Consider the following 72,089-nt stretch of genomic DNA (forward strand, 5'->3'; position numbering starts at 1 on the left):
TAGTGCAAAACAGACTATAAGTCTTGTACGAACTGTACAGAGCACTGGAGATCATTGATATACAGAATTAAAAGGGGGGGCTAACACTGTTCCTTGTGGCACACCTGAAAGTACATGAGTTGCAAGATTTTTCATGTTAACTACAATGACACGCTGGGATCTTGTTAGAAAAGCTTGGAGCCAAGTTAATATTGGCCCACGAATTCCATAAAGGGAGAGTTTCTGATACAGCCGGGCATGTGGGACTTTATCAAAAGCTTTGCTAAAGTCAAGAGTTAAAACATCACACTGGCCTCCTTCATTTACATTAGCAGAAATTCGGTCAAACTTGAACGCTCTATTAGAGAGTTTTATTATAGTAATTTTGTGGATTTCAGTTAATTGAAGGTAAACGATCATGTTACAGTAGCTTACTATACCACGATCCATTAGAAGACTATAAAATGCACCATAAGTGGTAATAAATTCATTGGTGGTATGAATCACGTTAAGAAAATCTTCGGCGATAGGTATTTACCACACATGACCACGAATGTCGCCGAAAGCCATATGAATTAACACGTTTAGCATTTCTAAGGATTTAATTAAGCAGACATACCATAATGAACCACGGTCCGTGTATTTTCTCGCCAACCGTAACCCTTATAATCAAAACTTATAGGTAATAGGCGCTTCGCGCGCTGCGCGCGCGAAGCACCTATTATCTATAAGTTTTGATTTTTAGGATTAAGGCAATTGGAATTCACGAATTCCAATTGTAGTATTTTTATTATCTAGAATTTAAATGTTAAACTGTGTTGGTACAAAGTTTAAATTATGATTACAACGCCAACTATCACTGCAGTGAGTTGATTTGTTTGGCAGGTTATATTTTTGCGTGGAGAATACGGAGATGGCGGCCCGCCAATAGCAAACAAACAAGCCGCTGTGATCGTGTTACTTGAGGTTTCTGTTGGCCTTTCTCAAGCCTAGGTAAGTTAATAGTCACAGTAGTAACCTAAGTTAGTTTAATATAAGATGTGTAGCCATTCATATTCCCAAATAACGCCTCCTGGGTCTGTGTAGGAAATCAGTGGACATTTTTACTACATCCTCGCTACCTACAACTTCTGTTGTACTACCTAAGCAGTGCACAGGTGGGAGCTAGGCAGGCATGACCTACACGGCAACTGGCTTATTTGCCTACTCTGTGTGTGTGTGTATTTGCATACGTGCTTACAATGAATATTGTGCAGTTGCTGTTAAGGCCACTCCAATAAATTGTTTTCCTGCCCTCCTCTCAGGCATATTTGCATGCATTGTCAGCTTTTCAAACCATAATACTTACCTGGGCACAACCAGAGTTGGGGGGTAATGTGTTACAAATGTAATGCGTTATGTAATATTATTACTTTTGCAGCAACAAGTAATATAACGCATTACATTACAAAAAGTAACTAGTAATATATGACAGATATTACACCTGGGAATTGTAACGGGTTGCTTCTTTTTAATGACAGCGGCGGATATAGGGGGGTTGCAGTGGTTTCAGCAGAAACACTCTCTGAAAATTTGCGCGCACCCCTACGATTCCTGTGAGTTATAAAATCACCAACAGTTATACATGGTATATCACATTGGGACCTTTGTACTGGCCAAAGTTCATACTTTCTTTTGCCTTTGAAATCACTAAAAATGGCATTACGGCATTGAAGCGTGTTAAGCACCTCTAAAACTGATTATCGTTTTAGTGCTGTTTTGCTTCAAAGCTTTCTGCAAAGGCCTGGATCAACTGTGAAACAATGTTTTGGAGTGATTATTTTATGATTCACTATAGATCTATGTAGCTATTGGCCACTGAGCTATAAGACTGAGTTAACAACCCCAGCTAGACTATAGCTAAGTGCATAGCCATAGATTGTGGCTAAGTGGGATCACAGTTATTGAAAACTTCCTGAACCTGAAACCCCCTCAGATCCGCCACAAGAGCAAAGAGCGATAGAGTATGGAGAGACCAAGATGTTACAACAAGATATGTTTTTGAGGTTGAACTACACCAAGAAATGCGTGTCTCACTCATGTCACCTGTAGTTGTAGGCTGGGAGGTCCGTGTACTTTCGGGCCATTCCAATGTATAATAATCAAAACGGAGCGCTTGGTGCGTGCATTGTGCCAAGTGCTTATTCTTTTCCGTTTTGGTTTTTGTACATTGGAATTGGTGAATTCCAATTGTTGAAATTCCGGCTGTTTGATTGATTTTGCCAGAGGAGTGAATCGACCCTAACTGGATAGAATGAACAATGGGTGCACAATGAAACGTTTAACTGCTGACCTGGTTTGTTGCCACGTCGAGCGAGTTCTTCCCATCAGCAGTAAATATTTAAAATTTTCGTGGATTACTATCGCACGTGACTGTGTAGGCCCTGGCCACCTGGCTCGATTCACTAGGAGCTGAAGTGATCAGCACACACAGGTGAACGGATTGAAAGTAAGTAGCAAAAGTAAACAAGTTGAGATTATTGTTTTAATCTATATATATAAAGCTGAAAAGCCGTCTGTCCATCTACAATTCCGATGGTGTCCAACGATTTTCTCGCCAGCCGATGTACGTATCGAAGCGTTTTTTGTGCCAAACTAAGCGTTCATCATCTAACAATTACCTCGCTTTTAAATGAAGCTTCTAACCGCCATCGTTCATCATTTACAGCATGATTAGTGCAAGGGTGCAGACAAAAATTCTCTCGAATTCTTTCTGTAAACCGCATGCAAACCGCAAGTAAACACATATTCCATTCAACTTAAGCATGCCTTTATAAACAACTTATAGGCTCAAGAAAGCCACAGATCACATTTGGTCAAATCGGTAGAGCGTTTGATTTGCGAGTGTTCAGTCTAGGGCTGGGGGATAGTATGTGCATATTGGAATATCGGGATAGTATCACTAGCGGTATCGCCTATATTGCTTGAAAATTTACTATCGGACAGTAATTAACAAGTAAAATACGGAGAAATATCTGCAAAATACTTTTAAATAGTAACTTTTTGGAACAAGAATCAGTGTAAAAGGCTGTTTAATATCTTATGCAAAATACATGCATGGGTACATCCCTCCTTACAACTCTCTTTGAAGGCAACTAGTAGGAAATAGGTGAATTATCACTATCATTTTACTATCGTCTATCGTGAACAGTGTCTTGATATCGTTCGGATGGTCAAAATTTCACTATCGCTCAGCCCTAGTTCAGTCCCTAGATTGAATCCCGGTGGTAACACGGTCTCTTCTTTTTTCTTTTTACCTGACCTTTTTGGTTACAACTTTTTTTTGCTTCAACAACCTTTTTTGTTACAACTTTGAATTCTGTTTCGGCAACCTTTTTGGTTACACCTTTTTTTTGATACATGTACTGCACATATATGCCATGCCATACCATTATTCTCTCACTGGACACCTGCTTACCATCTCTTTTTTAAAAAGTGTTTTTGTCCTTGCAATCAATGCAGCTTTTTTACTTTACTGAGGAAGGTGTTGAGGTGATGACAAGATATTTAGTACATTATATAGGCTAGCATTAATTGTTTCAGTGCTTTGGCCCATTTTTTGTTTTACTTTATTGTTAGCTAAGTTAAGTAATTGCAGTCTCAATATCCAGTTTGTTAGGTTAGGTAATGCAAAGGATGCAGCACATGTTGCTGTCATACCTTCAATGCTGGCCATTAAAAGTAAGGAATGCACAGGTATCAGTCACAACCTATCACCTTACTTGAATGCATAACATGTGAAACTGCTGCACCATACCAGTGTTGTAGGACAGTGTACACTGATGCTACATGCATTATGTACAAATTCATTTCTTTTTTAGTCAGTAAGTCAAATGTCATGTAGAATCTGAATTGGTATCATTACCTGTATGGCCTGTATGACGCTTACCACTAACATTGTATTAAATTTATTGTTTATACCTTTGTGGTAAACATGATGGGATAATATAAGGCTTAGTTTATAGAGGTAGCTACACCGAGCTCACATTCTTTAAAAGTGACAACACCATACATGCTACATAGTTACATGAAGGCACTAATGTTTAATGCTTGGTTTCCATTGCTTAGTTAATGTGGAGATGGCTCTGCACATTTAGCACATAACACACACGGTATAGCAAGTGCTGCACTGTAAAGCAGGTACTACAACGGTATGTACAAATTCATGTCTTCTGTAGTCAGTATAAGCGTGCATAATAGGACAGGTACTACTAGTGCCATTTGTGCCTGTATTGGTAAACACTATAGGTATACACAATAGATTATATACTACAGTTTGATTCTGAGAATTATTGGTGCAACGTTATTTCTGAATGTGTGCCTTGAAGCATAATTACGTTAAACTAAGTTAAAGTATAGACAAGTGATGTTTTGTACTTTGGTTTCCAATGCTATGTAGGAATTTTTGTCACTAGGTATAGCTACATGATTAAACTTCATGTAAAGTGCATGACATTGTAAGCAGTCCTGCACCGTAGGGCAGGTACCAGTGCTAGTATATATATATATATATAATATATATACTAGACTACTTTTTCTAAATAAAATGCATCATTTGTGTAGTGTATGGTGTAGATCTTGTGTGGCTGGATCACTATACTACCTGTAATGAGATATCCAGTGATATTAGCTTACCAGCTTTTTCTTACAACGTGGGCTAGATTTGTAGTAAGAGGAGCATTTAAATTGATGTAAACTCTCCCATCACTGAGTGTGGCACTCTACAAGGGATCAGACTATCATTTACTTGTCACAGAGGTGTTACTCCAATATGTGCTGTAATCTTTTGTCCAAGAAAAGAGACAGACAAACAAGGGATTTCCAGTTTGGCAAAGGCCAAGCGTCATTTCTAAATTGTTACATGATGCAATTTACAGCTGGATTATACAGTACCTTATTCCCCCAATCATAAATTTATGAGTTTTGATAGGCTCTGTTCACCATGCTACAGTACTACACAATACCCTTGACCCCCGGCCAAATTGTATCATTGTTAGTATTCAATCATTTATACCAGAGATTGGCAATGTGGTGTGACATATTTTCATACGTGTCAGTGATGTCCAGTTGTTGGTGTTGATGTGTTTGTCTGAGCAACAAAGTTCACTCACACTGCTCCAGTACAGTCTACCTGAGGATCATGTGCTGTGGATGTACTGTACGGTTACTCAGGGGCACCAAACACCCCCTCAAACATATGTAGTTTGTTCAGCAGACATGGGGCCAAGTACACGAGTACTTATACTCAAGTACAGATTTTAAAGTACTTGTACTTTACTTAAATACTTTCTTAGTTTCCCCAATGTACTTGTACTTATACTCGAGTACTTTACTAAGTTCTTGTATGTACTTGAGACTTGAGTACTTAAAATACTTCTAAGTACTTGTACAGGGGTGTAAATACTGCTAACATTGTACATAGTTTGTACCCTATCTTGTAGTCATGATTAATGATGTCATAGCATTCTGGCAAACAAAAGCAATGCTGCTGATTAAGTCAGTGCATTTTACAAGTTTAAGAGAGAGAATGTTTGACAAAAATCTGAAAGTACCAACCCCCTAGGCACACTTACATACTACAATACACTGAATACAGTATATATATTGCTATAGCAAAACTTTAATGTATTTGTACTTTGCTTAAGTACTTCCAGCATGTACTTGTACTTAAGTACTCTCTTGATTGCCGCTGGAGTACTTGTACTTGGAAAATTCAAAAGTACTTTACTTAAGTACTCTTAAATGTACTTGACCCCGTGTCTGGTTTGTTGTCACTTCATGGTGTCTGTAACTTTACTACAGGTTTTATAGAGTGCTCTCTCTGGCTGTTTGTACAATAAAATAGTTTGCTTACATGGGTGGAAGTATACCGTGACATATTCTCATGTGTCAGTGATGTCCAGTTGATGCTGTTGTGGTTGCTCAAGCAAAAATGTCTATGTTTAATTTTGGACATTGGAAAAGCAGCCCACCCATGTAAATGCAGGGCCCGAAGTTGTGTTTTGGAAATGATCTGACAAGTCCTACTATTTGGTTGGACATACTCAATAGTACTGTACAAAAATTTCCTAAAAGTGTTCAGGCGTTAGCCAGACTTTGTCAGAAAATGGCAGATGTCTGATCATAATTTCAGGCTCTGTAACTGAGAACCAAATGTTCATGTCTCACAAGCCTTTTAGTACCTGCACCCTCACCTGTTAGACTTCTGCCCTATGAGACACTATCGCTGTCCTAGGAGTATTTGCCAGCATTGGCTATCTCAGGGGATTAAATATAATTTATGCTTTCAAGGTATCAACTAGTGTCAAGGAATGATCTTGTGTGTAGCAACTCTAGGCTTTGCTTTTTATGTGTGGGCTTCCTAGTGTTCGTATCAAGAACAATTTACTCAATCAAACAAAGTGAGATAATTTAGCACTTATCTTTAGCAATACAAGTAAAGCCATGTAATGTGTTGGATAGTGGTAAATACTATGTAATGCATACAATGAAACACTCATTGTGGTACCTTACATGTGTAGTAGGGTCACCGTTCTAAATCAGCATCCCTAAATGTGTCATTTGTGTACGAAGTGACCTGCCTAATAGGAATTTCTTGTCACACCCCCTAGACCCCTACTAAAGCAGTGCTAACATGTTAACACGTATTTCTTATACAGGCTCAGATGTTAGCTGAAGATAACATGCAGAGTTGGATCACATGGGATTGTGAGGACCTGTAGTGGGCTCTACAGATCACAGAGGAACATCACTTTGGTAAGGAATCACTTATTTGGGTACACATGTCTGAAATGGTAACTGTAAATGTACATAAATGTGGTATCTTTTAAACCTTAGCACCCCGTGATCTGATTGTAGCTTCTTTGGGTTGCAGTACATTTAGCCTCCTCGTAGGCTCCTTGTGTAATAGCAATTCCAATTATATCATTTGTAAAATGATTCTTTCTGACACTGTAGTATGTTTTCATTCTTCTACATACCATACCCACACACGCACACGCACTTGAACCACTTGCCCACCAGCTATATTTATAGGGATATTGCTGATCCCAATTGCCCATGTCTCATGCTACGAGTGATATTCAGGTGAGATTTTGGGTGCCACATCTTCACTCAGCAGTCATATTTAGTACAGCCTCTTGTAGGGTGCCAGTCCTGACCTCCAATAGAATTTGCAGATGCTAAATCATAGCACCTGAGTAGTGTGCAGGTGACCCAGTCAACTAGGTAGGAGGCATACATAACTGTGTGCTGTATTTATTTGTATAGACGCCTTTACTTTTAGCAAGAGTAAATAATGGGGTCCGTGTATTTTCTCGCCAATCAATATCATGAACCACAATAGTGGGTTCATAATAGGGATCGCCCATGTTTTTTGCAGAAACTCTAATAGAACGCACACCTAAAAACCACCTTGGAAAGCATCCTCCAACTCAAAACCACCCTCTGGTGGTTAATTGCAATTAGTATTGGTCCACTAGTAAGTATCAAGTAAAAAGGAAACAGTATGTGTATTTGGGACTAAACTGAAATTTGCCGTTTTGTTCATATTATTATTATTATTCTTACTAGGACCGCATCACATACAACCAAGTACATACACCAACGTTGCAACCTACCCATTGGGCAAGTATAAACAGTGCCATAGGAAGCACTCAGAGCAGTGTGTGTGTACCAGTGGAAATGATACATATGTATACGTACACAGGCAAGGGAGTTTAGCTGGCATCAGAAAACCACAATACTAAAAGCTATGCAATGGCATCTATTGTCTGTGGGTGGCTATATTTGCAATGTGTAGTTTATTCAGTCCCTTCTGGTGCCATTTACTGGCATAGACCATTTAAATTTCTGTCCTTTTGTATATAGGTCACAATTTTAAATTATTGCCATAACTTATTTCCCTTTAAGGGCATTACTTTTCTGTGTTAAATTAGACAGCATCTTTCAGAGTTTTATTTTACATGCCTATGTACAGTAGCATGTGGTATTGGTTGTAGATTAATTATACATCTGTTATGTGAACAAGCACTCACTACTACTTATGTCTCATTAATGCAGGGCTACCGTCTCACCATAACCATGACAATTGACTGGATTATGCTGGACCCATTTCCCCATTTCCAGGACATTTGACACATGTACAATGCATACACTTAGAAATTTTAAGGTGATTCCAAAATTACTCCATTAAGTGTTTCTACATGTATTTATGATCTATTTACTTACAATATATGTTCATATTAGTAACTAAATGTATCTGTACGTCACAACTATAACAAAACATATTAAAAATTTATTAGTGAGCCTTAAATAGATTAAGAGACTGTACAAAATGAAACAAGAGTCCATAAAGGTATGTATACATTATCACAACTAAAGAGAAAGAATTAGTGCAAGAATGGATCCCAGGGAGTGGCTCAAAGAGCTCTATGGAACCCCCTTTGGCAGATGCCTGTCTGAGAACTGCTGACAAATTTTTCTTCAATAAAACTGTAATCAGCTTATCAGTCAAAGAAACACTTATTACAGGGCTTTGTATCACAGAAACATCTTTACCTTCGTTTACAGCAATAATACTTCAAATATCACTTAAAATGGCTCCTTCTGTTATAAGCTCCTCTTAAAATAATTACCGTATTTATTATTAGGCTTCAGTGTATTTCTAAGGGCCTAATGGTAAGATTTACAGTGAAAGATTGATGGAGATCTAGTCTATCATTAGAACTTCCCTTTTAGAAGTCTGGATCCAGTGTTGTGAGTCACAGCGTAGGCGGTGGAGATGGGGGCCATCGTCCCCCACTTTTATGGCACACTGTTTACAAGAAGATCGAGATACTCTAATAGAACAGTCAGAATCTGGATACTCTAATGTAGTCACAGTATTCAGAGAAGTAGTGTAGCAAACTACTTAGCTACGTATGTGTAGTTATAAATAAGGAGATATAATTAATGGAGAGCAGCTATTGTCAGCAGACTGTGATCTTTTTGTTTGTTTTTTTTTGGTTTTCGACTTACAGCTGGCCTGGCCCCTTCACTCTTTGGTCTGCTCCACTGCCCCTGAGTCACAACAAATGTTCAGAAACATAAAATAATAGGTTAACTTTGCTAAAACCAAACACTTGTCTCTGATGATATTGGGCAGCTCACTCAGCACTGCAACATATACAACACGTGTAAATGTTATGCAGTACTATATTACATGATGTTGTGTAACATGTATACAACATTATGCAATATAAGCCCGCTGAGGATGAAAGCGCTACATCAATGAAGAACCTTCACTGGTACAGTAAGATAAAAGGCAACACAATAGTGCACGCATTGTATGTTTACAATATACCAAAGGTTTCTTAAGTGAAATTGAAACATTTTTGTGAAAGTATGGCTGTAGCTGTACCCAATTTTCTGTTGTACTTGATTGAACGCATCAGACATGCAGTAGAAAACTATATTTAAACATTCTGTAGCAACTTGACCAAAACGTTTTTGGTTGATCTCAAGGCATTTTGGGCTTGATTTTACCCAACCAATGCTGTCATGCTATTGTCAGGAAAAATTGAGGCAGGTTTTTGGGTGATATTATATTGTGGGCCATGCCCACACATTCATTGTCCAATACTATCACACTGTATGATATGGTTATTCTATTAGGTATGTTTTTAATTTAACAATTGTTTTTGGGTTTGTAAATAGTAAATTAATTGGCATAATATTATGGTGAATGCTTAGTATTTAGGCAGATAATTTTATGCTTTGTTAGAATCTTTTGTGATAAACCGGAAGTATAGCACATAGGAGGCAGAAGGGTGCTACAGTTGGGGGTGCCCAAAATTTATGGTGGTAGTAGTAATTCTAGGGGGGTCTAGGGGCCTGCCCCCCCCCAGGAAATTTTTGAAATTAGGTGTCAAGAGATTGAATCTGGAGGTATTTTCGGTGGTTTTAGCTGTCAATCAAATACTAGTACTTTTTAATAAATGCTTGATTGTTGTACAGTGGAACCTGTGTTACGGTCACCTGAATTAAGCGGTCAACGTTTCAATTAATGCACAATTATCACACTTCTTGCCTTTCAATGAATGCTATACAAACTACCAGGCTTCATTGCTTAAACGTATTCAATAGCTATAACCAACATTCATAACAAACTCACCTTGCCCTTTCTGTATAAAGACTGTATAGCGGTTGGCGCGAGCCTCTTACTAATAATTACTCATTTATAACGTCATAGTCACTAAAATGCTGCTGACCACCTTATGCAGGTTTTCTCTATAACAGCCACCTGTTTATAAAGGCCAGATGTATCTGGTCCCAAGGTGACCGTTATAGACAGGTTCCACTGTATTAGGGTGACTGCTCTATTAGAGTATTTCGATCGTGATTGACAAGTTTCTGGAAGTTCATGTGACTATTGCACAATACAGCTTTGAGTTGGGGGTGCTGGAGCACCCCCTTCCGCTGCCTATGTAGCAGAACAAACACTGTGACATTAGCTTACAATTGAACAATACAAGAATTACCATGTGTACTAGATCAACCCTCCTTTTCCGCCCTTCACTTTCAATTTAGAATGTGTTATAATATATAGCTGTATGTGGTGCAAGGTGCAAACAGACAATGTTCAGAGAACCTATGCATAATATTTATATGTTTAGGACAATCAACATGGTTACTATGAAATAAATTTGTAACAATCAAGACAAATACTCTAATAGAGCAGTCAATAACTGCATGTAATAAATAGTGTTAGACGACAAAATTAAATCAACACCGGCCTGATCTATATACCCCATGCCAATATTATAAAAATCTGAGTGTACAATAATTGAATTTTCTCCCTTGCTGCTTACATATTCATTTGGGATGTATTAGTGATGCACCGATTAATCAGTAAATAATCAGAAATCGGTTTATCGGCCACATTTCAGCAATATCGGTATCGGTAATTATTAGTAGATTTAGCCGATTAATTTTACTGACTCTGATGGTATTGTTTTCATAAAAATAAGACAAAAATGAAGTTTAAAAGTGGCAAAATATGTGTGAAATTTTGGTAAACATAAACATCGGATCGGTTATCAGTATCAACCATTATATGATTTTCAATATCGGCTAATCAGATAATCAGCAAAATCTCTTATCAGTGCATCACTAGGATGTATAATATAGCCATTTCCTTGTCAGTTCCTGGATTGACCAGAGCATAAGTTGGTCAATCGGTGTTTTAGGTGTGGAAAATGTAAAGGGTAGTTGTAAAATGTGACCTGCTGAGTAAAAACCTGTTGTTTTGCAAAAATAATTTCAATTTACTATAAAACTGTATCAAAAAATGCGTGCCACATTAATGTATGCACACTTTTTTTATTTCTTCAATAAATCAACAAAATCTGTACACCATTGATATAGCCTGTTCATAAAGAGTAAGAAAATCTTTATTTTGTGTTTGTACAGTGAATGCTGCATGAGTTATAGGCACTTATTCATGGTGTGGTAGAAATTTTAAGTGTGACGTACTTTTTGTTGAAATGGCTATCATATTTTGTTCACGCAGTTGGATTTAGGGACATATACTTAATGGATTTGACAGTTCATGATGAATGAATTAAGTCAAGTCTCATCTTCCTAGCCTGTTTCAGTCACGAGGTACGACTGATTTATTAAACGCTTGCAATTTATTAACCATATTGTTACTGTACAAATCGAGATTCTTGCTGTTCCAACTGTCAAATTCCATAATCTCCAAAGGTTATCTATCATAAGAGATTGAAAATTTGGTACAGTGGAGCCTCAGTTAACTGAAGCCCTTGGGACCAGGGGTGGTCCATAACTCTGAAAAGTCCATATCTCTGAAACTGTGTATAAATAACCATAAAGAAAAATTTTGAAACATATCGGTATTTTCAAATGCCCTAATAGAACAGTCACTACTCTAATAGAGCAGTCATTTCTGTAGTTTGGTTAACTGAGAATCCAAATAAGTGGGGTCCAGATAACTAAGGTTCCACCATAGTCCACTCCTTTCTTACTATAGAAGATGAGTAAAAAATTGGAAATAGGAATAGGGATCACTGAAAAAAGCCATAAAACAAGAAGGGATCGCTGGGGTGGTAATGTAAACCACAAATCCCTATTTTGACTCTCTGTCATAAACCTTTACTTACATGCTCTGTCATTTTGAAACGAGGGATTTGTGGTTTACATTACCACCCCAGCGATCCCTTCTTGTTTGGTGGCTTTTTTCAGCGATCCCTATTCCTATTTTAAAATTTTCAATTTTTTATTCATCTAGTTTGTGTACTTTTTATTAATCCATTACTGGATTATGGTTGGTAATAAAAACGAAAAACTGAAAAGACTGACCGAAAAGACTGTTGTGAATATTGTAATTTTGCATTCTGCATAGTAACACCGTCAACATGTAACTGATCAAATTGTAATCTGCATACAGAATGAGTGTCTCCTGATATGAGGTAGAATTCACATTACCGGTGCCTTTAATAGCTGTCAAATTCAATGCAAGGATTGTTGTTATACACTTGACTGCATTATTAGAGTATTTACATGACTGCTCTATTAGAGTATTTAATCCGGATAACCCGCCCACATACAATAATTAGGGAGCGAAAAAGCCACCTTGCAACAAAGTCTTCAGGACAGATTAAGCTTCCTGGATTAAGCTTCCAAGCTTATATCATACTGTGAATATAAGCTTGTCAATATATTGAATAACATCATTTTCAGTATCGCCCAAGACTATTCTACACTGAGGGTTACATTAGATGCATATAGTAGGTTAATTGTAAACAGTTGTACAAATACAGTAAAAGCTTGACTATCCAAACGGTATACATGACTGCTCTATTAGAATATTTTGTCATTAGGTGAATGTTCTATTAGAGTAAGTGTATATTCTATTAGAATAGTTGAATAGAACTCTGTATAAAAATGAATGGGCTTCATTTATCTGAACAAATTCTTTTATCGAAACACTTTTATGATCGAACTGTTACACAGGTGTTCGGATAATGGAGGTCCTACTGTATAATGCTTTGTAAAACCGTAAGCATTGGTATCATACAGTATGGTAAAAGTGTTTATTAGGGATCATGCAGTTTTGGAATTCTTGTCCAAAAATATCACCTTAAAATCACCCTCAAATTTTCTTCATAACAGCTTGGCAGTATTGGTATACCCAAGCCCAAAAATGCCTTCAGAGTGTCCCCCAAAGCCTTCCAACAAGTTTCTATGTGATTTACCTATTTTATTCTGACTAACTAACTGATGCCTTCAATAAGGCTATGGGCTTGTTTTTATTTGCTGTTCGACGTTGCTTTGTCCCGAGAAGTGCCTTTTCACCAAATGCAGTACGTACAAGCATGTATCATGGACTCACCTTTGTCCTCCTTTGTGTTCCAGTTCTTTTTGCTGACAACGCAAGGTGTTGATTCATGATAGCGTGATACGGCTTCCTTCTGATCGTGTCATGCTTTTCGCCTGCATTTTCCATAGCAACTGGATTCATTGCAGAGAAGCTTCTTGTACTGTACATGTTCTTCGTTTGTAATGCTGTGTAATGAACGGAGCATAGCTACAAATGAAGTGTAATGGCCACCTCACTTTTCAGTGTGTAATTGATTATTGGGGCACGCGTTCAGATGTAAAATTATTATTTTTATGAAATGCCTGGTGCCATTCTTTCTTTTAATGCGGTACATGTGGATTCAGTGTTGGGAGTAACGCATTACATAAGTAACGCGTTACATAATATTATTACTTTTGTGGTAACTAAGTAATATAACGAAATACACTATAAAAACAGGTAATATAACTCAAGTTACTTTACTTACAAATGTAACGCGTTACCTAAGTAATATAGTTACTGTAACGAGTCTAATATTACTTATTATTATTACTACAAGTAACGAAGTTACTAATCTCGTTAGTTATCCTCTGAGTAATGCCTAGCCACAACAAAGTAATGAAGCCTACTGAATGAAGCTTATTCACCAGCTTCTTACTTATAACCAAGATTTGCACATTGTCCAACAGCACAATCGTGTTATGTGATAAAGTGGTAGTTTCACACGTGACAGCTTAAGGCTGTGGACACAAAGTAATATAATATGTAATATTAATATAGTTACTTTATTTTATGGGTAATATGTAACTGAAACTAAATAGTTCAGTTGCAAATAATATGTAATATGTAACTAGTTACTTTTACAAAGTAACTTGTCCAACACTATGGATTCAATAGTCATAATTGTGTTATCAAAAAGTAAACAAACAAGTAAAAGGAAAATTTTGGAATTTAAAGCTGGGTTAGGGATCAAAGAACAAAAAAGCAGGGAAACAAGGGAACAGCTAAAAAGTTGTGAAACAAGCTAGGGAGGTTGCCTATACCTGTAGATATATCTTATAGACTGAAGAGTAGGGATTAGATGTCCACTAGTATATCTGCAGTTATAGGCAACCTCCCTTGTTTCACGACTTTTTAGCTGCTCCCTTGTTTCACGACTTTTTAGCTGCTCCCTTGTTTCCCTGCTTTTTTGTTCCTTGATGCCAGATTAAAATTCCAAACTTTTTTTTTCCACTTGTGCAAAATGAATGGAGTAAAGGCCAGGCCTAGGGCTGTGATAGCACTGCTGCACAGCAGGCATAATAAAACAATTTGAGATCAGATAGATCATGTGTTGTTGGCTAAATTTATTCACTATCCAAGAAAGCTAAACTATAGGGTCAAAAACATAGCACTAAAAACTGTTGAATAAACAATAAGTTCCAGACCAGGCAATTAACAGCGTTAGTTCTCGTCAAAACTTTACACAAATTCCCCCTTTGGGATCTGTGTGCCTCTTAAATGGGATTTATACTCATGAAAGCATTTGTTTGAGTCAGCTGGATTAAAAGTGCCTCAAAATTAAATATTGTGATGGCTATTTTTCAACAATTGTTTTCAACAGTCCACTATTTGGCTAAATTACTTCCACATCCAATCTCATGACAAGTGATTTTTTTTATCTCACAGTTGCAATTTTTCAAATATTTCTTTTTACACCCAGATTTTTTTGGCAATTATTGACATCCTTGGGGGGTATGCATGCCCCTATGTTAGAGCATATGTGACCCGCTGAGCGAAAACATGACTAGTTTGCATTTTTGTCAAGATAACCAATGGGCTGTCAAAGTTTCAGCCTTATCTGGTGAAAAGTTGTACAAGGGTGCATAACTCACATATTCCATGCTGTGAGAACACAAAACAGATATTTTTCTTACTCTCAGTGAATCCAGTGGTATATATTTTATTGATTTGACTGAGCTTAGTTTCAGTACATACTGTAGCAATAAACATGCATATTGCATAAAATTTTATGTATGACTTGGCTAATAGGTCATTTAGCAGTGGCAGTGGCTGGCGGGAGTGATAATTATAACATTCGGTTTGTCATGGTGTATTTATTTTATCCACACAAAAAAAACCCACAGCACTTTGCTAGGCACATGTTTACATACTTATTATATATAGCTATATAAACAGTGGCCAAGTGGTATACATTATTGGCTTTCTTTAAAGAGGCAGAATATATATAGCTATATGACAGATGTATACACTGATCTATAATACTACACTACATCAAGCAACAGTCTACTACCTAGTCTTGCTGTTGTGCAACTTTATTGATCAAGGTAGATAGATGAGTATACAATTCTCTTGTTCGCTGTTGTAACTCCTTTAGGGCTTTCAGAAGTTCGTGATGCTCATCGAGTGGGCTGCCTTCCCGCGTTATCAGAATTATTCAGAGTGTCTTCCTCGCGTACACTGCTAGGTTTTGGTCGTTTCCCAGCTCCTGGCCATATCACTGCATGTCTAGGTACATAAAGAGTGGATAGTGCTGCCGAAGTAGCCGGTCCCTCAATCACGCCATGCGGGTTCGAGGATTCCTCAACGATTAAGGTTCCATAAGGAATATCCTCTTGAAGCTCAAAAAATCCATCTTCTTTGGGAAAATAAACTGCATTGTTGTAGTCAGGAGCCCTAAGCCACACAGACGTGTTATTCTGAATCTACACAAATAAATGACAAGACAGTAGCTAACATGGTTCAGCGAAATCAACAAATGCACTTACGGGCATTTCAAATAGTCTTCGTAGATTTTTGACATGTACCTGGCTAGGTAATAATTTGTAGGTTTGCAAACCTACCTTACGCACAGATATCATATGTCTGTTCGAATCTCTATCATGGTTTGCCATGTTAATTAATCAAATTAGTAGGTTGGTCACGCATCATCTCGTGATTTCAAAGAATGTGTTGAACTCAGAAGGGAGATCGCTCTAATGTTAGCAATTACCGTCCTATTAGTTTGACCTCGCCTATTTGTAGAATCTTGGAATCCATCATTAAAGACAACATCCAAGATCATTTGATGACTAATAATGTGATACTTCCTCATCAGCATGGCTTTACTCCGCCTGGAAGATCCTGTTCAACTCAACTGTTATTGGCCATGAACGATTGGACCAAAGCGCTTGACGATGGCCATTCTGTATCTTGTATTTTGATTATGCTAATTAAGGCACTGTTTGATTCCGTCCCACACAACCATTTAATTTCCAAGTTGCAAGTGTGTGGCATATCTGGCAAGCTGCTAGCGTGGGTGAAGAATTTTCTTGTGGGAAGGAAGCAGAAAGTTGTACTGAACAGTCATGCATCAGATTGGTCAAGTGTCAGTAGTGGAGTGCCTCAAGGCTCTGTTTTGGGCCCTATTTTGTTTAATATATATGTCAGTGACATGCCCTTAATAGTTAGCTAATAGTCCCATTTTTCAATTTGCAGATGACATGAAGATGTTCAGGACTGTGGACGACTTTTGCCAACTTCAACAAGATATAAATTTGCTTTTTGCATGGTCTACGAAATGGCAACTGAAGTTCAACATTAGTAAGTGTAATTGGTTACACTTAGGTAAACCACGGATTTGGTGAATATGTAATTGATGGCACTACTATTACATCTTGTGATGTTGTAAGGGACTTGGGAATAATGATTGACAATCAGTTAAAGCTTCACAATCATATGCATACCACCACAGTTGCCAAGAAAGCTAGCAGACTACTAGCAGTTATTCACAAGACTTTTCAGAATTTCGACCATGCTACATTCATCAACTTGTATAAATCATATATCCGCCCAGTGCTAGAGTATGGTAACATCATCTGGGGACCGCAATACATTCTAGATCAAGAACAAATAGAGAAGAAGATACAGAGAAGTGCCACAAAATTGGTCCAGGATCTTCAAAACTGCACATATAATGATCGCCTCACTGCTCTAAACTTGCCATCACTTAAATACCGCAGACTGCACGGTGATATGATAATGTTCTATCAGCTATTACACAGCCATTTCAGTCTAGATATATCAGATTAATTTTGTTTACTTCTGCAACTTCATCAACAACTAGGGGTCACAATTACAAGTTATTTAAACCTCAAGCAACATCAAGAGTGAGATCTACTTTAATTTTTTCACTGTACGAGCCATCAATGACTGGAGCAGTTTACCCAAGCACATAGTTAATGCACCCACACTTAGTGATTTTAAAAATTTTCTCAACAGTGGCTGGTCTACTTTATTGTATAATTATTAATTAGTTAACTATTACTGTATTATAAGTTTTTGCTATGTAGTTGCAAATTTGTTAAATTCTTTTTGTACAGATCAGGCTTTACAGGCTCCTCGAGCCTCCTTCACCTGTAACACAAATACTAATACTCATCCAACTATTTTATTTATTTTTTAAACCATCAATAGAGATGAAATGTTAAAATTAATACATAAAATTCCTCGGTCACCATGTGACCAAAAAGACCTAAATCCAAGTAGGCATGACAAGGATAAATACAAAACAGAGAATATAATAGAGTTTAATTAGTCCAAGTAGGGATGCTCCGAGCAAAGAATCTTCTCTGGGACGCAGTGATAGCAATTGCTGCTGCGCTATCAAGTGTCGCTTTTGAATGGAAAAAACTTTGATTTAAAATTTGCTCCATTACTGTAATGGTCTCCTTAAAGTAGTACATGATTAGGCCACTCCAAACGAGACTGTAGTTTCCCGTCCTCCTCCCGCATCATGTCTGAGCACCCGCATTGCATGTCATTATTTTTCCAAAACCACTTTCTGGAAACTACTCATGGAGCCTTTTATTTTGCATTGCTAAAAGCACAATTAAACCTAAAATGAACAGTTCTGGTGGTTTCTAGCCTGAATAGAAGCCATTTTCATGACCTTGTAATCCTAGCGAGATCGAGATACTCTATTAGAGCAGTTGCACCTTTAATTAATGAATAACGATAATAAGCCTCCTGCCCACACCAAATGACGAAAACATCAGGACGGGAAACTACAGTCTCATTTGGAGTGGCCTTAGTTACAAACTAAATGTTAATTAAGTAGCTAGTAAAGATTTAATTATCAACATTATCAGTTTCCACAAGGTGATCTGGTAGGTGATTCCATAATCGGATTGCTCTTGGAAAAAATGAATGCATGAAAGAATCAATTCTTGAGGATAAGTGTAGGTATTTCTTGTTGCTACTACAGGTGATAATGGGAACTTTATGATCACAAGGGATAATCTACATAGCTACCTTTTTAATAAGTTTATGAAACATTGCCAAAATTGAATAATCTCTTTGTCTCTCCAATGTTTGCCAATCAAGTTGATTTAGCATACATGTAACACTGGAATATCAAGAATAATCGTTAAATACAAATCTGGCAACCTTCCTTTGAATCGTTTCAATTTAGTGAATGTTAGTGTGTAAGTGGGGTGACCAGATTACACACTAACATTCACAGAACACTACCAGCACATTCACAGATGGGGCAGATGTATATTTAATTTTAACACCCTGTGTGCACTGACCAAAGTTTCATTGAAACAATGCCTAGGCAGAGGTAGCTCGATCAATAATTCCTGAAATACGTGCAAACCAGGACTGAAATTGTTAATTAATCCAAGATACTTAGCAGATTGTACTCTCTGTATCACATAATCATTCAACCTGTAATGACATACAAAAGGGGAGGATTTGTTAGTAAGTATGAGATGCTCACACTTAGTTAAATTGAAAGGGATTTGCCAAATGGTGGACCAGTGAGCTAACTTGTTCAAATCATTTTGCAGTGCATGAACATTGACACCAAAGCTTCATAATATTGTAAAAGATGGGTTGTATATCCAATCCCAGCGGCCTTACAAACCTCCTCAGTACAATGCACTGCTTTCCTATCTGCTAAATAAGCCTAACACCTAAAACAATGTTTGGTTGCGTCACAGGTTTATGTTGCATGACCAACTTTATCTGGTCCTATATACTTTGATACTGTATCCAGTACTTTTTGAAGAATGAGCAATCACATGTACATTGTGCTTGCAAAACTTACAATGGTGTTTTATGAATGCAAACACTAAAAATGAAACGTTTCAGCCAATTTATTCATTGCAAAATGCATTTTAGCATATGATTGCCCTGAAGGGAACACTTCTGTACCATGCATATTACATGTATAGTCACATGTGTCTGAGGTATTGTAATTGTGTTTTGAACATCTTAATGCTAACTTTGTCACCTAATTGTAGCTACAGTGTATAAATGGAACCTAATAACTACCTGTTGCTCTAAAAGGGACACATATACAATTTCTCAATTTATACAGTTGAGCTATATAGCTAGTATACACTATAAATCCAACTGCTTGCAATTTAAATTTTGCTAGTTTATTTGATTTTTTTGATTTTTTTATTAAACTCCTCTGTTTGGAATAGCTGATCTTCCACAGAGGAGTGTATGTACAAAAACAGTATACAAAGAACAACCACATACATCTAAAAGTCAAGTACAAAAACTTTAACATATATAAACAAAAATACATACAGAACAAGCATTACTGTAGAAATCAGTTGAGAGACTAAAGCTCTGGCACAAATGGGATTCAGTAGAAACGTTCCACTGCATGATGCCTTTGAAATTAGAAAGTTGCTGTTGTATGTGGCTCTTTTGGTGTATGCCTAGATGGCAGGGATCAAGTCACCACTGGGTCTGGGGTTTCAATCATAAGTCTAATAGAACACACATAGATCCTCCGAACCTGTCCTATCCCTGCATGAGTCAGTTTTTGAGTTTTTTACATCTGAAACGGTAGTATGAGGGTGTTCCAAAGTCCACCTTGACTGTGATACAAAAAAGTAAAACCAGCATCATACAATACTACCTCATACATACACATGGTGGCAACTAGGCCTACTTGCAACATGTACTTAGCCCAACATTTTTCAACTCGTAGGATGGCGAGGATAACAAAACACTCTCCATCTGAGTGGTTTTCATGCCAAGTCATGCATCCCAAACATGCATGTGAGCATTAATCTATCTCCACAATCTATTTCAGCCTCAACATCATTATAATCATTGCCCAGTTGTAACCCAGCTACATCTGAAATGTATTCCGAATGGCCTTTTTGACCTGAGGTGTGAAAGTGTTACATGGTAATAGTGGAATGGAAACCAGATATGGAAAAGGTCAAATCTTTCATATCATGGGCAAAATCGTTGTTTAGTGGCCACCTCTCAAAGACCACCTCTGTACAAAGGCCACATCCTAAAGATGGGTAAGGCATAATTAAGACCTCATTGCTGACCACCTCATTACAAAGACTACCTCTGTACACAGATTGCATGTAATAATGATCATGAATTTTTCAAGGTTCCAGACACATACTCTTCACGATTAATACGAACACCCCTATTATTGTGCCCAGGTCTTAAGGTGTACTTCACAGTGGCAGATACAGGGGGTTGCAATGATTTTGACTGAAACCCTCTTGAAATGGTGCATGCATCCCAACAATGTTGGTGATAAATCACAAGAGATGGTAATAAATCACCAAGAGGTTTAAATAATAGTTATACGGGCACAATGTGGAGTCTATGAAATTTATAAACCCGAAGGCGCCGGGCTGTATCGCACGAGCGAAGCGAGGGCGCTACTAAGATTGACTACCCCACTACTACTAAGAAGTCTAAGAAAACTGCATTCTGATTCATTTTAGCTAACTAATTCAGCTATTTAGTTTGTAAAAGAATATAATAAAAATCCATCTCCTGCACTGCTGTTTTGAGTATTTGATAAATAACAGTTGTACGGGAACAATGGGGAGTCTATGAAATTTATAAGCCTGAAGGTCCAAATCTGTAGATACTAAGGGCCTGAGGATATTACTTACCTTGTCCATGGCTGTTTCTGCTGTAGATTTGGCAAAAGCAGCTGGTTTTCTCTCAATAATACTAGCACCATGGAAACTATGCATGTTCACATGACAAAATAAATACCCTTATTACATCATTGTACATTAATAATGATTCATTGTAAAATTAATTTTGATCAATGAAGTGACACCATATAATGGTAAGCGTAGCCATGCACAGACCATAGTAAAAAGATAAAGCCTATAATTAATTAATCTACAGTGTATATATATTGGCATCTTCACACACTAAGGAATGTCACTCCTGGCTAAGAATACCAATCCCCCCCCCCCCCCCTTCAAAAAAGCAATTTACAAGTATAAGTAGACTAGAAGCAACTCTATATTCATCATTCAATCAGTTATATAGCAACACCATGCATGAACAGCTCATAAAGTTTCAATTCCTCCAGTCACTTCATCCAAATAAGTTCTCAAGTCTATTGGTGATCTGCAGTAAGTAGGCAGAAACACAAACAGAATGTAACTTACAATGACGACCACCTTTTAAAGTGTAGTTTTCGACACTGAGAAATCAACCACCTTCTGTCTTACTGTCTTTTGAGTTGAAAATGATAGAAATGGATAATGGAGGAGAATATATAAACACATTACACATGCACATTTACGCACTACACTACACAATAAATTTGAACACATCACACATGCGCACATGCACACTTGTCTTGCTATTTCGTATGAGTCACACATTCCTCCACTGCAGCTGAGGGGCTTGTAGCCACACTGGTGGATTACACTTCTTCATCTATGGTGGCACTGAACAGTTCCATGCTGTGTTTAGCACGCATGCATACACACACATACATGTACTCACATACGTGTGCGCACACATGCACACACACGTATTTGTCAAGGGTAGGTTATCCATTCATATTTCAATTTAAAAGCTCTCCTATAACAAGAGTAAGATTCTGTTCAAGTGACTACTACTGATTGTGGTTACCCCACCTGGTAAATGTTGACCAACCATTGTCATGACTTCACTGAAGGTATAACACCTATATTAGGTCATCCACCCTGTAGTTGTGAGCACAGTGAATACATAAAGTATTATCATAATATAAAAGAAGAGTTTTTATATTATGAACTCATGGTATTATCATCCCTCATATTTATATACAGTGGAACTTCAGTTATCCAAACCCAGTGGTCCATAAGTCTGAAAAGTTTGTATCTCTGAAACTGTGTATAAATAGCATTAAAATAGCATAAAGAAATACCAGTATTTTCAACTACCCTAATAGAACAGTAATAGAGCAGTCATTTCCGCAGTTCGGTTAACCAAGAATCCGGATAAGTGGGGTCCAGATAACTGAGGTTCCACTGTATGCCCTTGCCATTAGCTGTGAAAGGATGGCAACTTACAGCTGTAATGCACAAAACATAACAAATAGCCATTGTTACATAATTTCCAATACATATTGTGTGATACTAGAGTATTTGATTTATACGATATTCGATACTTTCTTTAAAGTATTGATCAAATACCAATGTGGTTAAAATTCAAGCATAATGTGCTGGAGCTTGGTATACACTGCATTGTTTTTCTTCTTGACAATACAAACAGTGCCTTAATATTTGATCAAGAATATAAATGTACCATCTAAGAGGTACTGATAAGGATTTTCCGTATTGTACCAAATAGCTACATATATAACTACACTGTATGAGTCATACAGTATATACAATTATGTGGATAATTGGACAAATACAGTACAGTTATGCAGAACAGTTACGAAAGGAATGTATTACAAAAACAACCCCACTCAGACAGGGTCTTGAGGCAAATAAGCACTCAGTAAGGGAAGGAGGGTCTCGAGGCAAATACAGCACTCAGCTTCACCTCATGTTGTATTAGCCTCTCGACACACCTCTCGTGCTGCATTTTCTGTTCACACACGTGGCAGTGCTTTAACTATAACATACAATAAGTTGTAGTACTACAGATGGGTATACTGATGTGATAATTTGAACTGATTACAGTGATTAGTGGTACAGTAGATTGCAAGACAGTTATTGGTTACAATTCCTTTTGCTAGTGATATTGTTCTATAAAGTATGTATATTTCGTACCATACACATATGGTACGTACCATACGCTTATAATATAAAAATCATACCATATGTGTACAGTTGTACCGTATGCATATGCATTTCTTCCGCTTGTGTTTATATCTTTTCTGCAAGTAGACGTATAGTTTGCCATTTCTACCATGGTTCTTTTTTATGCTTCTGGGATCCTATGATACTGGGCAATCATATATGACTCGAGTTGGTACAGAACATCAAACAGTTTGTTGCCTACACTAGCTGTGTATCAGTGTTTCTCCATGGCCACCCAATTGTTTATTGCAGGTCAGGATGAACCGCTATCTTGGTCCATTACATATTCCACACTTCCTAGATAGATCACGATACCCTATAGAGCAGTCAAATACCCTAATATAACAGTCACACCTTGTTGTTGTTTTTAAAAAAAAATTTAATGTGTGCATGCATGGATGTACAGAATGCTAACTTGTTTAACAATTTTTACTTGAAGTTTTACCAACTTGACTGGTATTGACAACCTTACCTTGGATGTGCCTAATCCTTTTGCAGAACTGGATTTTACGGTATCTTCCCTGTCTGAAGTCTCACTCTTGTCAGTTTAGATGCCACAAAGGTAGCCTGCTCACTGATGCATCAATTGCTGCAGCACAGCTAATACATCAACAGGCATTTTAGATTAGTTCAGTTGTTAACAAAATTTTTCTTGGGCCAGGCTGCTCAACTAAATTAAACTGTGCACTCTGAGATTGAACTTGGAAGCATTTATAGTTCTGCATGCACGTGGACCTTTGGGATAGCAAGTTTGCACCTAGCACGTTAAAATTAGAAATATTTATATATATTTAAAAATCATGCTGTTATGAGAGAGAATTTTAAAGTTTCAAATTTAAGAAGACTAAAAGTCACTTCCTTACCCACTTCCCAAATAAATCGGCATGGAATACTGCAAAGAGCATTATATAGTTATTCATTCATGCTATGCAGTGCGTTGATTTAAATCCTACTTTCTAGGTGTAAAGCATTATGCTAGTGAGACATCCCAATTATTACCAATAATATGCTATTAACTATGTATAAGTTACTTTTGTACTAGGCCACTTAGCTATACCTTCTAATTTCAGCTGGTTGCTACTATTAGAGTGTTGATTTGAGTATAGTGTAGGTGTATACTGCATGACTTATATTACAATGTTTTATTGTGCTCTCAGGGCACAGCTGAGAAACAGCCACTTTGGCTGACGCTATTTTCCCTCATTAAAAAGAATAACTTTACAGCATGCACATACAAAATTACAATTAAAATTATTGGTGTGCATGCCAGCAACTAGTGCTAACAACCAAAAGTGAAAAAAAAAAACAGTCATTTAAGTTGATTAAAGTTTGTGGGAATGGGTTCTTCAGAACATCAATAAGCATGGACATAAAATGTGAAATGTGCAGAGTTGAAGTTGTTAGAAAGTGGTTCCATAAATAATCAGTTATTCGGTGCAAAATGACTGTTCTGTTAGAGTTATTGACTACTCTATTAGAGTATTTTAATCTTGAACAGATACTTTAGCTTGGACTGGCTACATGGAATTAGCCCTGTAAGCTGACGGGAGATGAATCCCCACCCCTTCTGCTATTATCCATGTATGCATATGCAGCAAATCATATCATGAATTACAGGCTATACTGGGTATATATGTACTTGTATGGTATGGATTGCCATGCCATAATTATGCGTATGGTGCAAAATACACATTTGGAATAGAACAATATCACGTGAAAAATAGCCAATCAAATACTTTGTAAGAATTTGAAAAAGTCTTGCAACACATGTTAGAAGCTATCAAAAAGAATTCATGTTAATTGCATATTTTGACTTCTTAACTGATGCTTAATCTAGCTTTACATCTAAATTACGGGATTATGGAGACCTTGAATACAATTTCCAGTGCTGTTCTCTTCCATTGTTGGTGTTTGCCCTCCATTTCATGTGTATTCATCACGTGATAACAATTTCAATCGCCCAGTATATTAATATCAAGCCACTAAGGCTCAGCGAGGTTCACTACACCATTAAATTATGCCTAAGATAAATCTTCAGTTGGCACCTAGTTTTTAATGAAACACTCCTAAAGTAGATTTTTAATTGCTTTGTACAAATTCTATGAACTCAGGTGAGTGTGTCGTACCTCCTCTGAATCTTTGTAGCTGTTGGACAAGTCTTTATGGGAGCATGCATTAAAATGTTTGTATGGTATTAGCGATATATCAGTTTTTCACTTCATGTTATTGTTTAGAAATGCCTCCTTTTCCACCAAATCATTCTATTTGCAGATAAGAACACTAAGCCAATGTGTACATAAGCACGATAGGGGTATGTACAACACACTTACACAGTGCAATTTACTGATTACGACTACAGTGCAGTGTACATAGCAGCTACGTACTTGTACAGTATCTATCTCTGATATACTGCTGGAGCAAACATGGGAATTAAAACATTTGCTATCAATATACACAATCAACTTTGAAACTAGGCATGCTATATATGCAAGTAGTCTATAATAGATGCTTTGGTGGAGAATGTACCATGTAGGTATTAAGTTTTTACACATACAGCAAAAAAAACACAAACTTGTACCCTGGAATGTAAAAAAATTAAATTAAAAACAAAAATATATATACCAGTCCAGTAGTCCAGTGACCCAGTCCAGTGTTAGTACCTTTCTAAACCAAATAGATACAGGTTGTATGGATTGGACTAGTGGACTGGACTGGTGGACTGGACTAGTGTTTTCTTCCCTTTTTCTAACCAAATACTTGGGCAACTGGTTGTAAGTATGCTAGTCTCATGTAGTTAGACCACTCCCAGAAAGAAACTCGTACACAAACAGAGGTGGTGATCAAGCCAGACCAACTGCATGCAGCTATATACAGAGGTTCTAATAGTTCTTGTATGTCAAATCTAAAGCAGAAGTCACATAGTTCAAAATGAATCACTTTGATTGATCAAAATCTTGTGCACGTGATTTTGCTTGTCATTGCTGTCATGCAAAAAACTATTAGAACCTTTGTATCAGCTATGGAATAGCAAGACAGTTAACTTTTACCATGCATTTAACTTGTATTTAGGACCCATGGTTACCACAACACGATAAGTAGTCATACTATTCCAAGAGAGAGTTGTTATGCAAATTGCACACAATCTTAAGATGAATAGGTAGACAGGTTTACCATATTTTACATTCAATGTAGCAATAGCTGCCCAATTGTGTGCTAAAGAAAAAAAATTTAGTCAGTGATTGCATACAACTGAAAATAGAGCATTTAAAACATCACCATTGCTAATGGTATACAATCACTAGTGGACTTGACTGGTGGACTAGACTACTAAACTCAAGGTTTTTTTTTTCTTTCTTCCGTCTTTTAAGTACATATTTGGGCATTGTGTCTGTGCATTTTACTACAATTTGCAGGTATCATTTGCCAATCAATCTTGAAAGAGACAGCTGTTAACTACATCAATGTAAGTATATACTCATCTGTTTTGCAGTCAAACATTTCTTTCATGGCATGATCTCCAGAGAATCATTCATGACTGCCATTCTATTTATCATGGAGTATAAATCATACAGAACATGTTTAGCCACATAATAACCATGTATCTGATGGTCTTCTGGATCGTCTTGCTATTCCATCCATTGCTAGGCAATACATCCCGTATAGCTGCAGCTGGGCAAAGCTGACATATTTTGGAATGGCTACAGTGCTTTCTTTCATGTGTGGTGGTGGGAGTGGTCTAACTACATAAGATTAGCATATTCTACATAACAAACAATAGCCAGTTGACCAATATTTGGTGAAAAGGGAGAAAAAAAAACCTGAGTCTACCAGTCCAGTCCACTACAGTGATTGTATACAACTATAGCTAATACCTCCTCAGCCAATTCCTCTATCCACTTCACTGTAAGGGACTGTCATCAAAACCAAGTAATCTGCCATTTCACATTCATATGAAGTATCCACCCCAGTCTTTCTTCATTCTTCAGTTATAGTACAAACTGCACACGTCCATCTTAGGACGGTAAAACATCGCTGTACTCCTGCCCACTCAGCATAGAAGTACACTGTATCCTGTAACATTATAATATGCACTACACAACATAGTGATTACAATTACTTGGTCCTTTACCCAATTCATTAAATAAAGTGTGATCACTTATACTTAGAATATTCCTCGTTATACACACTAGTGAAGTAAAATTTACAAAAGTATAGCTGATCAAAGACAATTAAACGGCAGAACTTTCAAATAGTACTTCACTGCAGTACTACTAGAGGGTCTGTCACAACTTACGTAAATACTAACTACGCAAACATGCTCTTACAATCACCAAGTAATGAAGACAGAGTAGTACCATCTAAGGTAAAATGCGCATACATATAGTTGCCAAACTAAATTGTGATATGCAGTAAGGACATGGCACATGCATGATTATGAAAGATGTAATCATGTAAACAAATTTAAGGTGCTGTACTTTTCATGTGCCCAAAGAGTGTGTGGCAAATCCCCCACCAGGGCTAACACATTAGCTATAGGGATGGATTCTACCATAGTCTGGTGCACCCGCCCCTTCACATGCAGGGCTGTATACTGGATCAGCACATAATTAATAATTTACACAAAAGTAATTCTAGACACCCCGGAACTCTTGCCTCCACCAATTTCCTTGACATTTACAAAACTGCTACATGTGATGAACTCGTCTGTTAACCCAGATAAACATTCATAATAAGAGAGAAGAACCATCAGTATTATTGATGACACAAACAATTACAATCAAATGTCCTCGGACACATGCTACCACAAAAATAGGGCATAAAAAGCCCCACAGGTGGTCATGGCAAGGAGTACAATTAACAAAAAAAACAAAACACACACACAATTAATAATGAAAAATGTCTTGCCAACATAATGTTCAAAAGTCCACACACCATTCTTGGCAGCTCTTCGCCATAAATATTCTCCTAGAAGAGGATATTGAAATTGCCGCTGCTAAATCAAAGATTCTCTTACATTGAGATTTTAACATAGTGAAATTATTTTGAATGAAGTTCACACAGTTCCAAAAAGAAGATAATGAACTTGGCAGATAGTGACCCAGTACACTCATCTCAATTGTGTCATAAAAGTTAACAATGCCAAGGCGATCTAGCTCAGACAAAAGTAGTTGATATTCTTCCTTTTTAAGTTTACGGTCTCTTGCAAGTTCAAGGTGACGGACAGAGTCCAGTGGACAAGTAAGCTCCAATAAGGCTACTGAATTACTTTCTTTATTGTGAATCACAATATCAGGGCGATACGGCGTAATGAGAAGAGCGGGAGGTATTGTTGCCTGAGGGGAATCACTTGCTCGCCTTCCAGGTAGGTCAGCATAAACGATGCACTGATCAGTCAAAACTTTAGAAAGCTCAGTGAACAAACAGTCCAGAACTTGGTCATGCCTATATGTATAGCGACCCTGTGTCAATGCACTGGGGCAGCCGCCCAAAATATGCGCAGTGGTTGGTTGAGTACCGCCACACAGTATGCACTTTGCGCTGCATTGGATGTTCCATCTTTGCAGATTGACCGGTGTGGGGAGAGTGTCAGAGGCAGCCCGAAGAATAAAGGAAAGCTGGCCTGGATTGCATCCCAGTAACAATCTGTTCCAGGTACCACAACAAGATTCAAGAGACACTGAGTCCTTCAGCTTACATTGGACAGATAGTGTGTCTAGGTGTTTATCATAGCGTGAGCGCTCATCAGCAGCAGCCAGCTTCTTAGACTGCAAGTAAAGGTGACGAGCCATTGGGATGGATGACAGCTGAGAGCGGGCTTTAGATAGGATGGAGTAGTCCGAGCTTTGTGTCTGCAAATACTCATCTCCCAAATGTAATTGCAGACCCAATTCCTGAATTTGATCATCAGAAGATGCACTAATGCAGGACAAAAGGCTCAATTTTGCCTGTTTAGAAACCTGAGAGATGCTTGGACAGCACACCCCTGGATAATATAACACAGCGCGGGTGGCATTTCTTGGGAGGTTTAGCCATTTCTTGAGGTGCCGAGTGGCAATGTTTTCCATTTTAGTAATGGCAGCAGTAGTGACAGAGTCTACAGAGAGGTGGAAACGTAGCAGGGAGACAATGTAGTTACGATAAAGCCACAACTTGTACTCTCCTCGAATAGAAGTCTACAACATGCAGCGTGGCTAGGATTCATTATGCAAAGTATTTTTATGAAAAGTCTACATGCCAAGAGTATCAATTTAGTGTTGATGTCAAGTAGTATAAATTTGCAAGTAATTATTAATTATTGAAAGAGTATATGCATGGATTAAGTACAAGTCATCAGACAGCACATTGCAAGAGACGAGATAGCACATCACACATTTTCTTACTAGCAGCCTTCTTGGTGGCACTTAAGGACACTTCAAGGGACTTCCCCAGAAACATGGTGCCGCCCCCAGTTATTAATCTTGTACTGCCCCCAGATAACTGAATTCCCTGTTGCATGTGATGACGACCATCAAACAAATGTGACACACACTTGACTGGTTTGAAAGAGAGATCTAAATCTTGACATGAAAAGTTTGACAGGATCAGATCACAGTTCAATTAAAAGATAACTTACTCACGTGATATTTTTCCGTTGTTGCAACGACTGAGGGTTTCGTGTCAATCGTGTGGTCAAAGACATAAGTGAGTGGACACAAGCGAAGGCGTCACTGACGTTGTTGTTGTTGTGCAGCCGGTACAACTTGGTGGCAATGGCTACAAGATACATAGATGACCATCGTAGCACAGTCGTGCTTCAAAGGGACAACTTTTCTTACAGCATTCAAATCGAAAAGGTTACAGTAGATAGCCTCAGGAGACTGTTTCACGTAAGCTGTATGATTGTTTATACGAAGTGACTATAGAGCCGGTACCGGCACTCAAAATAAATTCCTTAAAGAGCCGGTAAAGATCACGTGATAGTCGTTGTTAAGGCGCGAGATTGCAATTGTTGTCAAGGCGCGAACTAGTTTGATGGGTTTGTTTGGTTTGATCAATAAAGGAAACACTTGTTTCCTGAATTGTGTGCTGCAATGCTTAATACAAGTTCCATTGTTGCGAAACCTGTGGGCTTCTTATGAGGCTAGTGATATTGATGGTGGCGAAAGTGAGTCTCTTTAAGTGTCAAAGTCAACAGAAATACTTGATTAGTTTTTTTTCGTTACTTTTATGTTAGATAACTTAGTTATTCAGCTCAGGAGCCTATCCAATCTAGTTTTGCAGAAAACCTGTGTAGTGGAACAAGTAATTCCTCCTGTAATCTTCTTGAAGTATATACCAAGTGAGTGTGGGCTTTGTTTGAATTGTTTCTGAATCAGCACTATACACTATATATTGTAGGAATTATCTCCGGATGGCGACTTGGATTGCAAGCTGATGCACATGAATTGCTTATTGGAATATTAAACAGTGGGTCAGCTGCTGCGGCTAATGTCAATAACTTGGTCCAATTTAACATGGTCACAGAAGGTATCACATCATCAGAATGTCATGTAGACTGCAGCTGTGTACTCCTGTGTTTATGCATGTTTATTATATATAATTCTTTAGTTACATGTGATAGCTGCCAGAACATTTCAAAAGCTACATTTCAATGTAACCACTTGAACATACCTGTCTATCCTATTCAAGTATGGATTAACACACTGCACCGCTTCATTATCTTTACACCCTTGTGAACTTTGCAGGCTTTTAATTCTCCATTTGCCAAAGCTATTGTGGAACAACTGAATAAGACAGAAGACTTAGATGGTTTAAACAAATATTATTGTGAAAGGTATTGGTATAAAAACACATTGTGTGCACCAGCTATACGCAGTGTGTCAGCTTTTGTGTATAGTTTAGCATATCAGTGACCCGGTCAGACAAAAGGGACTTATAGTCTTTCCTATTTTGCAATTTTGTGAAAAAAGATATCTCCTTGAAATTTTCCCACCTCAGTCAGGATTCCCATTGTTGTTTTATGGTGTGCAAATATCACTGCCACAGGCCATCCAGAAAAAAAGTTATGAGCTCTCAAAGGTAGAAAAGTGAAAAGGCTAGAAAGTCTTTTTGTTAGACCGGGTCAATTATTAAGCTATTATGTGTACAACTACATGTGTATGTGTTTCGTAGGTGTCAGAAGAAAACATGTGCTGAAATCAAGTATTGTGCTAAATCACTGCCAGAAATTTTTATAGTCCACATCAAACGGTAGGAATGTGATCCATATTGTACTGTCTGTTGCAATTTGTCTGTTGTGTGTATAAGGTTTGAGGCATCAAGAAAGGGGATTAACAAAATATGTTCACCAATGGAAATTCTCAGTGAAATCACTATTCACCGCAATGAAGTAAGCTCTTATAAAATGGATTATTGTTGTATCAGTAAAACTTTGTATTTTATAGGACGATAATGAGACTGAATTTATTTATAGCCTGCAAGCTTCAGTTGTTCACACAGGGAAAAATGCAACAAGTGGTCATTATGTTGCTTACATTCATAATGAAGACAGATGGTTTTTATTTGATGACACAGATGTCACTGAAGTTCATGAAGCAGAAGTATTAAAGCAGCAATCATACATATTATTTTACCAGAGGACAAACAGAGAGGTTAGTATACAAATTATAGTAATTCAGTCATATAAAGAGTCTAATTAATAGCCTCCTCAAGTAGGATTGCCAGCTCAGGAAGGATCACCACCTCAGTCAGGATCCCCACCTCAGGCAGAATCACCACCTCTTGCAGGATCCCCACATCACGCAAGGTCACCACCTCAGATAGAATTACCACTCCAAGCAGGATCCATACCTCATATAGGACTGGCAACACAACCAGAATCACCACCTGACACAGGATCACCACCTGACACAGGATCACCACCTGACACAGGATCACCACCTGACACAGGATCACCACCTGACACAGGATCACCACCTGACACAGGATCACCACCATCATTGAAGTTGTCAACACCACAGCTAATACTTGAGCATTTGGAGTGCCAATCCCAAGATATTGCTTCTGATGTCACTGTAGAAAGTGGCTCTAGAGAAGCTATTTTTTCAGTGAATGATGTTTTCAACAGTTATGATGAATTGAAAGAAAAGCTTAATTTGTACCAAACGAAGAAAGCTGTACAATTGTGGACAAGAGATTCACGTACCATTAAAGCTGCATGTAAGAGAGTGAACAGATACCTCGACAAGCGAATCAGGTACTATGAGGTAACCTATGGTTGTATACGTGGTGGAAGAAAGTTTAAGGCAAAAGGAGAGGGAAAGAGAGCTACTAAGTGAGTCAATTTAATTTCATATGCAGAAATATTTTGTTTGACTGAACTATTAGAACATATCGAAAAGATTGTCCATTTGTATTGTCACTGCGAGCTACTGATGATGGCAAAGGATTACGGGTGACACGTTTTAATGAGGACCATAACCATGAAATTAGCAAAGTAATTGCAAGCTGATTAAGTGATTCAGTGCAATTTATATGCTTGAACTTACAGGAATTATTCCGCCAGCTACCTCATCAGAGGAAGCTGTCCGAAGTAGAGAAATGTGAGGCAAAGAAATATCTAGCTGTAAAAGCCAACAAAAAGATGGTGCAAGACAAATTAGTGGCAATATCAGGGAAAGTAATACTCCTTAAAAGATTTAACAAACCTCAGTGCAGAAATGAAGTCTGGTAAATCAAAGAATGATCTGGTATCTGTAGCAAACACTCTTTCTAACAAATATGGTAACTTATTTATAGAGTTTTGAAAGTAATGTATGCATATACATACATACATACAAATTTTCATAGCTTACGATAACATCCCTATTCCAGACACTCAACAAAAATCCGGTCAAATTGCATAGATTTCTGACCATAATACAATTGTCCAGACATGATGTAAAAGTACCAGGAGGGAGCCAAAGGGATTAGTTGACACAATTACTGCATGGGTTGCTAGCAATGTCAGCATCAGTTCTTATTTCATAAACACTTTCTTATGAAGGTGCTATTATGCTGTAAGTGCATACTCGCAAGCTTCTAATCAAAGTTACATGTATCAGCTCTGGTGGATGCATTATAACAAACGTATGTGAGTTGTCATAAAGTAAACATTCATTACTTATGTGTAAAAACAGCTAGAGGCAGTCTAAAACCAGCCTGTATAGCTATAACCTGTGCTGAACTCTTGATCCAATTGCAAAATTATTGGTTTTTAAAAATTAACATGCAATTAATTTAAATCAATTGAATCAGCATGCAACCAATCTTTTGTATGCATGTAGGTACTTGAAACTATTAGGATATTCCAGTAATCATCTAAGGATACAATGCATGGATAATGTGACTATTCTACACACGTCATTATGCATGATCTGTTAAATTTTACATGTTATGTCTGAGCTATTTGTGTAATTTTACTGCACATGTATTGAAATTATGTATAGGTGCTACTGTGGAGGTACTAGTAAATGACAGCAATGTTCTCTGCGGTCTATACTTTCAAGATAAAGAAATGAAACAAGTTTTTACAGCTTATCCAGAACTTTTGTGCATAGATGCTACCTATAAATTGGTAAACTTACGGTTTCCATTTTATATACTACTTGCAGAGGATGGCAATGGTCAGAGTGAAGTAGTTGCTGCATTTTTGCTGCTTGAAGAGACTGAAGCAGCAATCTCCAGTGTCATGAATATTTTTAAGAAGCATAACCCCGCATGGAAATCAGTGCGGGTATTGATGTCTGATAAAGATTTCACAGAGAGAGAGGTTCTCTCTAAAAGCTTTCCATCAGCTCAACTTTTGATTTGCCTTTACCACACATTTCGATCTTTTAGACGTGAAATCACCATGGAGAAAATGGGCATAACTTCAGGCCAAAGAAATTGTTGCCTAGATTTGCTACAGAGTATGGCATATGCAACGAGCGAAGAAAAGTACCTTGAGCTTTACGCTACATTTAAATCAACTGTCCCATTACCTGTGTTAAATTATTTCAATGAGCAGTGGCATCAAATCCGACATCAGTGGGTAATGGGAATGAAGTACAGTAGTGGCAATTTCCTTAATAGTACCAACAACAGATTAGAATCACTAAATGCCAAGTTGAAATCAGTTATAGATCGTTATTCTACACTGGAGGAGTTTGTTGAGAAGTTTTTTTTAATATTAAGAGTACTGCGTTCTGAGCGTGACTACAAAGCAGGCACAACTGTCCAAAAAGTACCTGTTGCATTTCATTCTACAACTAACAAAGCATCTCTCAGTTACATGCAGTATTTGACACCACATGCATATGACTTTGTGGCAAAGCAGATGGCACTGAAAGATAAGGTCAGGTTTACGGAGGATGGGCCAAAACTGTATCACCATTCTACAGCTTTAGATAATTGTAACAAGCAATACTTTGAGCTTGTGTTATAATGCATGGTGCCTCTCACTAAACTACTAAACATATTGTATTTCCTCGTATAAAAGCTGCATTTGAATAAGCTAAATAAAGGCCAGGGGGCACTACCTTAATACAAAGGGTAGTGCAAGATTAAAATATCATAATTAATTTTGTACAACATCAAGTGATTAAAACATGTGATTCCCATGACTTGTCAAAAGTGTGTCAACAGCAGCTGCTACAAGGAGCAACAAGACATTTTAGCTGATTCATGAATAGATTATAAGAAATAATACCTACTTCTATAACAGGAAATACAGTACATTCATACACATAGACAATTCCATGGGAGGCACAGGCCACCTGTTGAAAAATGCATTTTCAAAAATCTTGGGAAGACGTTTTAGTACACAGTAACATTTTAATTAGAAATATTTTGACCAGCCCTGAATATAACTGGGTCCATTTCATCCTTACATTTTCCTCATAAATTTTTTGAACAGTCTCTCACCCTCCCACCACCCCTATTGGAGCTCATTTTATACAGTCGACCTTGAGTTAGAAACGATCACAAATGAAGGGAATTTTAGCTGTTGGCTACTTGCATAGTAAATGGTCTGGAAGGTGAGGAATTGTAAAATGTGCGAAATGTTAATTTTAAAGACCATGGCAACTTATAACACTCTAATTGAAACAGAATTTCTTGACAGTAATAAGACTAGTTTTCCCAGAGATCGTCTGCGGACCTCGGGCAGTCAGGCATACATATCAGGCAACGCCCTCATGCCCATGTTACAACTATTACATATTGAATACACTATGGAACAAAAGCGTCACAAATGAACCATCACAATCAACATCTTTGAGTGAAATTAGTATCTTTCCCATAACAATCTTTGAATTTAGATAATGAAACTATAAACTATAGAGATATTTCGAAAAATATGAGAACATGTATATTTACAAATTACTGTTACATCATGTGAATAGCCACAATAATCTACTGGCTACCGGACATCAACATTGGGTATTTTATTAGCATCTTAAAAACTATACAATTGCAATTGCAAATTGTCTAAATAACAAATTATATCAGTATCATATAGCAAGCCTGGTGGCTGCAGCTTATGACAATCGATATTTAGAAAATTGGTACAGCGACTAAAAAAGATATTGAGGCGATACTACCAGGAATGGTATTCATACTGAAGAAACAATAGTATTTCTACTCAACTTGGAAAGCCAGTTTTATATCCATATCTGTTGTAGTTTTAGATCGATATCTTCTTCCAAGATTAAATAATATTGATACGATTTCTAATTAAGCTCCAATAGAACCTACGCTTGAATATAATGGAGTCCCCCAAATAAAGCATCCTTTTACAATCTGTGACATCATTTGGGATAAGGCTTATTTCCTTTACCTACCCAGAGACCTAAAGTGTAAAGATCTCTATAAATGGAAATTATTTTTCCATATATACCCAGGATCTATCCAAAATGGCAACGGAGTGGCACTAGTGTTTCAACTGTCTCACATTCTTGCCAAATTAGATAAGAGAGTGACTTAATAATAAGGCAGCAGGTCTGTAAAACATTTCTTTATTAGATCACTATGGTACTTGCCCTATGTGCAAGAACATATCCACATTAAACATTTTAATGCCAGACCAAGCATTAAACACCAGTACTGCTATGTAGAGTACATGGTGATATCACATTTTTAAAGAGCATGAGGTTTCCTATGCCATCCTGCTGAAATTAATGATACCAAACATTAGAGTTTATTGTTTGTGGTTTTGACAGGAATGTATTTCAAGTGTTCAGTGCATCTTCCCTACCAGTGACTTCAACATGCTGTAAAGGACAAACAATCCTTACATGCAGGAGAACCAATGCGACAATAATTAATATATGGAAGCATAAATATAAGTGTCCTATATTTGCTGTGCAGCGTGCATGTTGATAGAAGGAATCCAAACAATAAAAAGTAGTGAAACAAGAGAAGAACGATAGTAGCTATTACAGCATAGCTCGGTGGGAAATCCCTACTTTGGCATGGTATAGCAATTATTTTGTGTCCAATGCCAAAGTAGGGATTCCCACCAAGCTATGCTGTAATAGCTACTATCATTCATCTCTTGTTTCACTACTTTTTACCACTTGGCTCCCTACTTCATTTTTAAACTTATAATTTTTAATATACTAGTTTGTTTAATTTTTGTTAAAGCATACAGCTAGCTATAAACATGTGACTGTTCTATTAGGGTGACTGCTGCATTAGAGTATCTCGAGTCAGTCTGCAAAGATGTGTGCTTGCCCAAATGGGGCGTGGTCATCGTGATTTCGATCGATTATTAGAATCAGCCTTCCAACTTGAAGGTGTGTGGTCACTGACTAGCTATTCCGTCACCTAGCGTAAAAGGGGTGTGTCATTGTGGTTTCAATCGATAGATTGATAATGCATAGAATAAAGAATGGGCTTGTGACCTATCGTGAAGATACAGGTAGCCAGTACCTCCGTACAGTAGCATAGTCTAAGTGCCTTAAATAATCTTGTGGCGTCTATTATGCTGCTTAAAGAAAGTGTTGATACGGAAAATTAATGCCTCGATATGGTTTCGTTGTATGAAGAAGAAGACAAGCAGAAGATGAAAGAAGAGACAAGGTGCAGAGGACCTACACTCGTCGGAACCCCAAAAGGCACATCCCACTGGTGAGTTTGTTATTGTGGCGTAAAATGGTGGCCATGCACTGCTTCGTTTGACCTGTAGCCTTGCGACTGTGGTCAGTGAGTGAGGCAGTGAGGCTAAAATTCAAGTTTTTGGCGATTTTTAAAATTTTATATCCGGCCACCTGTAAGTGTTTTGTTGCATTTGATGCTGTTTTATGTATTATATGGACTAGCACCATTCCATAAAGGTGATTTTGGTCGTGTAAAATATATCTAGGGTGATTTTTAAAGGCAGAGTTTTGGGCAGCGCACAAAAGTTTCACCACAATCCCTACCGTTTGATAGAGTAGAGGCTGGTATTGTGATGGGTCACATAGCTTTTAAAAAGTTGAGTGGGTTAAATCTTGCAGATTTAGGGCAAGTTATAATAACCGGAACCAGAATCAGGAATGGAACTGAACAGAACGGAATGACTAAACCAAGTGAAGAAACCAAAGCTGAATCCGAACCTAACACTAACACTAACCTAAGGTTTGCCTGTTAAGCATAATGATGTCTTTCACTGTCTCACTGTCTGTATGAAGGTAAGTTTTTGGTGAGTTTGTGGCGAGATAGGGTTGGCCCAGCTTTGCTGAGATGCTCACTTCGCTGGCTCCAACCCTAGTTCACCTCAAACTCACCAAAAACTTACCTTCAACTAGTGTGCTTGATAGTGGAGTTATCAGAGTGACCGTTCCATTGCTGATTCCGGTTCCGGTTATTATAACTTGTCCAGATTTAGGAGTAAAAAGATAGAACCTATTCAGATCATTATAGATAGTACAGTGGAACCTGTCTATAATGGTCACCTTGGGACCAGATATATTTGGCCTTTATATACAGGTGGCTGTTATAGAGAAAACCTGCATAAGGTGGTCTGCAGCATTTTAGTGGCTATGACCGTTATAAATGAGTAATTACTGTATTATTAAGAGGCTCGCGCCAACCGCAACACAGTATAGTCTTTATACAGAAAGGACAAGGTGAGTTTGTTATGAACGTTGGTTATAGCTATTGAATACGTTTAAGCAATGAAGCCTGGTAGTTTGTATAGCATGAAACGGTGCCGCTGTGGAGTCAGACTATTGGCTTAACAAGCCACCATAAAAGGAAGCGACCACTATACAAAGGATGAAGTTATGTATACAGTGATTCATAGGAGAATTCTTGGTTGGCCGTTATACATGTTAGACAGGTGACTGCTTAATGCAGACCACAATGCATACATTTTTATGGGAAAATATTTGGGGCCTCGTGATCATGGCCGTTATGCAAAGGTGACCAAATAACCCAAGTGACCGTAACACAGGTTCCACTGTAATTATAAGTCAATCACAAATCTAGCTAATTATGGGATGATATAGCTCCTATAATGTACTACATCATATTGACATATTGTCAATGATTCTCTTTGTACCACTCACTATGTAGTTAAGAGTACAAATATGTAAAGTAGACATATGAAGTCAAATAATCTTTTCCGACTGTCTACAGTGTCCTGCTACCCTTTACATATGAAATCTACCGTAATTAAATATGAAATAGTCAACTTACAAGCACAGCATCTCATAATATCCCCATATGTCTCATAATACACACATCTACAGTGTTCCAGAAAATTTATCTAAAGACCACCCACAAGGCAGGAGTTTTTTTGAATTTTTAAGGGTAATGTAGTTTTATGGGTACACTTTCCCTTAGTAGTAGTGGGAAATACCAGGGTTACAGTTTTAGGTATTTTTCAATGTTTTGAAGTTAAGTGTCTCACAAGTCACAACTATACCACCACTATTCTACGTAGTAGACTTTTAGTAGCTAAATTCCTTTTGTAAACACCTTTTAGAGCTTTACAATACAATAAGACTGTTGATATTTAGAGCTCAGTAGTCATTCCAGTTGCGATTAGAAAAAACTTTTTCCTACCGCTTCACCATCATGGCTAACTATCCAGTTCCGGCAATACAATTAATCATTCCATACCATTGAAACTGCTTCCGCCACCACATCATCTAACATATTATCGTCTATTTTTGATGTCTTGCTTATTCCCTTTGCTCTGCAATAACGCTGTAACGAGCGTGCACTGAAGCCCTTTTCTCCGGGATATGCTGTCTGCAACTGCTGGCTCAACTCAGAGTAAGTGAAACGTTCTATTTCTACTTTCTCTTTTATAAAACTCTCCATAGAAGATCCAAGTGACTCTAAAGTAGCCATATTCGAATCTGACACAACATCATCAGGCACGTGCCGGGGGGTTTCCAGGCGTTTCAGGAAACCCCTACTAAAATTGTCAGTAATAAGCGACCTAATAAGCGACGTAATAAGCAAAACCCAGGCCATAGTGCTGCTAATTTGTTTGCAAACAAGAAATACCACGAGTATAGCTACATCAATCAATGTACAGTACTATTATAGTGGCAAATCCGAGGGTGGGGTCTATTCTACGGAAAGGAACGGAAAGGAACGGAATGATGGACTAAACCACGGAACGGAACGCTTTCTCAAATTGAAGCTTGCAACTTACCATTGCTGAAACTTCCCTTATAAGTTAGCAGTGGCACCTCCAGTGGGTGATAAAACATAAGATAAAAAGAATTAACGGATCGATTGTGGGTTTTTGTTGGTTGTCATTAGTAACGAAGTATTAATTATGGGATGAGCTGTATCAGTGATGTTCATCCATGGTTCATCTACGGAAGGGAACTTTATGTGAGCTGTTTTTCTTATTTAGACTTTAGAAAACAGTCTGGGCCGGTCTTTCAAGTCATAAGTCAGTGTATAAATAAAGCAAGCAGGAAGATACTGGTAACAGGAAAGAGCCAGCTGAATTAAAACTTGAAGAATTTTGTGCAGTGTGTGAGGAGCAAATATTTTGGCAGACCGCAAGGAGGGTATATTCTGCAAACATCACTGAAGTGTATGCATGGAGTTATTTATATACTAACAGCTGGTGCAGTGGACTAATGCCGTATTCAATAGTGAGCTGATTTTATCTGTTGCACAATTCAAGGATGTGTCTGACTGCTAGCCTTGAATCAGGCTAAATGCCAAAACTTCAAGATCAGCCAAATCTCTATTATAAGCCGCATGTGAAACCATGCCCGTAGCCACCAGGCAAACGTGATTTGGACCAGGATGTGTATATAATTTCAATGTATCTAGTCAGACCTGAAATGGAACACTCACATTAATTACATACCACCTAAGAACCTAGGATTTCTTAAGTAACATTTCACATGCTTTTTATTATTATTTAATTTTGCTGTGAAAACTTCACAAACAGAAGAATATACACAGATATAATATAATAAATAATGTTAGCTATTGATTGCAAAATAATAGTTACGTAGCAGAGATTTGAATATGTCAGTGTTTTCCGCTTCAAAGATGTAGCGAGGTAGTACATTCCATTGCCTTGATGTTGATGGTATAAAGGAGTATTTGTAGGTGTCAGTGTTACAAAATGGTTCGATGAGTCTGAACATATGGCATGATCTGGTCTGTAGCTGGTACTGTGATGTCTGTAGATGAAACTCAGGTATGTATTCAGGTGGTAAATAGACATTTTGTTTAAGAATGTTGTATAGCACAGTTAAGGAGAGCTGTTCTCTTCGAGACTCTAGTGATTCCCACTTAAGTTCGTTAACCATCTGTGTTACACTAGCATGATAGGAGTATATACCTTTGACATATCGTGCAGCATGCCTCTGAACGTTTTCTAAAACGATCTTGTCAGTTGTTAAATGAGGGTTCCAGACTGTAGTTGCATATTCAAGTTTAGGGCGTACTAGGCTAAGGTAGGCTCTCTCTCTAAGATGAATAGATGATGTCCTCAAGTTACGCTTTAGCAGACCAAGCATCTGATTTGCTTTGGAGGTGATAGATTGGATATGTAGGTGCCACTTCAAATCACTCTGAATAATGATGCCTAAATATTTGTAATGTTCAACAGGTGAGAGGAAATGATTGTGTAGTCTGTAGGGAGTAATGATTTTATTTCTTCTAGGATGTAAAACAGTCATGGTAAAGCACTTTGATACATTTAGTCTCATCAGCCATCTCTGCTGCCATTCTTGTAACGCACATAAATCTTCTTGTAACCTCTCAGCATCTTCAGGGGTACGGATAGCCCTATATATTATACAGTCATCAGCGAAAAGTTTAATAGAACTATGTAAAATGGATTCCGGTAGATCATTGATATAGATGGAGAAAAGAGTAGGGCCAAGGACTGTGCCTTGAGGGACACCAGACAGTACTGGGCATCTGGGAGATGAAATACCATCTAGCACAACACACTGCGTTCGATGATTCAAAAATGAGGAGATCCAGTTTTTCAAATTTCCTCTAATGCCATACCAGTCTAATTTGTACAGTAGACGTTGGTGTGGTACTGTGTCGAAAGCCTTTGCAAAGTCAGTGAAGATAATATCTGTCTGTATTCCAGTATCATAGCAACAGGATAGATCATGTAATAGTGTGATAAGTAATGTTTCACAAGAACGAGAATGACGAAAGCCGTACTGATGATCACTTAGGATGTTGTTGGTTTCTAAATGTTTCATGATGTTTGAGTTTACAATTTGTTCAAATAATTTAGAGACAATGGAAGTTAGTGAAATTGGTCGATAATTGGAAGGTTGTTGTCGGTTACCCTGCTTAAAGATTGGTGTAATATTTGCAGATCGCCACTCATCAGGAATGACTCCAGAGTCTGAGGAGCACTGAAACAATGTTCTTAAGAAGGGGGATATAACATCAGTTGTTTCTTTAAGTACTCTTCCATGTATTTGATCAGGTCCACAAGCTTTATTGGGGTTGATGTTAAGCAAGAGGTTGTAAACGCCTTCTACAGATGTGTTCACATCAGACATTGTTGGATGGGGGCTGGGACCCTTGTCTGGTAGTGAGGATTTTGGTTCCTTAGTGAACACAGACTGGAACTGTTGGTTTAGTACTTTAGCCTTATCCAAACTAGTTTCATAACTAGTGCCATCGCATTTCAGCACAGGTATATTGGTATTTTCCTTCCTTAGAGCTTTGATGTAAGACCAAAACCTTTTCTGGTTTGAGTGAGGATGCCCTTCTGGAGAAATAAGGTTATTTGTATAAGACCAGTATGCAGATCTTAGTTCCTTCTGGACAAGATGTTTCAAAGATTTAAATTCAGCATAGTTGGCTTCTGAAAATGAATTTTTACATAGTTTATACAGCCTATCCCGTTTTCTCATCAGTCTTTTGATGTTTTGATTCATCCATGGCAATCCCCGTCGTGCTTTTGTATGTTTATGCGGGATATATTTGTCTACAACCTGGGCAATGGAGTGCTTAAATTTTGACCACAACTCTTCTACATTTGTCTCTTCAAAAGTGCCAACGTGGTCGGATGTGAGAAGGGTGTAAAGTTCCTCTTTGAGTGCATTCCAGTTTGCCCTGTTGTACATGTAGATGGATCGTGGGATTTGTCTGGTATGATCTACTTTAGCATTTACTTCAAAGCAAACGATATCATGGTCACTAATTCCAGCTATGCTTTGAATGTTGAGTATGGTGGAAGGTTTATTTGAAGATACTAAATCTAGCGTGTTGAAATCGCGTGTAGGAAAAGTGACAAGCTATTGAAGTCCATGATCTTGCAGGATTTCTAATGAATATTCATGTATTGCTCTGAACGATGAGCTATGTTTTACGAGGCTTTCTGACCAGTCGATACCTGGTAGGTTGAAATCACCAGTTAATAGGATAGTGGGGTTGTTCGTAGTTTCATTTAATTGGTGTAATGATAAGTCTAGTTGGGTGAGAGAGTATTCGTCATTGATATGTGGTCTATAGTATGCTGCTATGTACAATGGGGAGCCAGAAATTATTAGTTTTGCCCATATGATCTCGCAGTCCGTGCTGAGAGAAGGTAGATCAACAGATGAGAGCTTATTAGAAACTGCTAGGAGCACTCCTCCATACCCATCAGGCCTGTCTTTGCGATAGATATTATAACCAAGTTCAGGTGGGATTATTTCACTATTCATTACATCTGGGGTTAACCACGTTTCTGTTCCAGCAAGAATGTCTGGTTTCTCTTTATCAATCAAAGCTATCAGATCAGGTTTTTTATTCCGGATTGATTGAAAATTTATAAGTAGAATTTTTAAATGATTAGAAGTCTTATTACATGTTGCAGGTAGTCAATTAGAAGCTTGGTCAGGAGGTGGCGTTTTTGTAGCAGTTGCAGATAATCTGTTCATAAGTTGCAATTGTTGGTTCTGAATTGTTGCATGAAGTTTATTAAGTACGAATAAGCTTTGATTTCGGATCTTTATGAATTGCCTGGCTACTCCCTTTTCTATCAAACATCTTCTTTCTTTTAGCAAAAGAGATTCTGCAACTCTTTCTTCAGCAGTAAGATCAGGCTTCACAAAAACTGGTTTGGAAAGCTTGCTCTTTCCGTTCAGGATGCTGGAGGCATCTGTGTATCTTAAGAACTTGACTAGGACAGGTCTGGGTCTGTTTGCCTCCGGATTATATTTCCCCAAACGATAACAGTCTTTGATTGAGCTTTCATCAATTGGAGGACTTTCTAGTTTTTGAAAAAGCTGATGTAACACTTTTAACATCCATTTGCAGCCTGTCCTGTCTAGTAGTATTGGAAGGGTTTTCTTCTAGGCCATACACAACTACATTTAATTTTCTTTCAGGTGGGGCTGCTTGCTGGCTTTTTGGTTCACTGGGCTTTGTAGGAACAGGTGGAGTAGTTTCATTGATTGGGGCTGGTAAAGGCTCTTGAGCTCCTTCTAATTTTGCTAGTTTATTAGATAGTGATTTTACGGTTTCCTTCAGATCACATATTTCCTTGTATTGCTTAGTGCATGTACAAAATGAACACAAATAAGGGGTGGACTCGTTCAAATTGTCAAAAGCAGGGCGTGACAAACCAGCACACATACGATGGATCCACCCTTGGCAGTCCCCTTCACAGAAAACTGCGTCTTGGCCCTCAGTGGATTCACTAGCCTCTAGTATACTGCAGTCACAAACTATACATACCTCGCATTTGTTGTCTTCTTCGAGCGTACCCTTCGTCTTTTTTCCAGCAACGCCTGACGGAGGAGTGTTGTGTACTGGTTGCTTCCGCTTCGTAGTCCTTCTCGTGTGTTTAGGGGTGCTCATTTCGTCTTGGGCATTCCAAATAGTGCTTCCCGTTGGTAATATCTTTAAAACTAACTATCTTCAACGAGTAGATTCTACCGTGTGATGTTAGATAGTTCAGAAAATTACTAGTAACGCAAAAAAAAAAGAAAACATACAAAACAGGTTAAAAAAATTTAACCTGTTTTGCTTCACTTCAAACAAAACAGGTTAAATTTTTTCGTCTATTTTCAAGTGATTCCCAGTCCAGCTGGTCCATGAAATTACAATGGGATCACATGTATTTGTTACAGTGCGGGCTGTCCTGTGTTGGATCTACTCTAGAGTTGAAATTTCAAGGTAGACTCACTGCCAATGTACTGACACTAGTACTGTTGTAGCATGTTTAAGTGGAGGACAAATGAAATAGTAATGCTAGATTATTTATGTACACAAATTTTTCATAATGAAATTGATATCCCATTTTGATTTGTACTTCCACTTTGCAACATATTCAAGAACAAGAAGCTACCACACTTAATCTCCAACCACTGTCATTAATTAACCAAGATCTCACTAGTCTGTAATTCACCTTACTGTAGTGATTTTATTGATTCATCTGTATGTTTTCTTCATTTTCCTTTGAAGTTGTACCAAGAGTTCATAATAAGGTGGAGAGTGTCTAACTTGAATGCATTCACCAAACACCCTGCTTATAGTAACACCTCGGCCTTATTTCAGAACAAAGGCTTTACCTTCTTCAGCAACACTAATCAACAGTTTTCTATCCCCCAGTAAAGGTGTTGATTTGATGAAAGGTGAACTTTACGCAGGGTGTTTGTACAGGCCATACTGAGAGTTAGACACTCTCCCCCATACAAATATTACGAACTCTTCGTTGTACAGTATAGGTAAACAAAGATAAGTTTCTCTCCCATCTTATTCTAGGATTTCTATTGACTAGGAAAATTCAATTATTTGTATACAGGCTCAAAATTGAGAAAATATAAAGAAAGTGAATTAATATTATAGTCAGTTTGCTTTTGGATATTTAATGTCTCCAACCGCAACAAAAATTCGATGAATCCATGCATCTCATCACTGGTCGTCTGAACATTCTGAAAGTGATACCTCACTTGAGGGACTCCAGGGTGAACAGATATTGCATCAGATGAAGTACTATCTAAAGCTACTTGTTGTGACCTTCTGGTGAGCCAAGTATTGACTAACTGGCAGATGTGATTGTTGATACCATAGTGTCCTAATTTAACTAATATAATCTTTGATGTGGGACACTATCAAACGCTTTAGCAAAGTCAAGGAGAATGACATCGGTTTGTTTCTGTTGGTCTAGAGCACATGACAAGTCTTCTACCAGTGAAATAAATTGGGTAACACAAGAGTGCTGGGTATCAATGAGAATGTTGTTAGAGTTTAAATGTTCCATTATGGAATGATATATAATGTGTTCCATAGTTTTGGAGCACACAGAAGTCAGTGATATTGGTCGGTAGCTTGCGGTACTAGTACGGTTTTCTTTCTTGAAAACCGGACATGCATTGGCCATGAACCAATTGGATGGTAGTATACCTGTGAACAAGGTATTACGGAACAATTAGCTGCAGGTATACAACTAGCGTCTTTATCAAATCGAGCGTGCATTACAAAAAAGTATCCGACCTTTGTTAGCCTGAAGAACCTTCATGTTACGGTATAGTGATGATGGGAGTCATCGTTATTTCATTGGTCCATTTTCACGTGACACCATAAACGTGATGACCACATCCGCGATATAGTTACGTCATCTAAAATTAGCTAATGATCAGGTAGTTAACGCCCATCAGTTGTTTGACGGAGCTTGCTATAAAAGCTATGTGCAAATCGTACTTGTCGCATAAAGTTATTTTGATGGATGTACTGTTGTTGTTCTATATAGTGTTGGGAATCTCTACCGGTCTGGTGGCATCAACCTACACCTGGGCTACTCTACCGTCGCGCCTGGCTCGCGTGTACACTGAAAACGAGGCGACTGAACAACCTATGACTTCACAACCGACTGTAACGCTGCGAAGGGGTCAGTCGACTCAAGATTTGTCTATTAGTCAAGTTACTACAGACATTCTAAGGCGTCTCTTTCGTGTAAGTTACTGTACAGTTTAAGTTGGCGCCTCATTTGGGTTAGAAAATTTGTCAGATTGTTGATCTAGAGGTATAGAAACTGCCTGTTTGGTATAGAAGTATTATACATTACGGAGGTGTTGAATTTACTGAAGTTTCCACCAGTGTTCGAATCCCGTTACACCGTGCGTGACTGCGTAAAACACTGCGTAGAGGTCTTTTTATCACGCTAACCACGGTTAGCACTACATGATGAGAGGTGGTTATGCCAAGCTAGTTAGTGTGATAGAATAACATCTACGAACTGCTCTACGCAGTCACGCACGGCGTTACGGGATTCGAACACTGATGAAAACCTCAGTATAGAGCCCAGCCGTCGGAGGTTTCAGTGTCTTCAGCTATGGCTAGCTCTGCATGCATGTATGCAGTATAGCTGAGCTACTGAACTGAATAGTGCGCATTTGTATAGACTCTAGTGCTGCTGCATAGCTGATTTTTAACACGTTTATAGCTAACCCAGGCATGTTGTATGTTACAGGTTGATCCCAACGAAGCTTGGTTAAAAGATGACATAGACGACACCCCATACTTTCCAGACGACAGTGGTAAATTCAATTTACATGAAGTAAATAACATAGGTTACGCTACTCTACTTGTTGAGGGACCTCTGGCAGCTCCATCTACAAACAATACCAGTGTATCTCGTGCCGTAACCCCTACCGGGAACCTTTCGCTTCTCCATGCACAAGGTCCTAGCTCCAGCCTGCAGCAGTCCCCACCTACCTGGCGGTCAGTTACTCGTCAAAAGAAGGCGGCCAGCTGTACTTTGAAAGTAACCAGAGCTGCCATGACTATGATAGGGCATACTGCTAATTTTAAATTATCTAGTGTAGCGTTTATTGAATTGGTCGATGGTACAGCAAATTTGGGTTACATTTCCACAGTGATTAAAAACAAATGGGGTGAAGACTGCGTTATTGTGACAAACGAGGGCCTTCGGCTGGAGGACTCTTCAGCAACTCAAGGTATAGTTATCCCCTGATAGCTACATTTAGCTAAATGTATAGCTATGTGACATTCATGTAGCTTTCTTTGTTCTACATAGGGTTAAACTTCTGGAAGTCTCCGAGAAGGAAGTTGTACGCTGTTTCTATTAATGATGTACGTGCCGCAATGGGAGAGCCGAGTGATAACAGCCGAAAGAGATCTTGCCCTTCCGAATGGAATGAGAATGCTGCGGATGCGGGTAATCCACTGAAAAGACAATTAGAAGATACTGAATCAAAACTAGATTATGTAATGTCCGATTTACTGCAAATTAAGGAAACCTTCGAGCAAACCGTTCAATTAACTAAAGATACGCCGATTCCTGTTGGCTTGAAGAAAAGCATAAAGGACAATTTTAAATGTCGCTTATGCCTTACATCGCCACTCAACCCACCTATAGTCATCACTAAATGCTGTCGTGTGATACTTGGCTGTGAGCCCTGCATCAATGGGTGGTTTGTTGGAGATGATGCTCTTACAAAATGTTGTCCCTCGTGCAGAGTGGAACGTGGCTACAGCGAGGTGATGGTGTTGAGGGGACTAGATGATTTTTTGACTACGATCAAGTGTCTTCAAGAAGTTAATGTTAGTCAGGAATGACTATTTAATAACTTGTGGCCATGTGAACCGTATTAATTACAGTGTGATTCAGCGATTTTATTACATTTTGTCAGTATACATATGCTGTCAGCTATTTAGCTATATAGCTACATGCTTTTGTTGTACATGCTATTGTTACTTTTGTATACTAGGCTATGCATTGTTGTATCCTTTTAGTTCAGTATATATGCTACCATTGTTGTAGTTACTCCAGTGTTGTATACTTTATCAGTTGTTTACAATTAAAAGTATAAAATACATTTATTTGTATATATATATATAGCTAGCTTGTGAGTAATGCATGTAATTAACATCCACACACCTGTGAAACACTGCCAAAATTTGGACTTGCCTTATTTTGTAGGTTGGAGTTTACTATAGCTGTAGTGTGAGATGGGGTCCTACAGTTTAATTCTAAAAATTTAGCCACATAGTCAATTCTGGTGTCAAGCTGACAGCTATATAGCTAGCCTATAGCCATACCTGTTCTTCAGTCAACCATGTTTCTATAGTATAAATATGTTGCATGGTTAGAGACTTATAACAAAGGCAAAACAACTAAATACAGAGCCTTAAGTTGTCACTCTTTTCCAGCCAAGTATTCAGTGCATGCACTTGCTTCGTGTGTATTCTAATAAATCAGCACGCTGCCGGCATGTCCGTGAATCTGCAGTTTCGAGAATAAAACACGCGGTCAGGTTGTTCCTCAAAAAGAAGGCTAGCTAAAGTGCGTGTAAGTTATGGTGTTTATGCAGTGGTACTATATGATAAATAGATTGGAGTGTCTGAATTTAACAGCGTGTCAGATTTTGCCATGATGCCCGGGCAGTAGCCCAGTTACATGCATCATCGCTTCACTGGCCGCAGGTCTGGCGAGGGATGTGGAATCCTCAAGAAGCTGGCTTAGCTAGCTGTATTATAACTACTTGGCTTGCTTTTTTATGAAAAACTAGCATTGTAGAATTAACTAGCTATAGGATGCATGCCCACGCAGTTAATTCACCCGGCCTGTATTAATGAGGGCTATAGATACAACTTACAAGCAATTAGTAACCCGTGCACTGTGGTCTTAATCATGTTTAGCTATTTGTATGTAAATGAATACTTGAAACGTAATATTACTGCAATAATCGCTTGTGAAAAGTGTAGGGAAGGGTTTTCAGACATTTAGTAATTTAAGAATATACTGGTTAACCCTCAAGTTTGTGCTATATTGCTTTGCTCCAACTGTAAACAACTTGTGCCTGCCTTCTGCAGCAAGCGCAAGAATTATCAATGGTCACTTAGGCTAGGCAAACTTGATTACTTGTTTCTCAATTGCTGTTATCAATCATGTACACACATATTTTGATGCTAAGAAGGCTGGCTATCGTTTTACTGCACAGCAAATGCCACTTTAACCTCAGAAATAATCATAAAACATAAGTACTAGTTCTTAAAAGGTTTTAGCAAACCTTAATTCATAGTACTAGACAGCTTGATTTGTGTATTTTCTTTAATACTGAAAAATGAATTCCATCCTACATGAAAATCCAAATTTTTGTGGATGAGAAACAAGTAATCAAATTTGCCTGGCCTTATTAGAGAGGTGGTTTAAATCTAAGCCTTTATACAAAAGATCAGGATAGACTAGCACTCTAAAGACCATATAGTGTTGTATAAGTGCTCTAGAAATCTAATTCAGAGTCACAGAGATTAATCTAGCACGTCCCAACCTAATCTCGTAGGACAGGTCTTTGAAACCCTCAACACTCGGTATAAGCGCCTGCGCCTTATACTAAAAGGCGTAAGATTGTGGATTTGGCCTGCTAAGTTAAGTTGCACGGGGCTTACAAGCTAACCTCTACTACTATATAACTCTGTATTAGACTTTAGAGCATGTGTACAACACTATATGGTCTTTGGCATGCTGTGGAGTGCTGGTCTAGTCCTTCGCACATGCGCTTATAAATGGATAAGCGCTATGACAATATCGACGCCTGGGTCTGGAAGCAAAGAGTGCTAGCTGTAAAATCAGCGTTAGGTATGAAAAATAACTGTTATATAAATGTAAAAGTGCTTTTTGAAAGCGTCCGTGTCCGTGTCCGACTGTATCCGCCTTTTCCAACTACCCTTTTGTGCTATATTGTTTTACTCCAACTGTAAACAACTTGTGTAATATTTTGTCTGTTTTCCGTTTTGTCTGTTGTCTGTATTCTGTTTTGTATCTCCCTTACCATTAATGGTTTGTATAAGTTAATTTTGTTTTGTGACAATTCTTGTATGTACATTTAATTCTTTCAAGTTTAATAAATTAATTGTAATAATGAGTGATAGTCAAGTGTCCCTTAAGTTACGCAGTGGTCGCCATAGAAAGAACAAGGGTGGCAATCCACCACAGAGTCAACCAATCTCTTCTAATTCTTTAGAGCCAACTGCAATGAACAGATTGTTAAACACACAGCCAGTCAACAAGGACTCGCCTGGAAGAGTGCCGCCTGCCATTCCTGCTCAACCTGTTGACCTGACCTCACCATCCAAAGGTCCTACACAACGATCAACAACCACTGAACCACATGCTCTACAACAAGAAGGTACCAATAAATTACATGTTAACACTTCCAATGAACACACGGGAAGCCAAAATTCCTCCATTGGGACTGATGGCACTGGGAACTCTAGGTGTTTCCAACCTGAACCCTAATCTCAACCCTCTGTGCTATATTGTTTTACTCCAACTGTGAGCAATTGTGCCTGTCTTTAGCAGCAAGTGCAAGAATTGTCAAAGTTCTGCATATGATAGTCACTTATTAGAGAGGTGCATTGTCTTGCTTACATGAAAGATCAGTGTGTTTAACCAAATTGACCTTATTAGTGAGGTGTCCAGATTTCAGGGGTCTGTATGTGTGTGTGCTATAACACAATTGAAAAACTGATGTCCTGATTATATTTATTAGTAGGAGTGAATAATAAAAGAGGAGAGTGTCTAACTTCAGTATAGCCTAAGGCATCAAGTCTATAGGCTTCCCTCTAATTTATAAGAGAAGTCTTTGATCTGTCAAAGTAGCTAGCTACTTTGAGTTTCACTACTGAGTGTTAACTTACTCCATCAACACTTTAATCGTAAAATGTATGGGTTTACTATAATAACCAGTAAAGACTTGAAGTTCTCATTTTGATATCAGTACTGAAGTTAGATACTCTCTCTTTTATTATTCACTTTTGTTATTAGTGAGGTGTCTTTAATAGCAGAGGTACTGGCTAGGTGAGGTCATTTATTGCATCAGTACAATAATTACTACATGTGAGGCATTGAATATCAATTATAGTGGAATGCTAAAAGTAATGAATGCTTTGATAGTGTGGTGTAGCCACCAAGAGTATAGACAAATTTTTACAAGAAGCAAGGAGACATCCTTAAGCTATTTAAGGCATTTTGGTAGTGAGACAATATTTTTATTCTCAAAGAATATTAATAGCTATATGCACTTCCTTGCATAGAGTAGTGGAGGAAATATCAGTAAGAGCACAGCAAAAATAATTTATTTTTGAAGCTGTCTCTAAACAATCATATAGGATCAGAACTTATACTGTATAGCCTAAATATTTCAAGGTTGCTGATTTTGTGGTTTTGGGTGTTATCAGCGAAAATTTTACCCTCAAAATATTTAGACCTCCATATAGTCTAATACATTTTGGAAGTGTTCGCAAATCCACAAAAATTTTATTTTTAGCAACATTGCTCAACCTCGAAATATTTGCCCCTCGAATATTTAGGCTACACAGTACAAGCCCTTCACCTTTCATACACTTTACAAGTGATCATATAGCAGTACAGAATTGTGCATCAACTGTTACATATCAGGTGCTTGTCATGTGAAAGTGTTGACAGTGTAGTAGGGGAGGAGTTTCAGAAATTTAATTTAACTGTCACTGGTCAACCCTTTGTGCTATACTGTTTTTCTCCAACTGTAAACAACATGTGCCTGCCTTCAGCAGCAACTGCAAGAATTGTCAAAGTTCTGTATAATATGATGGTCACTTACTAGAGAGGTGCATTGTCTTGTTTAAGTCTATTTGTACAAAAAATCAATGTGTTTTGATTACCAAAGTTGTCTTATTAGTGAGGTGTCCTGATTCCAGGGGTCTGTGTATGTGCGTACAACAATACGTTTGTGACCCAGTCTGGGAAAACCGGTCTTATTGTCTATTAAAAGTATTGAGAAATGCTGGTTTTAAGCAGTTAGTGTGTTGTAGCTCGCCTGAAGCTGTGTGTACCAAATTTTCACATGTTTTACACGAATTCTCCTTCCTTTACACCAATTTAGATAGTTTTTGAACTGAGGTTGACTGTATCATGCGAGCTCTAAAAGGGGAGGGAGGCGGGGGCCCAGAAGGAGGGCAAGACACACCACACATACAGATCGCCACTGAGCTTGGGAAAAGCAGCCAGCAAAACCACTCAAGTCTAAATGATTTTGATTATGAAATTAGATAGCTTATTCATGCAGCTTGGGTGAAGAATCAAATCTGCTGACATGGGTGATACGACTGGTTTCCCAGACTGGGTCACATTTGAAAAACTGGTAACCTGATTATATATCAATATCAAAATAGTGTAATGCTAAAAGTAATCAGTGCCTTGATAGTGTGGTGTAGCCACCAAAGGTATAGACAAATTCTTCCTTCACAAGAAGCAAGGGGACATCCTTATAAGCTATTGAAGGCATTTTGGTAGTAAGACAAGATTTTTATTCTAATAATTATCAAGGATGAGAATGCATTCCTTGCAAAGTAGTGGAGGCAAGATCAACAAAACTATACCTCTGATGAGATGAGCACAACAAAGACAATTTATTTTTGTATTGACTTGAAGCTGTTTTAACTAGAAGTATTTGTATAAGCAATCCTACAGGATAGTACTTCTACAGTACAAAGTGACCATATATAGAAGAGCAGTGTGGTATTGTTGCATAATCACTAGACAATATGACACCAGGCTGGTACTTGCCATGTGAAAGTGTTGACAGTGTAGGGGAGGGTTTTCAGAAATTTAATTTAAGAATACTGTCGCTGGTCAACCCTTTGTGCTATGTATATCATTTTGCCCCAACTGTAAACAACTTGTGCCTGCCTTCAGCAGCAATTGCAAGTGCAAGAATTGTGTATAATTATGATGGTCACTTATTAGAGAGGTACATTGTCTTGGTTTAAACAGTCTATAGTTTATCTGTATACAATCATATTAAAAAAAATTATACAAAGGATCAGTGTGTTTTGATTACCGAAGTGGCCTTATTACTATTAGTGTGGTGTCCTGGTGGGTACTGTTAGTGAGGCGTGTGTGCTTGTGCATGCATACAATAATATAATTAAAACCATTCACTACAAGTGTCAGGGTATCCTTATTAGTGAGGTTTCTTGATTTTTTGCAGGAATCTAAATGTGCGTGTACACTATAGCTCATATCAATGATGTCAATATCCCAGTTATCACTGCAACATAGCCACCAAGATAATTGTATATCATCTGATGAATATCAGATACGTTGTCACTGCTCCAATGTAATGCAGAGGTTATTGTGATCAAGTGTGTGTGTGTGTGCATTGGTGCTGTTAATGTTTGTGTAACAGTGAACGGTGAAACCTACTAGTGATCACCTTTTTATGGTGGCATTACTTAATTGTATGAACATATTTCTTGGCCTCATAAAGGCCATCTCATTATAGTGCCTAGGTTCCAAACAAGACCTGGGGAACCATTACCTCATTAATAAGATCACCTCATTATAGTGTCCATGTCAAGTAGCTCTCGAACATAGCTGAGGTGTACTTCATGACCTCATTAATAAGACCACCTCATTATAGTGTCCATTTGAAGTAGGTCCCTGCCTAACCTCAGAAATACAACCACATCATAGCGCATGGAGTTTGTAACCATTCTCTACTTTGTTAGTGTGTACTGAGATGAAGGTATGCAGTATTGGTTATTAGTGCATATGCTAATTAAAGAGCCAGTGTTTTTGATAAATTCCAACAGTTGTTTACCAGAAGAAGTGGGATATGTGGTATGCAGCTCACTTTAATTGCATTTTGTGTCATGTGAGTCTCAATACAGCAAAACCTGTGTATTAAGGACACCTTGGGACCAAACAAAAGTGTTCTGATTATTAAGGTGTCCTGATTTTCCAGGTCAGATTGCATGCTAACGGACATTTTGGGACCATCCAGATTATACAAGTGTCCTCATTTTCAAGTGTCCTGATTAACAGGTTCCACTGTAGCTGTAATACAAAACCAACAAACGATGGAGTTTACTAGGGCTTGGTAGATCTTTGTTTTGAATGAGCCCCTGTTAGACACACAAAGTATTTTTCACCATTTCTCCTAGTCTAGCGCTGCCCACTCCTTCGCAAAAGTAAAGGTCTACAGATCCCATATCATTTCAAAAGGAATTTAATTAGGCAGTGTATGTAAGTGCTGGTTACATTGCTAATTGGCTTTAAGAGTCATTTGGGATCTGTATTTCTCCAGACCCTTACTTTTTGCAAAGTGGCAGATGGCACCAGACTACATAGGCTCCTACAAAACAAAGTACACGGCCATAAACTTTATGTGAAGCATGTTAAATACCCACTGAGCCCTAGTGAATTTCATTGTTGGCTGTTTTTATACTGCGACTGATAGTAATATACAAGCCATACTATGCAGGTCCTACCTCCTGTGGTTGTTTTAGTGATGTCACTTAGCATCAGAAATATTTATTACACGGATAAAAGCACCAAGTTTTTTCTGATGCTTCGTTGAAGCATTTTGACTAAATTTTAGAGGAGGTGCATTATTATTGGTCGATGCTTGTATCAAGAATTGGAATGCATACTTATCTAATAGAGTAGTTGGTCCATGTATCTTCTCGCCATCCATAATCTTATTAATCAAAACTTGAAGATTCTTACGTAGAATTAAGGTATTTGGAATTAGCAAATTCCAGTTGCTGTATTTTTAATTTAGAAGTTAAACTGTTGTGTTACATAGGTTAGTAACTATGCGTATGAGGCACAACTATTATCGTAGTGAGTTGATTTGTTTGGCAGCTTCTATTCTTGCAGAAATTATGGACATGATTTTTCTAAACAATGCATGCTGCTCCTGATTATGTGATCGTGGTTTTCAATGTTTCTATTGACCTTTCTCAGCCTGGGTAGGTCAATAGTTGATTGTGTTACTCAATAAACATTAATCGTCACTGCCAGACCACCAGAAAGTACAGATGTGGGCTACTGGAAGTAAGACAGGAGAGTGCATCTTATTTATAATTCTGTGTTTCAGTATTATTTGTGTTTAGTGGCATAAACAAGTAAATAAGCAATGTGCTAGCAGAAGCTTGATTAGTTTGTTTCTTTCAATAGGTAGTTGCTCTAAGTATACATAGGTTATTGTACAAATGCAGGTATCTGGCTATTTTTTTTAAAGACATGAGGAATGGCACAATAATCACCATGGGTGAAGTTCAAGGTAATTATTGTGCCATCTAAATAGTGCATTGCTTGTGCAGCTCTGGTCACTGCCAGTAATAGTGGATTTCTGATTGACTTAGTGCTAAAATAATTCACTGGTAGGCTTCCCAGATGAAAATGATCAGTAATGCTTTCTTTACACTCTAGCAATGATTTCTGGTAGCTGGAATTTAAATTCTGAATTGTCCTGAGTAGTGCACAGGTTGCCAAGTATGTCATTGGGTATAGACACTACACCAAGGCATATCTGTTAAAGCATCAACATTATAGAATTTTTCCTTTTGCAACTGCAGCCACACTAGATGAGAAAACTATTGTGAAATTGTAAAATGTGGAATTGTGAGCTAACAAATGATGCACTGACACATGTTGGATATGGAATACAACAGACAACAAATCATATATATGATCCCATGTGATCATATGATTCTGGCGTACATTTATTTATATATCCCAGCTCAAAATATTGTTCCATGCATGTTTGTATATGTGCGTGTGCGTGTGTAGCATGTTCAAATGTAAGTACTGTGACATATTTTGATACACAAATGTAGCTATAGTGGAAACTGTCTAAGCCAGTCAGGGCCAAATTTTTTTGGCCTAGTGCATAAACATGCATGTGTAATTCATGTGTATGCATCTACATATTGTACTAGATGTGGCCTCCATTTCTTTGTATCATTTTCAACTCCCACCCCATAGGTGTGCAAGAGAGAATGTAACAAGAGAAAAGATAGAAAAGATATGTAGTTGATTTCTCACTGCAGTAGAAAAGGTGTTCTTCAATGTAAGCTACATTCCGTTTTGTGTTGCTACCTGGCTATTATCATGTGTACTGCAGGCCACCACAGTGGACTCAAGAACAGTCTCCTAATATTGCTGGTAGATAGGAAGGTGATGATGCACTTGGACGACGTGACTAGAGTAGTTGAACTTTTTTTTTAGCTGGATATTTACTCTCATATCCTGATACAATACATTATGTATTGTAATAATTATGTTGTTTACAGACTTTTGTTTATCAGTTGAAGTAATACAATACATTGTAGCTTATATTTAAATGTACTTGTTGTTTGTCACAGGGATTTTATCCAGCCATGCAGTTAATCATTGTTCCCCTGCTTTTATGTACTGTATGTCTACGTATGTACCGAAGAGTACATATAACTGAAGGATGTACATAAAATTTATATACTAAAATGTCTGTACAAATGGGTTATTAATATAATATATATGCATAATGCTCTAGACTAAGTACTTCCATAATAATGATATTGGATTTGCAATGTCGCCTTTGGCTACTATTTTCACCAAATGTTGCTACTCATGATCAGTCATGACCACATGAACTTTGATATCCTTGGAGGTTGAGTCAAGGACTTCATTACAGGTGAAATATTTAGCAAAAAAAGTTACTTGAAAATAATGACTGTTTAATTAGAGTGTTTTATGTTTGCTCAATTGGGGTAATTTATTGAACTATTCACAAATTAATAAGCATCAGATTAATCACTGGTCTACAAATGCTCTAGACCAAGAATTATGAGCTTTTCATGTATAGTATTCATACAATTGACAAATGTAGCCTTACAATTGTTTGGTACATGTCTGAGCTAACCTCAATTCCCATCTTACAAAAATGCTTACACTTAATCTGTTAAATCTCTAGGTAGCTTCAGTTTCACTGAATTTTGCCGATCATGATCACTTGAACCATGACATCCTTTGGAGACTGAGTAAGTCAAGGGCCAAATTCACATCTACATTATAAAATGAACTAGAAACAAAATAAATTATTAATGATATCCACGTTTAAGCAGAAATTATGACTGTTTAAGTGTTTTGCATGTGTGTGCTTTATTAGAGTATATTGTTTCAACTACAGGTATGACACTTAGGTCCATCAGATTAATCACAAATTAATTGGCTATAACACAGCTAATTGTGCTATAATACTACATGGTTCATCAAACATCAACTATTATGACAGCTTCATTAAGAATTTCAAAGAATTTTATAATGATACGCTTGCTTATCACTTGTAATGACTTGTATCTATATATTATACTCTTTAAATGATTACCATTATTTCATTAACTAGCTGTACATAGCATGATGACTGCTAGCTTACAACAGTGTGTAAGCAAGCATGAGCTTACTACACTGACTTATCCTATGCATATCTAATTAATTTATACATTTATTTATTCATCCATAGAGACCCTATACAGAGTGTAACACATGTACAGTTTATTAATTAATAAACTTATAATGAATAATAATGCAGTTACACAAGCTTTATATTTTTACATGTTGACTTGCTCTAATTTACTCTGACATTTCCTAGCTAAACTTTGCATGTTAATGTGGTCTATTTAGCTACATAGACTTGTCCTGTTTGTATGTTGACTTTTCTAGCTACAGTGACTAGCTATAGCTAGCTCCTCTTTGTTTGTTGACTTATATTCTAGCTCCACACATGTTGACACATTGCATGATATGACTAGTCCTAGGTACAGTTTGTATAGTGACTTGGCCTAGCTAGAACTCCTTACCTATGCATTGGTCATTAGTGCTCCCTTGTATGTTGACTGGTCATTGTTGCTCCCTAGCTATACCTTGTATGTTAATTCGTCATTAGTGCTCCCTTAGCTACACCTTCACTGGTAGCTACACACTGACACAAATACACTGGTAGCTACACAGTGCTAATTAGAATGGTAGCTTAAGTAATTGTAAACAAATTATAGAAACAGCAACAGTCCAACTGATTCTGACAGTGAAATTTTCAACAGGGGTACTAACAGTGTGCATATATATATATATATATTTGGGAGTGAGTAAAGTGAAAGCTGATTGATACAACTAGCTATGCTCTATCTAGGAGGTCTGGGGGAACGTTCCCACAGGATGATAGCTAATTTAACCTTCAATTCTGTGATTGGCAAATTCGGTAATTTTAAGTCAAGGTTGTTTTGAAAATATCACAGTTAGTTATCTGAGATTACAAATTTTGACTGAACTTAGTAACTTCTTGATTATAACATGAATTCAAAAGGTTATTTGTAGCTACCTAGTAACCTAGGCGGAGTCAAATATACTCAAAATTTTGTCCAAAATGCTTTCAGGAATTTCCCAAAGTTTTCACCTATTATACTCTTCAGTGTTCCCATTATGCTTGCATTATGCTCCTAGGTTAGCAACATTTCTTACAATTTATCTTGAAACATTATAATCTGTGAATGTTCTATTAGAGTATTTCACTACAAAGCGACTGTTCTATTAGTAGTGCAGATTTGTGCACAAATTTGGGTGAATTGTAGGTTTTTACGTACAAACATCAAAGTTGGCAGGATTATAGAACTTCACCTAGTAAGTATTTTTAGAAGTGGAGCCACCTCCAACTCTGACCTTTATGCATTAATTAATTACTAAATTTAATATGACATTTTGAAATCAATTGTGGTCATTATGAGTATCAAATGAAATGGCACACTACAAGAAGTAATTTAACAGTTGAATCAAGTCTGTATGTCTTTCTGTTCAAAAGTTATGGCTATTTTTCCATGTTCAACTATCACAGTGAACAAAAATAAAAAACACTATAATAATACCATTCTACAAGTAGTCAGCGTTGTAAGCCTTTTTAAAAAAGGCTTTTTTGTGCACTTTTGGATAAAAGCATGAAAGTTGGCAAAAAGTTTGTGTGTGTGACAAAGATCATTTTTTGCTAGGGAGCCACCTCAGATTTGACCTTTGGTGACCTTTACAGGCAATTTAATGTTCAAAAACTGTCAGTTTTGTCTCTATTTCATGTTTGTATGATCCAAAATCCACACACTTGGTGTCAAATTGAAGCAGTTTCCCTAAAGATTAAGTTGGTTTTTACAGAAAGTCTATATCTTATTCTGTTACAAAGTTACAATGATTTTTGTGGTAAAATATGCAAGTATATTGTCTCCCGCCCATGCACAGTTGAAAATGTACAGAAAGAAGGCTTACTTTTTAATACTCTTTATTTTTCTTATTAAGGCTTTACAGCACAAGTGCTGAAGGTCTGTAGGACACCCGGTCCTACAGCCTGTTGAAATTTGTTGTGTTTGAAAAGGTGGAGATAGGAGAAAAAAATCCATGACTGGAATGACCTAGGCAGCCTCAAACCTGCAGCCATCCGATTAACGTTCAAACGCTTACAGGAGTCTGCCAGGAAGCCAGGATGTTCAATTTCATGTATATGTCTCCATATAGAGAGTGACTTATTATCTCAAAGTACCCCATGTGGAACCAAATGGACATTAGTATATTTATTAAGGCTTTACAGCACAAGTGCTGAAAGTCTGTAAGACACCTGGTCCTACACTCTGTTTAAAGTTGATACATAAAGTGTACTGATTCTGTATAACAATTTGACATGTTAAATAGGTATGATACTTAGGGATAGATCAATTGACTACCATGGGTTACATGCCCATGCAGGTCAATACTCTGAATGGCGGGTTTATGTACGAGGTACAATTTGTGTAAATTTTGCAAATTCTTGATCCACTAAATTTTAGCTGCATGTTTTTGTATGAATTCACACATTTCGACTAAGCTTTCTGGATTCTACTTTTATTGAATCATTATAGTGAAGACAATTGCTTGTGTTTTGTAGACTAAAGTTTGCAATTGCAGAAATTTCTGCTGTAGTCTATTTAGTAGGCACCGGCCTATTATGCTTTTAATTTTGCCTATTATGCTATGCTGCAGTGCTCAAAAAATTTTGCCTATTATGCTCATAATTATGCTCAAACTTTTTGCTACAGTTCCCATGTTTTGTTACTTTCTAATGGATAATGATAAACTTTGGCTTATGAACAACTGAAATGCACTCGTTGTGCATTAAGAATTTGGCTACATTATACTGTGAAACTATAATAACAGTCATGTCAAATAACTACTTAATGCCATATCAGTGCCATCGTTATTGTAAGTCAACCTTTTTCTGTGGCATGCATTTTTGCTTACAGTATGACAATTATTCTGCCTATTATACTAGCTTATGTTTGATGCTTTCAGGCACCTATTATGCTCAAAATCATGTCAGCATAATAGGCTGGTGCCTACTCAACATCATGACAACATGCTCTATTAATGGAGTTCTGGGGGCATGCCGCCACAGAGTCTTCTGAGATTGAATTTGGTAACAGTAAGCACTGTGAGTTACTGTTAAAGAAAGTGCTCATCATCAGCTGATCAGCATTATTATACAGTAGCAGTAGTAATACTATAATAGCTGCATGTCATACAGCTAGGGGATACAGCATGAATACTGCAGTACGATTTACATGTAAGTATATAAAGCTGAAATTTAAGAGGTCTGATGCTGCAACCCCTGGAATCTGACACATATTATCAATGTATATACAGTAGCAATAAAATTGCAAATACAGCTGGCAATATTTATCTATGTTTCTAGGTTCACAAGGAGATGGTAATAGCTATCATAGTTTCTGGTCTAATTTATTTATACTGTGGTCATTCTAGAACATCTCTTTTGGGAGTTTGGAATTTGAAGAAATGATATGGGGTGCTATAGTTGTTTATGTTGATAAAGAATTCACTTAAGCCTACACCCCTCATTATAAAAGTACACAGAAGGGTCTCAAATGCAATATACACAGTGGTCATATTTTGTTTGCACCTTAAAAGTTAGATACATATATGTAACATACAGGTTATTATGTGTGGAGCAGGTCTGGGGGTAGTTAGCTTTGTTCAGTCACTATGGTTTCCAATGCAATACGAAGGTGTCTCTTTTTACTGCATTGCTGTAATGCTGTAAGTTGTGATTTCATACAGGTAGCTTATATGACCAGATCTGCAAAAAGGGGTCTTTTAGCCTTTCCGATTACATGTACTTGGCAACCCATAACTTGACCTGTGAATATGGTGTCACCCTGAAATTTGGTCACCTGATACCCCTAACATATATAGTATATACCACAATAGCTTGGTGTAATATGAAGGTGATAAGTCAAACATATGTGCATAGAGTTATTAGTAAACAAACCCAGGAATCTGGAAAGGCTATAAGACCCCTTTTCGCAGATCCGGTCACAAAGTATTTATTGAAGTGTAATTGTAACTTTCACTATCAACATAGTTTTAATATAGTAAAATATCCAAATGCCTGTCACATGACCAAGTCGTTAGGTAAGAAATGTGCCTTAGATTGGCATATAGTACAGTTGCTTTTGGTTTTGGTCACGTGACCGCTTTACTCTGTTATTGATTGATTGATTGATTAATATATTTAACCTCCAGGCAATCAGCTACAGCCATTCTTCCTTGCCCAGAGGGACACATTACAATATATAGACAGTACACACAAAACTAAACAAAGCAATTATACAAAGACAACCAAAGTAAACAACTTATAACACAAAAAACATACATAGTTACAATCATATTAATATTATCAAAGGAGTGAGTCACAGTGCTGCTTAAGGACATCCACATACTCATAAAATGGAGAATTAATAGTCAGTTACAGATGATGGTAATGCATTCCACCATTGAATAGTCTTATAATGAAAGAAATGTTGAGTAAAGCACAAGCTGAACATAGGTAAGTTTGCAAAATATGTGACTGGGTCTGCGAAAAGGGGTCTTATAGCCTTTCCAATTGCATGTACTTGGCAATCCATAACTTAACTTGTGAGTATGGTACCAACCTGAAATATGGTCACCTTACACTATTACTAACATAGCACTGTTCATGGATGTAATTTTAAGACAATAGGTTAAACACATGCATGATATGTTATGACTCGTCAAACTTGGAAATTTGGAAAGGCTATAAGACCCCTTTTCGCAAATCCGGTCACATAATATTATACTGGTGTCCTTGTACTATATAAGAAGTTCCACTGAAAACAATTGGTGGTTCAAGTGGAATACATTTAACTTGGTAGTACTGGTGGCACATTAAACACAGTGATTTAAACTGAATATATAAAATAAGGCAATGGCAACCATTGCAATCTATGATAAAATTCAGACACATGATCATATTTCCTTAGGTCATAACACAACCTTACTGCACCCTCTAAAGTCTTTGCAGTAGAGTGCTTCAAAATGATGGTCCCCACACTGTTACACAGTAAGACAAATCAGACAATACCAGGGATTCCAATAACATCTTCACCAAACTATTGTCAATAACATGTCAGTGAGACCTAAGCAAACATAGATAGCTAGTATACGACATTTTATGGCACACATTAGCAATGTGATGAGTCCAAGACATAGTAGAGTCAAAAATAAGTCCTAAATTAGGCACCAGCCTATTATGCTTTTAATTTTGCCTATTGTGCTATGCTGCAGTGCTTAAAATTTTTACATATTATGCTTATTATTATGCTCAAAATTTTTGCCACAGTTCCTATGTGTTGTTACTTTCTAATGGATAATGATAAACTTTGGCTTATGAACAACTGGTTAAATGTGAAAAGTACTCATTGTGCATTAAGAATTTGGCTGCATTGTAAACTATAATAACAGCGGTTTGAGATAACTATTTAATGCTATATCAGTGGCATCAACTGTTCTATTATCAGGGCCGCCCACAGGGGGGGGGCAACTGGGGCATTTTGCCCCGGGCCCCAGCCTGAAAGGGGCCCCAGGAGGCCCCATGAAGGCCCCCCTGAATACCTGTTTAAAAGATCGATATACTCTAATAGAGCAGTCAGATCTAAATACTCTAATAGAGCAGTCACAGTATTCTTCAGAGGAGCAGTGTAGCAAGCTTATAGATAAGGAGATATGGTTGGTGATGGGTATATAGTTATTGTCATTGCCAGCAGGTTGTGATCTTTTTTTTTTTTTTTTTTGGTCTTCATCTTACAACTTGGGTCAAGGGCCCCACTTTAACTCTTTGCCCTGGGCCCCTTAATTTCTCTGGGCGGCCCTGTCTATTATTGCAAGTCAACCTTTTTCTGTGACATGCATTTTCGATTGCAGTATGACAATTATTCTGCCTATCATGCTAGCATTATGCTTGATGCTTTCAGGCACCTATTATGCTCAAAATTATGCCAGCATAATAGGCTGGTGCCTGCTATTTAGATTATATATGAACTTGCAAATATATAGTATCACTAATGTTTAGCACACTGTATCTATCACTGAAGAATATTTGAAACCACCCTATGCATGCAATAGCAACTCAGTATATTAGTGCATATCATACTATATAAGCATTGTTCTTATTATATTTTTTAAAGCTATTACTGTGAAACTTCTCTAATTCAATACCTGTATCTAATCCAGAATATCTCTGTAATCTGACACCATTTAATTTGCTGCACCAATGAAATAAGACTTTTTCTGTCTGATATTGCTTGATAATCCAACATCCCCACGCAGGTTGTTGAGCAAAATGTAACTGATATATAATAGGAAATTGATCCGTGTATTTTGGGGCCAATTATAAGTCTAATATTACAAACGGTAAAGTAAATAGGCGCTTCGCGCGCGCAGCGCGCGAAGGGCCTATTTACTTTACCGTTTGGTCACTAGGACATTAGGCAATTGGAATTCGCAAATTCCAATTGCATAAGTTTCAATGCTCAAAGTTTAAGAATTTATAAACACTGCTGACCTGGTTTGTTAACACGTCGAGGCGTTAATTTCCTCTGTTCCTGACATGGCAAATAATTAAAAAGTTTGCGTTCATTCAGTACGCACGTGATGTAGTGGTACCAGGCTCTGTCCAGAACTCAAGTCTACCCCCAAGGAGTGGTCAGCACACAGAGAGAACTGCTCAAACGGACTAAAGGTAAGTAGGATAAGTAGATACACACGTTGAGATTATATTGTTTTGAAAGGCTAGTGTGGTACCAGACTACTTTCTCTAAATAAAATGCACCAGTTGGCGTGGCTATGGTAGTCTTGCGTAGACCAGACAGAATTTTTTCTTAGTGTGTGAGTGCGGAATAAGTGGCCAATCAGCACCCACCATAGAGCTGGTGAAACGTTACACAGAAATTCTATGGGAAGTGTACTAGATCACTTATTCCCCACCCACACACAAAAGAAGAAAGTCGGTCTGATCTTAGCTATATTATAGTGAGTGATGTTGAAATGGGCTCCTTCACCCCATTGGTATTCCCTACTTTTTGGGGGAATGGGAGGTGCGGCTAGTATTGCTTACAAGACGTTAGCATTTCTGCCTGCTGCTTAGAAAGACCAGTAGTGTAGTGTCCTGGATTAGATGCTCCACCAGTTTTTCTTTATTGTAACCCTGCCAGTCCAGTTACTATCGCAGCACTTGACCTTGCAATGTGTGAGGGTCAGGTGCATGCTTCCATCACATGTACTTCAATTGCTGTTTCTTGTTTATTTACTTGTTATATTTCAAAAAAAAAATCGCGCAAAAAAAATAAATCCAGTAGTATTGGCTACCAACTTTTTAAAAAATGTGGGTTGTGGAGTAGAAAGAGCAATAAATGCATTGTATACAAACTGGTTAAACCTCTACCTTATCCCATCACCATTGTATGGCATGCGTATGGGTTTAAGTCTCCACAAAGGACTCGACTGTATCGTTATTAGAAGTAGACAGCATGCCTATACTACCTACTGTCAAGGAGGTGTCACTCTAATGTATCCTGTATTGTACGATCTTCATCCTTTAAACAAGGGATTTTTGGCATAGGACAGTACAAGCATCATTTCAAGTAGCACTTTTACATTCAATAATTGTAACGTGATCTTGGAAACCTACCTTTTTGGTTTATTTTCTGTTTAATAGCTTAAATGAGGTATTGGGTGCTTATCTATCTTGTGTTAAAATTTTAGTTTAATATCCTGAGACGTGGCTGGTTTACTGTCCGGTACATTACAAACTAGTGCATTAAGGTTTGTGAGTGATTAAGGGTGACAAGTGGTGTTTACCAATAATTCCATACATGGTCTGATATAATCACTGAAGCTCCTAGGAAAAAGAAGCTTTGGGTGGGAAACTTTACAGCACGAAAGTTTAATAGTTGCTTTTATCCAAACAAATTGTTGAAATTTTCATTTAAGTTTTTGCTGTATGTAGAAGTCAAGGGTCACGACAAGTCCAATGGAAGTCACTGCAAGGTGATAGGAGCAACTACCATCGAGTCATCGACCATTTTATAGAGGTATGTAATAAAAAGTTTGCAGGTTCCCTACCAGAAAGTTATTTTCATGGCCTCACCATGTAACATTAGGGTAAAACTCTAGGTATCATTTTAATCCTTGTTCCATCACAAGTAGAATAATGTAAATCGCATAGCCATAGAATGGATGCTTCAAAAGTTACAGTGCTCTATGCAAGGCATGCGTATTTATTAAGTTTAAATCCAGTTTTCTTGATTATGCAGGTTTAAGGGTTAAGTGTTGCTAAAGGTAAAATTTTCACAAATACAGTGGAACCTGTCTATAATGGTCACCTTGGGACCAGATATATCTGGCCTTTATATGTGACCCGGTCTGCGAAAAGGGGTCTTATAGCCTTTTCAATTACATGTACTTGACTACCTGTAACTTGACTTGTAAATGTGGTATCACCTTGAAATTAGATCCCCTTATACCCCTAATATAGCACTATCGCTTGGTGTAGTATGAAAGTGATACATTGAAAACATGAGGAGTTACGGTTAGTCAAACTTGACTATTTGGAAAGGCTATAAGACCCCTTTTCGCAGACCGGGCCACATATACAGGTGGCTGTTATAGAGAAAACCTGCATAAGGTGGTCAGCAACATTTTAGTGGCTATGACCGTTATAAATGAGTAATTATTATAAAGAGGCTCGCGCCAACCGCAATGTAGTAATATTTTAGTACAGAAATGGCAAGGTGAGCCTGTTATGGATGTTGGTTATAGCTATTGAATACGATTAAGCAATGAAGACTGATAGATTATATAGTATTCATTGAAAGGCAGGAAGTGTGATAATCGCGCATTAATTGAAATGATGCCATGGTGCCAGGAAATTTGCTTAACAAGCCACCATAAAAGGTAGCGACCGCTATACGAAGAAGAAAGTTATGTATACAGTGATTCATGGGCAAATTCTTGGTTGGCCGTTATACGCGTTAGACAGGTGACCGCTTAATGCAGACCACAATGCATACATTTGTATTGGAAAATATTTGGGACCTCATGACCATGGCCGTTATACAAAGGTGACCGCTTAATCCAGGTGACCGTAACACAGGTTCCACTGTACTACCCAAATGTATTACTCTCTATGGGAGGTCTAAATATTTCAAGGATAAAATTTTGCTGATAACCCCCCCCCAACACTGCACAATCAGCAAAAAAAAAAGTTTCCCCTTGAAATATTTAGGCAATACGGTATATGCAGTGTAATGCACTTGATTTATTTTTTTGTAGCCAGATGATAGAGCACTGGTATCACATACCCAGGAAAAATTCTAATTGTAAGTTTTTTTAACTGTTAAATGAAAGTATGAATATACTCATTTGATAGTTGTTCTCCACACTACATAATGCCCTTGACTTCTCTACTACTCTAGATCTTTTGTGTCACAAATTCTATTTGTATATTGTATCATTGTCAAGTTTCATGGTAGTGAATTATTCTACCCTAAGATTGGCCATGCATTGTGACATATTTAGTGCATGCTTGTAAGTTTAAACTCAGTGTGCTCCTGTACAAGTCCGTCCCGTCCAGTTATTTAATGAGCTTTATCCACAATTGCATCATAGCACAAAAATGGCAATAAGAGTGGGGATTGTTTGTACAGATAGCCATTAGAAGGGATAACTTTTGAGATTTTCCTCGTTAAGAAAGTGAGAGAAATCTCTGGTAAGACTTGTTTGTTAACTATCTTTCTATGTAGAAGCATGCACAGTTGCTCTTCTCGAACACTCCAGATCTGGTTTTGAAAATAAAACCCGAGCTAGGTAAGTATCTAAAAGTGTGAAAATGCATTCCCCAACAGAATTTTCTCCTGCTGTCTTCATGGCAAACATCTCAAAAGCTTATCCCTTCCAATGGCTCTGTACAAAGTACCCCCACTTGTAATTGTGAATGAAACTCTTTTGGGACCTTTGAAATGTAGCCCACCTAACTGTGCTAGTGATGACGTGGTATAACAGGAAGAGTAAAATTAATGCTAGATGGCATGTTATGCACAGAAGTATCTTCTAAACTGTTTTATAGTTTAACTATCTTGTTTTTTCTCGCCAATCCTCTCAACAAAGCCTCAAAGCTGCTCTTCATTTTCATTCACGTTCGTAAGGGACATACCCACTTTAAACTCAAAGGGATAAGCTATTCCTGGAAGTCTACAAGGCCTGTACCAATGTTTTTCAGTTATTAAATGCCTGTAAAACTTGAAGAGAAAGTAAATCAAAAAGTCTAAGGAGAGTCGTGTCACCCATGTTTCAGCCTGCCAGAAAGAAATCACAAAGTTTACTCGTAACTGTTTATTACAAACTTCATTTCGCTTTTCTTACGTACAAGCTGCTTTTATCATTTAACGATTTTGCTCACGTTGGTGCGTATGGACCAACATAGATAAGTAGATAGGCATGCACACACACACGCACACACACACACACAGTGACCCACACACACTGCACACACACACACGCACACACACACACACTGCACTACACACACACACACACACACTACACACACACATGCACACTACACACAGACCATCACACACACACACATGCACTTGCTACACACTACACAGAGACACACACGCGCACACACACACACACACACACACACACACACACACACACACACACACACACACACACTGCACTCACCACACACATACTACACACACACGTACACTGCACACACACACACTCTACACACATACTTTACACACAGACTTTCTACATACTACACAGAGACACACACGCGCGCACTACACTAAGGCATGCACACGAACACTACACACATACCACACACTACACACACACACACACACTACAAACATACCCTACACATACATGCTACACACACACACGCACACACCACACACGCTATAGTAGTGTCATGTAGTTTAGCAACAGTAGACACATGTACACAGAGACACATGTAGTCATAATGTAATGCTGCTACATGTGTCTCTGTGTATGTGATACATGGATACACATGTCTCTCACTACATGTTTCTCTGCGTAGTGTCATGTACTATAGTAGTGTCTGTAGTTTGCATACTGCAGTTTCACACCCATCCCAGAGTCTAATTTTTATTACATCTCTTTTTTACAGACATGCTACTGGACACCCAAGAATTACATGTTACTGCTGGTGAGTGTACTTATATGCTATACACATTTATTGGGTTTGACAAATCCGACATGAAGCAAGGCCATTTGGTCTTTAGCAGCTTTTTGGTCTCATTCGAAACTCTGTGGAAGTGAAACAATATACAGTCACTGTAACGGATTGCATTTTAAAATGTATATCCTATAGTATGATAATACTGTATAGTTCTGCAACCTCTCTCCATGAGACTCGGACATTTCTCCTGTGGTTTATTGAAGCTCAAGCTCCTGAGTAGTGCACAGGCATCCCAGCTCTGGTTTACTGGGTGGCAAGTATTGTAGCTGTGCTTCACATGGCTCTGCTTTTTTTTTGCTTTGTTGATGTGCGTGTGTGCGTGTTGGATAATGTAGTCCAAAAGTATGTGTGTGCATGTGCTTTCTCCATTTTCCGTTTTGTTATATCACGTTCAACTCTAACTTTGTAGGTGTGCTATAAGAATCTGGAGATGTATGTGTTATAGAGAAGACACCAAGGAACAAGATGGTCGATTCGAACCATGCTAGACACAGTGTAGTGTTTCTCAATGTAAGCTACATTCTGTTCTGTGTTGCTGCTTATTATCATGTGTACTGCAGGTCATCAATACTCTTGAGAACTGTTTCCTAATACTGCTAAAGGATATTGTGACAAACTTGACTTTTCACGTGTAATGTGTGCTATGAAATAGTGTTATATAGTTCATTCAGAGCTTTGTTAAGAATTCCAATTTATACTTACGGTTTGTTACTGGGGTTTTGCATAATATGGAGCTACACCGTTCAAACTCTTGATAATGTACCCAATGATGGCACTACTACCTAAGATGACACTACTAACTACTGTACACCATGTAGGGTGATATAAGGGTGTTTGAGTGGGTGGGGCACCACTTTTGGCTGAATTATGCAAAAAAAAAATTTCAAACTAAATCTTGATGAAACAAAAGGTAGAAACATGCGACACTTGGTGTTTATTTATAATGGCAATTCAGGTTAACTTTTTCCGTATTGAGTGCCTCTAAATAATCATTGTTGTGTTTAGCTTTGTTTATGTGTCTCTGTAGCTACCTTGGAAACATTCTTAAACTGTATTATGAAGGTGCTTATTGATCAGTGTATTAGGTCCCTATTACCTCTGAGATAGGATAACCTCCTTGTAACAGTAAAATATCAACAAACTTGCAATTGGTTGGTCCCAAAGTGTCTGTTAAATTAATATAATATTAATTATATAGAGGTTATACTGTAATGTCACTATTGCTGCCAAACATGACACCACTAGTTACACACTGTAGAATGATAATGTCACTATATAGTTAGCCAACATGACACTATTATAGTTGCACACTGTAGTGTGATAATGTCACTATAACAATAGTTACCTAACATGACACTACTAGCTATGCACTGTTTGGTAATAATGTCACTACATGACACTACTACTTACACACTGTAGGGTGATAATGTCACTACAAGACACTACTAGTTACACACTGTAGCATAACACTACTAGTTACACACTGTAGGGTGATGATGTCACTACAAGACACTACTAGTTACACACTGTAGGGTGATAATGTCACTACATGACAATACTAGTTACACACTGTAGCATAACACTACTAGTTACACACTGTAGGGTGATGATGTCACTACCAGACACTACTAGTACCACACTGTAGGGTGATAATGTCACTACAAGACACTACTAGTTACACACTGTAGGGTGATGATGTCACTACAAGACACTACTAGTTACACACTGTAGGGTGATAATGTCACTATATGACACTACTACCTACACACTGAAGGGTGATGATGTCACTACAAGACACTACTAGCTACACACTGTAGCATGACACTACTAGTTACACACTGTAGGGTGATAATGTAACTACAAGACACTACTAGTTACACACTGTAGGATGATGATGTCACTACATGACACTACTAGTTACAAACTGTAGGGTGATGATGTCACTACAAGACACTACTAGCTACACACTCTAGCATAACACTACTAGTTACACACTGTAGGGTGATGATGTCACTACATGACACTACTAGTTACACACTGTAGGTTGATGATGTCACTACAAGACACTCCTAGCTACACACTGTAGCATGACACTATTAGTTACACACTGTAGGGTGATGATGCCACTACATGACATTACTAGTTACACATTGTAGGGTGATGATGCCACTACATGACACTACTAGTTACACACTGTAGGGTGATAGTGTCACTACATGACACTACTACTTACACACTGTATTGTAGGGTGATGATGTCACTACAAGACACTACTAGCTACACACTGTAGCATGACACTACTAGTTACACACTGTAGGGTGACGATGTCACTACATGACACTAATAGTTACACACTGTAGGATGATGATGTCACTACAACACACTACTTGCTACACACTGTAGGGTGATGATGTCACTATATTGTTACGTACCCAACATATATGACACTAGTTATTGTGGCATGTTGGGACATTACATCACCATACAGTGAGTATTAGCTGTATTGCCATGCTGTGAGATTATCACCCTACATTGTGTAGCTAGTAGTGTCATGTTGGGTAACTATAGTATAGTGACATCGTCACTCTACAGTGTGTAACTAGTAGTGTTGTGTAGTTACATCATCACTCTACAGTTTGTAACTAGTAGTGTCATGTAGTGACATTATCACTCTACTGTGTGTAACTAGTAGTGTCATGTAGTGACATCATCATACTACAGTGTGTAACTACTGAGTAGCGTCATGTAGTGACATTATCACCCTACAGTGTGTAG

General features: G+C 37.8%; 3 protein-coding genes, 4 long non-coding RNA genes and 1 pseudogene across 15 annotated transcripts; 5 read left to right on the forward strand and 3 right to left on the reverse strand.

Annotated features, from left to right (window-relative positions):
• The first annotated feature begins 752 nt into the window (after nucleotides 1-752).
• Nucleotides 753-8,320, forward strand: LOC136244475 (uncharacterized). Its single transcript, XR_010695316.1, has 3 exons — nucleotides 753-972; nucleotides 6,678-6,774; nucleotides 8,080-8,320. It is a non-coding gene; the product is annotated as an uncharacterized lncRNA (long non-coding RNA).
• An 11,479-nt stretch (nucleotides 8,321-19,799) lies between these two features.
• On the reverse strand, nucleotides 19,800-21,598 carry LOC136244484 (uncharacterized). Its single transcript, XR_010695340.1, has 3 exons — nucleotides 21,310-21,598; nucleotides 20,175-20,549; nucleotides 19,800-20,125 (listed from the first exon to the last, which is right to left on the reverse strand). It is a non-coding gene; the product is annotated as an uncharacterized lncRNA (long non-coding RNA).
• Nucleotides 21,599-21,637: 39 nt separating this feature from the next.
• Nucleotides 21,638-39,834, reverse strand: LOC136244459 (uncharacterized). 8 transcript variants are annotated; one of them, XM_066036074.1, is made up of 6 exons: nucleotides 39,559-39,834; nucleotides 27,327-27,525; nucleotides 22,300-22,368; nucleotides 22,012-22,243; nucleotides 21,823-21,888; nucleotides 21,638-21,770 (listed from the first exon to the last, which is right to left on the reverse strand). In XM_066036074.1, exons 1-2 carry the CDS (start codon nucleotides 39,790-39,792, stop codon nucleotides 27,430-27,432), a joined length of 330 nt encoding a protein of 109 aa, XP_065892146.1. In that variant the 5' UTR covers nucleotides 39,793-39,834; the 3' UTR covers nucleotides 21,638-21,770; nucleotides 21,823-21,888; nucleotides 22,012-22,243; nucleotides 22,300-22,368; nucleotides 27,327-27,429. The 8 variants fall into 8 exon arrangements, with proteins under 8 accessions (XP_065892146.1, XP_065892142.1, XP_065892144.1 ...); XM_066036070.1 differs by having other exon boundaries at nucleotides 21,823-21,884; nucleotides 22,004-22,243; XM_066036072.1 differs by having other exon boundaries at nucleotides 22,004-22,243.
• Nucleotides 27,536-31,215, reverse strand: LOC136244443 (uncharacterized). Its single transcript, XM_066036026.1, has 2 exons — nucleotides 30,072-31,215; nucleotides 27,536-30,011 (listed from the first exon to the last, which is right to left on the reverse strand). The coding sequence occupies exon 2, from the start codon at nucleotides 29,517-29,519 to the stop codon at nucleotides 28,371-28,373; it is 1,149 nt and encodes a 382-aa protein (XP_065892098.1). The 5' UTR covers nucleotides 29,520-30,011; nucleotides 30,072-31,215; the 3' UTR covers nucleotides 27,536-28,370.
• LOC136244435 (uncharacterized) lies at nucleotides 30,078-35,061 on the forward strand (annotated as a pseudogene).
• A 6,663-nt stretch (nucleotides 39,835-46,497) lies between the features above and the next one.
• Nucleotides 46,498-48,696, forward strand: LOC136244447 (uncharacterized). 2 transcript variants are annotated; one of them, XM_066036032.1, is made up of 4 exons: nucleotides 46,498-46,526; nucleotides 46,637-46,839; nucleotides 47,357-47,843; nucleotides 47,924-48,696. In XM_066036032.1, the coding sequence occupies exons 2-4, from the start codon at nucleotides 46,741-46,743 to the stop codon at nucleotides 48,463-48,465; spliced, it is 1,128 nt and encodes a 375-aa protein (XP_065892104.1). In that variant the 5' UTR covers nucleotides 46,498-46,526; nucleotides 46,637-46,740; the 3' UTR covers nucleotides 48,466-48,696. The 2 variants fall into 2 exon arrangements, with proteins under 2 accessions (XP_065892104.1, XP_065892102.1); XM_066036030.1 differs by lacking the exon at nucleotides 46,498-46,526 and having other exon boundaries at nucleotides 46,614-46,839.
• A 2,215-nt stretch (nucleotides 48,697-50,911) lies between these two features.
• LOC136244487 (uncharacterized) lies at nucleotides 50,912-56,909 on the forward strand. The gene is made up of 3 exons (XR_010695343.1): nucleotides 50,912-51,038; nucleotides 56,663-56,747; nucleotides 56,802-56,909. It is a non-coding gene; the product is annotated as an uncharacterized lncRNA (long non-coding RNA).
• Nucleotides 56,910-64,494: 7,585 nt separating this feature from the next.
• LOC136244469 (uncharacterized) lies at nucleotides 64,495-70,015 on the forward strand. The gene is made up of 6 exons (XR_010695271.1): nucleotides 64,495-64,781; nucleotides 66,048-66,132; nucleotides 67,373-67,419; nucleotides 69,243-69,281; nucleotides 69,724-69,824; nucleotides 69,875-70,015. It is a non-coding gene; the product is annotated as an uncharacterized lncRNA (long non-coding RNA).
• Nucleotides 70,016-72,089: the final 2,074 nt, after the last annotated feature.

Source organism: Dysidea avara, chromosome 14 (assembly GCF_963678975.1).
Source record: "Dysidea avara chromosome 14, odDysAvar1.4, whole genome shotgun sequence".
Lineage (NCBI taxonomy): Eukaryota > Metazoa > Porifera > Demospongiae > Dictyoceratida > Dysideidae > Dysidea > Dysidea avara.

Excerpts from the sequence above, each read along its gene's own strand:
- LOC136244443 (XM_066036026.1), bottom strand. The coding sequence starts at position 29,519 with ATGGAAAACATTGCCACTCGGCACCTCAAGAAATGGCTAAACCTCCCA.
- LOC136244459 (XM_066036074.1), bottom strand. The coding sequence starts at position 39,792 with ATGGCTACTTTAGAGTCACTTGGATCTTCTATGGAGAGTTTTATAAAA. Across the intron at positions 27,526-39,558 it reads TGGCGGAAGCAGTTTCAATG|GATACAGTGTACTTCTATGC; the intron begins GTATGGAATGAT and ends ATAATGTTACAG.
- LOC136244447 (XM_066036032.1), top strand. The coding sequence starts at position 46,741 with ATGACTTCACAACCGACTGTAACGCTGCGAAGGGGTCAGTCGACTCAA. Across the intron at positions 46,840-47,356 it reads TTCTAAGGCGTCTCTTTCGT|GTTGATCCCAACGAAGCTTG; the intron begins GTAAGTTACTGT and ends TGTATGTTACAG. Across the intron at positions 47,844-47,923 it reads GGACTCTTCAGCAACTCAAG|GGTTAAACTTCTGGAAGTCT; the intron begins GTATAGTTATCC and ends TGTTCTACATAG.